This window comes from Panthera tigris, chromosome B1 (assembly GCF_018350195.1).
Source record: "Panthera tigris isolate Pti1 chromosome B1, P.tigris_Pti1_mat1.1, whole genome shotgun sequence".
NCBI classification, from domain to species: Eukaryota; Metazoa; Chordata; class Mammalia; order Carnivora; family Felidae; genus Panthera; species Panthera tigris.
The window spans coordinates 183,862,261-183,934,349 of NC_056663.1; the positions used below are offsets into that span (position 1 = coordinate 183,862,261).

General features: G+C 39.7%; 1 protein-coding gene and 2 long non-coding RNA genes across 10 annotated transcripts; 2 read left to right on the forward strand and 1 right to left on the reverse strand.

Annotated features, from left to right (window-relative positions):
• Positions 1 to 2,540: 2,540 nt before the first annotated feature.
• On the reverse strand, positions 2,541 to 34,561 carry PI4K2B (phosphatidylinositol 4-kinase type 2 beta). 7 transcript variants are annotated; one of them, XR_006217059.1, is made up of 11 exons: positions 34,064 to 34,561; positions 24,498 to 24,634; positions 22,705 to 22,905; positions 21,991 to 22,122; positions 19,742 to 19,895; positions 18,538 to 18,596; positions 16,563 to 16,662; positions 13,110 to 13,243; positions 12,486 to 12,545; positions 4,733 to 5,014; positions 2,541 to 4,452 (listed from the first exon to the last, which is right to left on the reverse strand). XR_006217059.1 is itself a non-coding variant. In XM_042984836.1 (11 exons), the coding sequence occupies exons 1-10, from the start codon at positions 34,368 to 34,370 to the stop codon at positions 4,841 to 4,843; spliced, it is 1,458 nt and encodes a 485-aa protein (XP_042840770.1). In that variant the 5' UTR covers positions 34,371 to 34,561; the 3' UTR covers positions 2,541 to 3,736; positions 4,836 to 4,840. The 7 variants fall into 7 exon arrangements, 5 of the variants coding, with proteins under 5 accessions (XP_042840770.1, XP_042840769.1, XP_007091200.2 ...); XR_006217060.1 differs by having other exon boundaries at positions 2,541 to 3,736; positions 4,362 to 5,014; XM_042984836.1 differs by having other exon boundaries at positions 2,541 to 3,736; positions 4,836 to 5,014.
• A 7,193-nt stretch (positions 34,562 to 41,754) lies between these two features.
• LOC122238105 lies at positions 41,755 to 50,359 on the forward strand. The gene is made up of 3 exons (XR_006217063.1): positions 41,755 to 42,062; positions 48,107 to 48,447; positions 50,262 to 50,359. It is a non-coding gene; the product is annotated as an uncharacterized LOC122238105 (long non-coding RNA).
• A 5,535-nt stretch (positions 50,360 to 55,894) lies between these two features.
• Positions 55,895 to 66,033, forward strand: LOC122238104. Of its 2 annotated transcripts, XR_006217061.1 has the most exons (5): positions 55,895 to 55,982; positions 57,108 to 57,186; positions 59,848 to 59,947; positions 64,027 to 64,244; positions 65,490 to 66,033. It is a non-coding gene; the product is annotated as an uncharacterized LOC122238104 (long non-coding RNA). The 2 variants fall into 2 exon arrangements; XR_006217062.1 differs by lacking the exon at positions 57,108 to 57,186.
• Positions 66,034 to 72,089: the final 6,056 nt, after the last annotated feature.

Below are 72,089 nucleotides of genomic sequence, written 5' to 3' on the forward strand. Positions count from 1 at the left end.
CTGTTCTGTTACATTGATCTATATGTCTATCTTTACACCAGTTATCACTGTCTTGAGTGCTGTACCTTTATAGTTTGGAGATCAGGTAGTGTAAGTCTTCCAACTTTGTTCTATTTGTCCAGAAGTTTTGGCCAATACATTTCTATATACATTTTAGAATTAGCTTGTTGAGTTTTACAAAAATTTCAGATGGGATCTGGATTGTGATTGTGTTGAATCCATAGGTAAATTTGGGAGCACTGACATCTTAATATTATCAATACCTCACCATGGTGTAGACCACCATTTACTTAACTCTTTCATTTTTCTCAATACTCCCCTACAGTTTGGTGTAGAGATCTGGCACATCTTTGGTTGGACTTATGCCTAGGAATCTGAAATTTTGCTGCTGTTGTAAATGGTATCTTTTTTACATTTTCTTTTTTAAACTATGTTGCTGGTGCATAAGCCTTGCAATACTGGTTCTAATAGTTCTCTGTACATGCTATTGAATTTTCTAATGCATAATGTCACTGAGTAAATAATGACAGTCTTATTTACTTTCTCATCCTCATACCTTTTGCCTCTTTCCTAGGCTTACCAGTGCCATATGGAGCGAGAATAGTGAAAGCAGGCATCCTTGTCACATAACCGATCTCAGAGGGAAGGTATAGAAGGCAGGATAATAACCCCCAAAGATGCCCATGTCTTGGCTCTCCAAAACTTGCAGACGTGTTACACGGCCAAGGGGGGTTAACGTTGCAGATGGAATTAACGTTGTGTATCAACGGGCCTTAAAGTAGGGAGAAAACCTAGATTACCTGGATGGACCCAGTCTAATCACAAGATTCCTTAAAAATGCAAGAGGGAGAAGGAGGAGTCAGTATCACAACACGGTGATTTTAGCACAGTGAAACCTGTATCAGCCTCCTAACCTGCACAACTGTAGGATAACCGATCTGTGTTGTTTTTGAGTCACTAAAGTTTGTGGTAATTTATTACAGTGGCAATAGAACACTAATGCAGATATTTGAGACTTTCCAACAGTATGATGTTTGCTGTAGGGTTTTTACGGATATGTTGTCTCTTTGTTTTGTATTCCTTCCAGTTTATTTCTGAAGTGTATTTTTAACTCTAGTATTTGCTCTGAGCTGTCGGCTCTCATTTTCTTTCCTCCTGTTGCTTGCCTATCGAATCTGAGCTTTTCCAATGTTGATGTTTGATTGTTCTTCCTTAGCTTCTATCATTTCTTGAATTTCTTTCTTCCATTACTTTTTAAAGAATATGAGATCACGGTTTTTTGCTGCTTTGTAAACATGATTGGGCATCTTCGTTTTCTGTGGGTGTATTATACAGGTTGTTATCCTGTTTTCTTAGAGGATAGTAGGATGTGGTTGTGTGTAAATTGAGATGGATTTCCCTATATTTTTCGATTTCTGTGTAGGAGGTGAGTTGCGCCAGGACAGTTTCCTAGTTTTGGGGTCCTAGGGTTCTGTCCGCTGCAGTTACTAGGCAGTGGCTTTGTGTGTGCTGTTAGTGCTCTCTGAATTCGGTCCTGTTTGGTCCCCTCTTCCATCCATCCTTCCCTTGTCAATGCTCTACACCAACCACCTCCCCCAGGACAGGCTCACTAAGGGGTAAGAGCTACTTCTGATGACTCGAAGCCCACGTGGCCCCAGCACCCTCATACTTTTCTCTGCAGGCTCCTTCTACTAGCTGCCAACCACCGAATGCTGAACGGCCCTCTCTGCTTCCATTGTGGTTTTGGAGCCACCAGTGGGGATGGCCACATCGCGAGTCCCCCTTAGGTTGCTTCTGCTTGTTCCTCCAAAGCTGTTGCTCCCACGTGATCGCACAGCTACTGATGGTGTTAGCTCCAACTGCTCAGATTCTGGGATTCACAGGGTTACTCTACCACCTAATTTAGGGAAGATGATGTCACTGTGTTTTTCTTTTGCTATAGGATAGCTCCTGGGGGTTCGGGGAGATTAAAAAACCATCTGCTGTCGCTACCATTGTGCTTCTTAAAACTGATTTTTTAATTTAAAATGATTTGCATTTTTCTATTTATATTTCAATGCCCAGGATAGGGCAGACTATGCTACAATAACACATAAATTCCAAACTTTACAAGCACTTCTTTCCTGCTCATGTAACAGCCCAGCTCAGTGGATGGGCTCTCCTGGTAGTTTTCCGAGTGGTGACGGACATGCCCTGGCCGCTTCCAATTGGCAAATTCCTTGTTTATATCCAAACGGGAAGAGAAGAGAGTGGTCAATCATGACCACTGCGTGTGAAGACAGGGAGTTTTATTGCCATTTTCAGAAGTCGCATATTATCACTTATCCCAACATCTCAGCACTCAGCCACACGGCCCCAAACTAACCACAACAGAGGCTTGGAAAGGTAGAACAACATAAGAATCTTTGTCACAACTCTGCACCGTTGGCCAAGTAACCCTGGGAGAAAAGACAGACTATAAAACATTAAGACCCTGCCTATCTCTTTATGCATCTGTAAAAGAATTTCAGATGTCATGTGATCAAAGAACACTCACCATCTGTTTTTAATAGGGTTTTAATTCCATCAGTACAAAACTTTAAATAAAAAAAAACTTTGTGATTTTGATTGTTTTTACGTCTGCAAAAAACCTTCCGCTGGTTTTCCACAGCCTCCAATTGCTGGCAAATTTGGGGGAGAATAAGAAAGTATATAATTAAACAAAATTAAATCGTCTCCAATTATAAAGGTTCCAGTTACACATGGCTTTTGGAATTTTAAAGAATTAAACTATACCACTAATACACAAGGGGAATGGTGGTTTAGCATCACTTATAAACATAAATGTGTTCACAAACATTCTAAATATCCAATATACATACTTCAGAAGAACAGTGACCTTAAGACAATGATTTTTATTACCTTTAGTCTACCAAGCTTGACACTATAAATATACTCATTCAAAAAGTTAACACAATATTTAAATAAGAGTCAAGTTCATGAAAATTTACAAAATATAACCAATGTATTCTGACTTATGATCACATCTTAAATATTTCAGCTTTACTCTTCTAGCCTGGTCAGGCCATTTAAAAATATTTGCACACTATTTTAACAAATTCAGGATATAAAACAGTAGGAATTTACTAAGTTTTCCCATTATAAAAATTAATATAGCAATTCTCAAAATACTGAAAAAACCGTTTTATGAAAGCAGTACCCACATCATAACAACTTATTTAAGAACACATCTTCAAAAGGCACATTTGAATTACTAGTATTTATCTCAAGATAGTAGTTGAGTTTTGAATTTCCAGTCAATTTCCCATGATCTCAGCGTTACGATCACGGAAGGCCGGGGTTGGAGGTAGGAGAACACAGGTGTCCAGTGAACTTTCGTTAAGGCAGCGGTGTTCTCACTTGCCACACCCATGGAGCCCAAGACAGGGAGGTGAGGGAAGGGGGGGTCTGCACATCTGTCTTCCGTCCTAATCGAACCCTCAGGAAACACCTTTTACACGAAAATACTTAAGTAAAAAAAAAAGAAAATCACAAGACAGAAAGCTAAAAAAAAAAAAAAAAAAAAAAAAAGAAAAAAAAAAGGCCCAGAGCACAAACTGCCAGTTTAGTTTGAGTGGTGGTGTTCCTTGCTTGGGGCCCGAAGAAGAGGATGAAGCTTCTGGTTCTTCAGAATCACATCTTCATACTGGGCTCGTCTCAAGTTACATCATCCGGGAGTTCACGGTGCTACAAAATCCTAGCATGTCAGACATACTGATTTTCAAAATCAAATCTAAATGACTTTATGGTTATCTCTGTCATGTTCCCCTTTAGCAAGGGCTGATATTCTACAGTTGACTGTAATTATATCAGCATCGGTAACCTCAATACCCTACAATACTATAATAACTACTGTTATTTTTAAGGACTTATGCCTTAGGACCCCAAAATGCAATCCAATATGCACTTTGAGGTATGGTTTACTTTTCAGTGAAGTTAATACTAACTGAAGCACTACACAGACTAAGATCAGTAATCTAAAGTACTAATTGACTACATAATTGATTCCATGGCAGAAACAAAAGGGACTTTTAGTGCTATGGTGGAATTTCAAAATATTGGCGATCTACTTTAATTTCATATTATTCCTCTCCAGTCTCAGCTGAGTGCCTCCATTTTCTAAAAAGGGAGAGTATCTTTAGATTCTTCCCCTTACTTTAACAAAATAATTGACCAAAAATATTCTGAAGCACAGAAAATAAAATGGTCACCTGTTACTTAACCAAGATATAATTTTCCATTCCCTAACAATGGTCACTTTAGGGGCAATTACTCAAGTTCTAAAATAGCGGCTTTTTAAATTAAGGCAACATTATTCTTACCAGATTTTCTATTAACCACTCTACTGAAGTTCACAAGAGCAGTTTCACCCTTGAAGGCCTTTTATAATGTAAGAAGAGTGAAGACAACGTCCTTCTCAGTGTTTATAAAGAACATAGAAAATAAAAAGTTATTCAAAGTCAACAAATACCTTATGTTTCTACTTGGAATTCTAAAGTAATTACAGTCATTTCAGAATGTGTAAACCATGAAATTACCTTTTCAACTAACAAAACAACATAAAATACAAATTTTCTACAAAAATACAATTTAGGAGATATACCACTTCTTCCCTGAAACAGAAATTTAATATTTGGACAAAAAAACTGTAAACTTTTGATTACATTCAAAAGATAACCTTTTAAAGACTTACATTATTTGAGGTTTTGGCAACTGGAGATCTTAACAGCAGATTCGCCCTGCAGTAATATTCTAACAACATAATAATGCCACATGTTTTTTTCTCTTACGCTTACATCTGCTACCAGGAAGAGAAAAATGGCTTCCTGCAGTGGACGGTCTGGGTGAATGAACTGCTGAGGTGGACAATGCGGCCCTGATTTCTACCTTGACTGCGTTCCACAATCACACAAGGCATTTGTACCAACTGGACAGGACTCTTCCCATCTTTCAATGCCTGAGTAAGATTTAAGATCTGTGGAAAAAAGAGAGATTTTCACCAGTTCAAATAAGATAAAAACCTTCATTCAGTTCACTGAATAATGGCTATTTTAACCATTTATTCATAACTACAATCTTTATGTCATCCACTTCTGCCCAACAGAGATGACAAGGAGTAACTGCTATAAATACATAGTATACAGACACAAAAATAGACACACACGAGTGTACAAAATTAGCATTAAATAACTTTTGCCAATTAGTAACTTTAAAATATTCTAGAATGCACTGATGTCCAGAAGCAATCAGAAGACTGAATAAAGTGAATGGTTCCACATACTCCATTTGACATAGAAGCTAGACAGATTCTGGTCTAAAGAGTCTGCTTTTTCCATAATTTGGCTATTGGAGACAATGCTGCTGTAAACATCAGGATACGTGTATCCCTTTGAATCAGTATTTTTGCATTTGCTGACTGCAGTGCAATGGCCGAATCGTACGGTAGTTCTATTTTTAACTTTCTGCAGCACCTCCATCCTGTTCTCCAGAGTGGCCGCACCAGTTTGCATTCCCACCAACAGTGTTTGGAAGGAGCTCAAGTGTCCATCGACTGATGAATGGATGAGGAAGATGTAGCACATATATACAATGGAATGTCACTCGGCCATAAGAAAGAATGAAATCTAGCCATTTGCAGCGAGGTGGATGGACTAAAGAGTGTTATGCTAAGCAAAATAAGTCAGTCAGAGAAAGACAAATACCGTACGATTGCACTCATATGTGGAATTTAAGAAACAAAACAAACGATCACAGGGGATAAAGAGAGAGGCAAACCAAGCAACAGGCTCTTAACCACAGAGAACAAACTGATGGTTACCAGAAGGGAGGCGGGCAGAGGGATGGTTGAAATAGGAGATGGGGATTAAGGATGCATTTATTGTGATGAGCACTGGGTGTTGTACCTAAGTGTTGAGTCACTAAATTGTACCCCTGACACTAACATTACACTATATGCTTACTGGAATTTAAATAAAAATTTAAAAAAAAAAACATTATCCACTTATTCAACAAAAAAATTTGTTGCGTGCCTACTACGTGCTAGGCTCTGTTCTAAGTGCTGGGGCTATAACAGTAGAAAAAAACAAAACAAAACCCCCATTTTCACAGAACTCACATTTTAGCAGGGGGAGGAGTCAATAAGCATGAATAAGTAAATTACAACATGTATCACAGGGTACAAGTGCCATGGGAAAGCATGACACAGGCACTGGGTTAGAGAATTTGGGAAGGTACCCATTTAAAATAAAGTTTCATTTAAGACTTCACTCTTAAATAGAGAAAATAAAACTAGAAAGAGTAAAATATATTACATTACATGTTTAAACATACTCTTAGAATTGCTACTTGAGCACATAAATAAGGGTGTGAAACTCAACACATAGCTTACAGCCTATTCTACTCTGTTCAGATAATAATTCAGTTTCTTTTTTCCCCCTGCATATCAGGTAAAAAAAAAAAAAAACCCTTTGTTATGTACTTTAGAAATAAAGATGTCTTCTTCAAGTATTTGAAAATATCTAATAATATACAGATAGTGTGCATTTTAGTGGTTCTTATAAAGATTATTTAATAGTGATAAGCATAAAGGTTTCAACATAAAGCCATACTAATAAATAAAATTCACATTACTTTGAACAGTATAAACTGGATGCTTTAGATCCTGGAAAATCTGAAGTATTTAATACCTCAGGGAAATAAATCTTTACTAGCTATAGTAGCTACTCAATGTATTTATGTTTTAGATTCCCTTTTAAGTTCTTCCCTTAAAATTTCCAGGCTGGATAACAAGACACAAAGAATTTATGAAATTCACATTTATAAACATTGTTCTTATCACAAAAATAAATGTGGGCACCAGCATGGCTAAGGAATGAAACGTTCTGGTTAGTTTCCTCTTCTGGTTTTAAAAATTCTATTCTAAAATTGTTAGTCTAAACACAAATTTAAGTAACACCTAATATTTTCCTGACTCTAAAGACATGGTTGTTGGGGCGCCTGGGTGGCTCAGTTGGTTAAGCATCCAACTTCTGCTCACGTCACGATCTCACGGTTTGAGTTCGAGCCCTGTGTCAGGCTTGGTGCTGATGGCTCAGAGCCTGGAGCCTGCTTCGGATTCTGTGTATCCCTCTCTCTCTGCTCCTCCCCCCTCATGCTCTGTCTCTGTCTCTCTCTCTCTCTCTCAAAAATAAATAAACATTAAAAAACAGTTAAAAAATAAAGACATGATTGTTGTAGAGAATCTAGAAAACAGAATGGTATAAACAAAATGAGAGTCATTCTACAAGATTAACAATTTTCAAATATATAATAGCAAATATTATTCAAGCCTAAGAACTATCCTAAATATTAATGTTTCTTTGAAAATTGTTAAGACACTTGATAATCTTGCATTTATTTACTAAAGAAACATCTACTGAGCATGCACTATGTTGGGGAGGAGAAAAGACTGAATAGGAGGAAAAAACTCATGAGAGCCCTCTAAATTACACACTTTCTAGAAACAAAAAGCCGTATGAACAAATAACTGGAATAAAAATTGATAAACACTTTAACAACAGTGGACCTAGGCCCTGACTTAAAATCTGAACCCCTCCACTACATATCACCCATTTTTTCATTTCTCAAGGGATAAACAAATCTATTATTGTATGTTTAAAAACTTTTTAATGTTTATTTACTTTTGAGAGAGAGAGAGCACGTGTGCGCGCACGAGTGGAGGAGGGGCAGAGAGAGAAGGAGGGGCAGAATCTGTAGCAGACTCCAGGCTCTGAGCTGTCAGCACGTGGGGCTCGAACCCACGGACCATGAGATCATGACCTGAGCCGAAGTCAGATGCTTAACTGACTGAGCCACCCAGGTGCCCCAATTATTGTATGTTTAAATTAGAGAAGACTATTTTTAGAAAGAGGTTAAGCATTATAGGCAAAGAAGAAACACTTCAGAAGTCTCCATCTATGCCACATATGAGAACTCAGTAGTGATGTGACGGTTAGGCCGAGGGCGGATGGTATAAACTCTCAGACTTCTGCATATAGACTTTGCTCTCCTTTAGCCTATTTCACTGGTCCTCAAATGTTAGTGGGTATAAGAATTACTGTACTATCTAAAACCACCCATAATCGCTTTATGGTTGATTTTAAGCTATTTTCTAATAGTAATATTCCCAATATATTGTTTTCACATCAAATTTTTGAGTAAAATGGACATCAGTATGTGTATTTCCAGGGAGTGCTGCAGAAAACGGAACTCTGAGTGGCAGGAAGAGTCTAGAAAGACAGAACTGGAGCTTGAAGGAAAACTGTCCTCCAGATGAAGAGGAAAAGGCACCTGAGGAGTGGCAACAACACACACAAGGGCACCACTGGGAGACGAGAAATGGGAGGGAGTAAGAGTTAAGAGTGACCAGGCTTAGAGGAAGCCATGAGTGACGAGTGCCAGGGCAGGTGTACAGGACAGAGGCAGACTACCAAAGGTCTTGTTGACTGGCACCGGAGCCTGTACACAGTGACAAATCATGGAAGCTGTAAGTCACAGGAGACATGGTCAGATTTGCTTTCAGAGACATGGTTCCAGTTGAATGTGAAAGACAGGAAAAGAGGCCAGGATACCATTTAGAAGATCATTAAATGCAGAGAAGTGATGATAAGGGTCTCAGGCAGAGGCAATGCCTAAATGCAGACTGAGACCCCCTTATTTCATAGATTCAACATCTTAACCCTCTTGAGCCAAGGTTCCTCCACGTAAAATGCAGATAACTATGTAGAGCTGCTATTAGAATAAATGACACCAAACATCAAAGTATCTAGTAAAGGGTAAAGTACTCAGGAGGTACTGAAGTGTTACTTTCATTGTCTTTAATGTCAATTGTTACTGAATCTGCAAATGAGCTTCCGGTTTATAAGTCACTGAATAGAAGTTCACTGTGTATTCATAAGACGGCTTTATTTATTATTTCTGCCACTTTCTCAGACCACGTGTAAAATTATTTCACGTAAGTAAGTATTTTCTGAGGTCCAGTGTTCCCAACAGGCATAGGCAGAACACAAAATGAACGGCCTTAGACTCTTAACTATAGAACAAACCGAGGGTTGCTGGAGGGGAAGTGGGTGAGGGGATGGGCTAGATGGGTGATGGGCATCAAGGAGGGCACTTGTGATGAGCACCGGGTATCATACGTAAGTGATGAATCGCTAAATTCTACTCTTGAAACTAATATTACACTGTATGTTAACTAGTTAGAATTTAGACAAAAACTTGAAACATAAAAAATAAAATAAAATGAACAATCTTATTGAACCTGATCATGACCTACTGCTATTTAACGTAACATTCGAAATCTTTAACTTTAATAAACATTACTAGTTCCAGACTGTTTTTAAAAAAATGACTTCATACTAGCTCTTAGTTCCAGTCCAAATCTTTCTGAGAAGAATTAGAATACGTCACTGATAATGTGTGTAAGACTAAAAACTTACTGTAAACTAGGGCAAAAGACTTGGCTGTACCAAAGCACAAGTCTGGAGTTAACTGGCAAAACTGGAGGGCAGAGGGATTTAAGGAAAATTATAAACAGTAGAAATAACAAGTATTTTGACTTAGTTAAGGAACTGGCTGAAAAATGATTTTGTTGCTCGGAATATAGGTTACTGTTATTTGTTTTTGTTTGTTAAACTTCTGTTTCAAAGCACTGATTTACTTTAGAACATAAAATAAAACCTGATTTTTCAGATCAGCTTTTTTAAAAAAACAGTTAAAACCAGAAAGCTACATAGTCATGCATGGTCAGGGTACCTTATTCTTTCTGGCTATCAGAAAGACAAAAACCAACCAAAACCAAACTAAACAAAAATGGGGAACCTGGGTGGCTCAGCTGGTTAAGCATCTGATTTCAGGTCAGGTCATGATCTCACGGTTTATGAGTTTGAGCCCCACATAGGGCTCTCTACTGTCAGCACAGAGCCCGCTTCAGATCCTCTATCCGTCCCCACCTCTGCCTCTCCCCTGCTCACTCTCGCTCTCTCTAAAATAAATAAACTTAAAAACAATTTAAAAAAATCAAATTAAAACATATAACCAAGGCATCATTTTATTTTTTTTCTCCAGAACTTGATCTTGTCATTTTTAAATTTTATTACATGCATTTGTAGAATACCTTAACTCCTTTGTGAATGAGATAGGGTATGAACAAATAAACCTAAAAGAGCAGACAGCCTCTGGTATATCTTTGTGACAGATCTCAGAACTGGAATGTCCCCTATCTTTTCAGACAAGCATTTTAAAATTTGTATTTAAGGGGCGCCTGGGTGGCTCAGTCGGTTGAGCGGCCGACTTCGGCTCAGGTCATGATCTCGCGGTCCGTGAGTTCGAGCCCCGCGTCGGGCTCTGTGCTGACAGCTCAGAGCCTGGAGCCTGTTTCAGATTCTGTGTCTCCCTCTCTCTGACCCTCCCCCGTGCATGCTCTGTCTCTCTCTGTCTCAAAAATAAACGTTAAAAAAAAATTTCAAAAAATAAATAAATAAAATAAAATTTGTATTTAAATTCCTCATGTACTAACTTTAATTTACAACAAAAGCTTATACAATTATTTAGAGCTTTTCCCTGAAAAACAAAATTCCTGAGAGGGGTGCCTGAGTGGCTCGGTTGGTTAAGCGTCTGACTCTTGATTTTGGCTCAAGTCATGATCTCACGATCAAGCCCCACATCCAGCTCATCAAGGAGCATGGCGCCTGCTTGGAATTCTCTCTCTACCCTCCCCCCACCCCCCATCTCTCTGCTCCTTCCCGCTCCTGCTTGCTCTCTCTCAAAATAAATAAATTAAAAAAAATTCCCAAGATAAACCTTTACGGATAAGAGAATTCCAGAAGATGGAGAATATTTATACATCACTTTGTTTTAAGCAAAATGGTCATCTTAGGGCATAATTATCTATGCCAGAAAATGTAGCTCAACTATAGTTTGGGATGGTGACACTCTTCGACATAATTATAATCATGGGCCACCTACCTAAGCCCTTCATGCCTGCCTGAGTCACCTAACTCGGCTCCCTGCAAGGCCCCCTGGCTCTGGCCTCCTCACCTGCTGAGCAAATCTACACCTGACTGTCCAGCCTCACCTTCCCTAGTGGTTCTTAATCTTTGCTGGGTTAGAGACACTTCTGGTTGAGGTATAAATTCCACCCCAAAATGCACATACAAACAGAATTTAGCCTAATTCAGGTATTCACAAAAGAAGGTCTCCTCTCTGGAAATTAGTTTTTTGTGTATTTTTTTCCCCCAGAAACTAGTTTTATCACAACCCTTTCGAATGGTAATCTCTCACTGCTCCGATCCCTTCCACGTGGAATCTATATTCTGGCACTTAAGGCTTCCAAGATCTGGCTCCAGCCTTCTTCTCCAGCCACTTCACTTACTATTTAAAACTTATGACTCCAGCAAAGCACTGCATAAATGCAGATAACAGAGACCACAGAGAGGTGTACGAGCGAATAATCCATCCTTTTCCCTGACCCTGGCCTCCTCATCACAGCAAATGTTCCATGACAGGAGGAACTGGGTCTTGCTCACAGTTCTATTTCAATCACTTTCTGGTACTAGTTCTGTCAATAAATATTTGGTGTATGAATGGTTATTTAACTTAATCATATCTATTTGTTAAAGTTATATAATGTAATCCTCAGTACAAAAACTAGACTGGTCTTTTTTGCCACAGGTATGCAGCAAATAGTTACCTGAAATTAAACGTGTATTTTAGGAAGAAAAAGTTAATTAGTAAGTCACTAAAAGACAATGTTTACAGTAACTTATCTGTTCATTATACTTAACACTATAAAATTATTCACAATAATTTAGTTTCATTTCAAGTTTTCCTTCCGGAATCTAAGTATTATCAATAGAGTGGAAGAACTAGACATTATCCGTAGACCAGCCAGCCTGCACACCCACACCAGCAGCCCTAACGCCTTGTACCTCTAATTAAAGAAAGACGGAGTGACAAGACTGAGTTACTATTAGTACTTTTTTGCCTCACTCAGTGTTCAACTTTGGTGATATGGCGATTTACTGACTGCGCCAGCAAAGGCCAAACACATTCTATGAGAGAAATAATCAAAAGGCAACAGAACTCGGCACTGAAACATCCAAGCAAGTGGACTTGAGGAGGAAAAATACAATAACACTCAGGAAAATAGTTATCAAAATGAAGACAAAGAATTCACAGGAGAGTGAAACTGGTTAACTAAACAATATACAACAAGGTCAAAAATGCCTAATTTAGAGCAAGACAGGAAAGATGCTATTGAAATCAACTTCATTTTTAATCATACGAGCTATTTTGGTTCAGCATAAAAGAATTGCATCTTTGGGTCACAATGGAGAGAAGGGTTAACTACTACTGTTTCAAAGAGAAACTGTCTTCTTAATGAACAAGGTCATAAAAAGGTAACTTACCTGACCCCTCATAACAGACATCTGACTTTCAAAAGTAGCTTTGTTAAATCTTCTGTCAGTCTTTATGGGAAAGGAGGAAAAAAACCTACATTATTATAATTCCAAAAATCAAGAAATTTGAAACAAATATTTGAAAACAAAGGAACTCTTCAACTTAGCACATAAGGCCATTCCAGAGCTTTCCTAATAGATAAAATAACATGTAAAGAGTATTTTTACTTGAAGTATTTTTGTATGTCTCTAGAATGACAAGAATAGTTTATTTATAATCCACTTGGTCCCAAAAGGATTTAAAATGACCTTCCAGCCAATGGGTTTAGGTGTTTTTGAGAGAATTAAACTACAGCAGCTCACCAAATATGTATTACAATTTATGGAGTACTTTTGTAAAAATTCAACTTTTGAAGAAAACAACTTGTCAGATTTTAATAGAGTCTTACTTCAAAGAACACTCATAACCAGTGTAACTTCACAAATTTATGCTCCTGTAAAGTAAAGCTGTTAATTCCTTTTTAAGTCAGGCTCTACACCAGAAGCAGTAAACTGCAAATTAGCTCTATTAAGAAAATCTCGTTTGAGATTTATTTCGTTTTCCGCAAGAATTAAAACGAAAAATTTATTTACCTTAAAAAGTTCATGAAGATCTTCACATAAATCTTGCACAAAGTTCATGTCAGAAATATATGGCAGAATCAAGTTTCTTATTTCTTCAGAAAAAGGAACTTTTGCTTGAGGAAGCCAAGCCCAGTGAAATGGATCTGAAAGAAAAAGGAGAGAGAGAGAGAGGAAGAAGTTATCAGAGAATAATCATCCTGATTCCAAGTTTGGATGGCGAATTCAGATGGTAAAGCACAGTAAACTATTATTTAGAACTAGTCAGGTTCCTGAGTTTTAAATAGTAAAAGGTAAGAATTTTGATAATCGGTCTCTCTCAGACAGCCCTATATCAAAAAATACATCTGAATCCCTGGTCTCTAAACTTGGAAATTAAGGGACACCTATAATTTGTTCACATACACCAGATCAAATACCATGGCTAAGATTTCCCTGCCCTCCTCCCAGTTACAAATTATCAGGAATTGACCACTCACGAGTGTGTGTGTGTGTGTGTGTGTGTGTGTGTGTGTGTGTGCGCGCGCGCACACATGTGTATGTGCACGCATGCACATGTGTGGAAATATATGATGTTTCAAAGTCTTATCTAAAAAAATTTTTTAAGTGTTATTTACTTATTTATTTTGAGAGAGAGAGAGAGAGAGAGAGAGATTGCAAGCAGGGGAGGGGCAGAGAGAGAGAAGAATCCCAACCAGGATCCATGCTGTCAGCGCAGAGCCTGATGCAGGGCTTGAACTCATGAACTGTAAGATCACGATCTGAGCCGAAATCAAGAGTTGGAGGCTTAACTGACTGAGCCACCTGTGAATGTTCCAAACTTTTAAATCATTAGTAGGTGAATAGGCAAATGTCTCTAAGGGATCAAAGATCCATGACTTCAGGCTAATTCTAGTTCTCTCCTAAGAAGACTGTTAAATCTACACAGTACTAGGATGAGAAAGATTCGTAAAGTCGTAGAATCTTCTGGAGAGGGTGCATATTCCAATTCCTGCAAGAAAGTATATGTAAGGCTTCTGACAAGATGATCACCCACGGAGCTACTGTGGGCACATCCAATGAGAACCTCCTACAGCTAGAGTCATTCCTTCTGACTTCTCTTTTATTATCTCCCTGTCCACTGTGGGAAGTACACAGTCCATTCCAAAGAAAGCCCTTCCTCTGGCCCACATCTCCCTGCAGCTATATCTAATTTCCTTTTTACTTTTCCCTGACCAATCACATAAAAGCTCTTATTCCATGCCTGCCTTTACTTCTGATCCCTATCCCTCAACTTCTATTATCAGCATTCAAACGCTCTCCCCTAAGACCACCAGCCATCTCGTAAGAGTCTCTCCAAAGGCACACTTGCAGTCCTCATGCTACTTAATGTCTCTGTAGAAAGTAGCAGTCTTCTATCATCTCCCTTTGTGAAATTCTCTCCTGTGTGGCTTTGGAGATACTACTCTCCCAGACTGTACTTTCTATCCTTTAAGCCACTTCTTTTGTTTGCTGGCTTTTCCTCTTGGCTTCAATGCCACCATTCCCCCCTTTCTCTCCTTCATTTACTTGCTAAACATTCATGAGACATTCACTGAGTATTTGTGTACCTCACATTGTCCTAGTGGTGGTATTTGTTCTCCTTGAATTCCCAGAGGTAATAAACACCACCATGGCTTCCGCTACCACGGTGACAGTTTAAAAACTGTATCTTCAATATCAACTCCTCTTTCAAGTTCCAGATCTCTAATCCTCAACTGCATATTTGGTAAAATTTCCCAGATGTATTGTAGGAGCCCTTAACTTAACACTTTTAAAATACAATTTGCATATAAATTCCAAACTATTAGAGGGAAAAAACAATGAAACAAAGACATCTCAAGCCAATTCAACAAAAGATAGGAAAGGAAAAATAAATTGGAATTCATGGTCAATAGAAAAAAGTAAGATGGCAGGAAAAGTACAAACACATTATTTATTGAGACTTTAACTAGAGTTAAATGTACCTTTTAAAAGAATCTCAGATTGGGTAAAAAAAATATCCAGTTAAGTGTTGGGCATAAGTCATATGCTTACAACAAAATGATGGAAGTAAAAAATAAAAGTATAGAATAACACCAGGTAAATGTTAATAAAAAGAAATGAGGTGTAGCAATGTTACAACAGATAAAATAAGTAAAAAAAAAAAAAAAAACATTGAGAGGGATAAAGTGAGATGTATTTCACACTAATAAAAGAACAAGCCACCAACAATATAAAATGCTGGGCCTTTATGTATGTCAAATACACAGCAAAAAATGTACAGAAATGCAAGAAGAAATTGCCAAAATCACAATCTTGGTCAACTTCAACTCTCAAAAATTAACAGATCAAGTGGTCAAAAAAATAATATGATTTGACTAACAACTACAAGCTTTAATTAATAGACAGATGCAGAACTTTGTGTCCAGACATGTTCTTTTCAAGTACCTTTTAACTGGCCATCAACCAGATTACAAAGGAATTACTAACAAATTTCAATCAGCAGAATTTATGCAGCCAGTCATAGGTCACAAAGCAATAAAACTTGAAAATAAAAATGGGCAGGTTTTTTTTAATCAACTGACACAGAAATTTTATTTACTTATTCATTAATTTTTATTAAAAAAAGGTTTTTTAAGGGGCGTCTGGGTGCCTCAGTCATTTAAATGTCCAACTTCGGTTCAGGTCATGATCTCATGGTTTGTGAGTTTGTAACTCAGGAAGTTCTTTTCTTTTTAAATTTTTTTTTTAATGTTTATTTTTTATTTTCGAGACAGAGAGCACATGAGCAGATAAGGGGCAGAAAGAGAGGCGGGGACAGAGGATCCCAAGTGGGCTCTGTGCTGAAAGCAGTGAGCCCAATGTGGGGTTTGAATTCACGAACCGTGAGATCATGACCTGAGCTGAAGTCAGATGCTCAACTGACTGAGCCACCCAGGTGCCCCAATTATAATTCTATAAAAAAACTTTGTACCCATTAATCCAGATCTCAAGATGTCACGAACAATTTTAAACAAAATAAAACTAGCTCAAGAAGATGTAGCAAACCAGACCCTCAACCACAGAGGAGACTGGTAAGGCAGTTAAAGCACTACTCACTGAAAAGGGGAGAGGTAGGCCTAAACTGTTTTGTAAGTGAATACTACCCAAAACATTAAAGTTAAGTTCTATCCATATATTAAAATAGATGATTCTCATGTTACATACATTTAAAAACTTATTCTACAAGGCTAACACAAGCCAAAAAACCAAAACCAGACACAGTCCCTCAAAAATAAGCAAACAAACATGGCAAGGCCCGTGTAGAATGTATCTTTGCAACCCCAACATCTAGAACAGAGCCTTAGTGAATGATTATTCTTCACCCAGTTTTCCTTTTCCTTTTTTTGATATCCATAAGTTTTGTTCCCTTCCCATTCTGGAAAAGGGTGATTATAGAATGTATAGATGGTTCTAAACACTTACATGCTCTCCACTCATCAGGATGCTTAAAAGGAAATGCCAGACCATTATCAATTGCAGCTATTTTAATAAGTGATTCTTTATCATCAATCCATTTCGTTTCCTAAAGAAGAAAAAAATGGCTGCTGATAAAAAAAGTATATGAATATTTCTAAAAGATCAAGTATTAAATAATTTTTTTAAAATTATTGAAGTTTAAATACCTTTTATTTGAAGAAACTAAAAAATAAAAAATAAGTTGCCTTTTATTAAAGGTCTTACTATAAATAAAAAATAAGTTGTCAGAAAGTACAAATTTCCACACTTGAAGGGAAGAAACCATCGTATAAATCAGTAAGAATTTCATAATCACTATTTTTTATTTGCTATTATAAATTCAGATAGTACTGGTTTCATTTCTTTCCTTTTGGGGAAGAGGACTTGGAATTATTAAGACTTAAAAATATGTTGTTTCAGATAATTTACTGCTAGATATACTGCTTAAAAGTATGACATTTGCAAAATATTGGTATTTTTAAGAGAACTTAACAAAGCTACCTCATTAAAAATTTAGTCTTTCCTGGGGTACCCCAGAAATATTTAGTCCAAACACAAAATGTTTCTAAATAAAACTCTTCAAAGAACAATTATAAAAAGGTCCAGTAGAAGGAATCTCAAGATACCATTAATTACAGAAAGTAGGCCATTCCTAACTTCTACATTCTTGACAGCAAGAGGGATTTCATGTTAAAGAGTATTTATTATGGGGGTGCCTGGGTGGCTTAGTCGGTTAAGCGTCCGACTTCGGCTCAGGTCATGATCTCACGGTTCATGGGTTCGAGCCCCGTGTCGGGCTCTGTGCTGACAGCTCAGAGCCTGGAGCCTGCTTCGGATTCTGTGTCTCCCTCTCTCTCTGCCCCTCTCCTGCTCACGGTCTGTCTCTCTTTGTCTCTCAATAATAAACAAACTTTAAAAAATTTTTAAAAAAGAGTATTTATTATGTAAAGATAAGACGGTTGCCATTAGCAAGTGGCCTAGATAAAAACAAAAGGTAAAAAAGACAATTTTAAAATGAGAAGTATTAGCATGAAGGTCCGTGTCATATATGTCTGGTTTGTTTCTTTTAGTTTATATCAAATATCTTACCTCACTGAAAATGCACAAAATACTTAAGAGCAAAGAATAAAATTTTCAGTAAAATCTAATTGCTCAAGATACACCAATAAAATATATTTAGCAACGATTACGAAAATATATATTTATGTGTGTATTTTAAACCTATTTCTGCTGTAACTGCCATTTATTTTTATTTCTTTTCTTCTATTTACAATTTTATTGAGGTATAATTTACACACAATAAACTTCACATATTAGTGTACAATTTGATAAGCATCCGCGGATGTGAAACCTTCACCGAAAGTTTTCTGGTGTCCTTTGCGGTGGCTCCCTCTCTCGCTCCCTCCCTCTACCCCACCCGCAGGCAACCAGGGTCTGCTTTCTGTCACCAGGGATTAGTTTGCACTTTGTAGGTTTTCACATAAATGGAATCAGACAGTGTGTTCCCTTTGTGAGTAGCTCCTTTCACTCAGCAGGATTTTGAGACTCATCCACATTATGGAGTCATAAGACTCAGAAAGAAGTGAATTACTAAAATATAAACACGTCGACCAAAAATACCAGAACCTTTTTTACATAAAAGCAAAATAAATCTGGTGGTCGTGGTTCTACAACGAATTTCCCAAGTTCTAAAAAAAAGTACCAAGCTGGTACCATCCTTCTACTCTAATACAACATAAGAAATAAAGCTGCACAGAGATTTAGAAATTTAAAAAATGCAGTGTAAACAGGGAAGGAAAGAAAAAAGATGAGAAAAACAGCAAAAGGAGATAAAACCAAGGATCTAAGTGAAGGAAATGAAGAAATGAAGAAAAACATAAATTTAAGGAATCTTTTATAGAAATTGTGTGTGTCTCTGTGTATAATTTTGAAATTTCCTTACCTTAACTTCCTTTCCCTGTTGCTTTTCGTATTTGATTAACCAATTGTCATTTCCCCTGTCTTTCAAAACAAAACAAATGTTACTTCATTTTTTATGGATATCATAGCTTAATATCAAAGGAAATATTCTAGTCACCTTTTGATTTTCAAGACCTTAACTGGTTATCTGTGGCACATGTGTACATATTAAAGGCTCCAACCTAACACATACAAGCCAAAAAATACTTACAAACGTTAACTAACACTTTTTGAGGGTTTACGCTGTGTCAGACATTGTTGTAAGTACTTAACAGGCACTAATTCATTTAATCCTTATAACCATTCTGTGAGGTATGTATTATCAAGAACTATTAAATCAAGGTTATTAAGATCAAGGATAACTTCTCTTCCCCCCAGGAAGAAAAAGTATGTATCTCTATTACCAAGCAAATTTCTGGGTAGGTTCTCACCTAATGTCTGTAGAGAAGTACTCTATGACTCTACATCAAATTTAACGTTAATCTAAGACCACATTAATTAAGAAGGCAACTCTGGAAAAGTATGTAATGCTTTTTCAGCAACTAGTATAAATGAGCAAATATTTTGAATCAGTGGTTCTCAAATTTCAGCATGCTTCAGAATTACCGAGAAGACATGTTAAAACAGACTGGTGGCCCCCTATGCAGAGTTTCTGTTTTAGCAGGACTGGGGTGCACTCTTCTGAAAAGATGCATGTGTAACAAGTCCCCACATGAAACTGACCCGGCCAGTCCAGGGAACCACATTTGGGAACCACTGTTTCAGATGATCTGCACCACTGCTCCATTCTAGCACAGAAGAAAATCAAGTTTAATGTATTTATAGACTATGCTAACAGTTACCTAAAGTCAAAATAAGCATCTAAAATAATTTACACAATCAAGTTTTAATTATTCATATTATGCAGGTAATATTTCTGGCTTTGTCCTGTTGCTAAGAAATTCCCCAGGAGGGACAAGAACTGACCTCTACCACCCAGGCAGGAGACTGCTATGAGTTAGAATCTCCAGTACAAGATTAACTCTGCCCAAGGGAGTCAGTACTACATCTGTTTTCCAAGGCAGGTAGAGAAAAAGTGCCTCCAGACTTCTGTATCAAAATTTTATGTCTTTGATTTGGATAACAAGAGTTGAATACAATCTGCAAACTAACAAGATTTGAGTAAACAAGTAAGAGAACTTCAATACCTGTATTTCTGATGATGTAATCCAAAATAACTAATCTTTCAAACTGTGACTGAAATTGTTTTCTAATATTCTCAGGCAAAGGGTCAGCTTCAAATTTCCTAAGCCAATATTCAGCCTCCTTGTAACCTTCAACAAATAACTGAAAGGAACCAATCTATAATTTTAAGAACTAGAGTTAGAAAAGAAAGTACAAGAACAAAGAAATTACTTCTTTAATTTCTCACCAGTATCATCATAAAATGTTATATAAACATTATAAGAAAAATAGAAGGGTTAACACTAATTTGGATAAGCCATATTTATCAAACTATTTTTATACACTAACTTTAAACAGCCACATAAAGAATACATAGCAAAGTAAAAATGCTCAACCCTAGGCTTTTAAGGAGCATGGAAGCTATTTTAGGATAACTAAAAAAGAAAATGCACATGTGCCCTCAAGGTGAAAATCTCAACTCAGATTGATGTTTTCTAAAAATATTCATTAAAATGAACTTAATTATAGTGGCCAAATATTACACCTGTCCTGGTCATTTAATAACCATGCATACTTTTATCTTATTGAAGAAATACTTTGGGATTTTTTTTACAACATAAAATATGGAATATATCCTTATTTTTTTAAATGAATTCTTCAACTTTGCAGATTAAAGATCCGGTCACAAATTTTAAAGAATTAATCAATCAATCATAACATGGTTTTAAGTGGTTTTTAAGAAAATCCTTTCCTTGAAGATATGTCTGTTTTAAAAGGCATTTCTGTCATTAACATTACTAAATGTATTTATGGCACAGGACACATGGGTTACCTGGTTGGTCTCATAAATACAAATAACCACAAAGAAAATCTATTCCTTATCCTAACACTATGTTCTTATTGTTGGCCTGAAATTTTAACTATATATCTAAAAGGTTTTCTTTAAAGCACTTAATAAGTAGTATAATGGAAATAATATCTTTCTTTAGTCACACTTAATTTTATCATATCCAAGGAATAACAGGCCTTGTAAAAATTTTCAAACTTCCTCCTTACTTGGAGTATAATTTTAAAAACAATTTAAGTTAACCATGAATTTCTACTCAAATTCTTTTATCTAGATATATGCTAGGTATAGCAACCACAAAACAAAATCACAGGTCACATTACATATATATATACATATATATATATATATATATATATACACACACATATATACAAATTATATATTACATATATTTATATATATAATTATATATATAATTTATATATTTTTTTATATATTTATATTTAATATATAATATATATTATATTATTTATATTATTTATATATATTTATATATAATTATAATATATAATATACAAATTATATATATTATACAAATATATATATATACAAATTACATATATATACAAATTACATATATATACATATACACTTACATATATATATATACACACATACATATATACATTCATATATTACATATACATATTACATACACATACATGTTACATATATATGTATACATATATGTATACACATACACATACATATATATAATGTGAAAATGTAAAATATAAAAAAATAAAAAATATATATAAATTGTATACACACACACACACACACACACACACACACACACACATATATATAAAAGCCTGAAGTTTTTCTAGAATGCCTTCCCATTAACCCTTCCCACTCCTGCTTAGCCAGCTGCTAACCAATCCTTAGGTTTATCTAAAAGTGATAAGAAAAAACAAAATTCATTATGTAGTCCGTAAACAAGAATTACTACCACTTACCTTATACTATGTGCCAGGCACTATACCAAGTACTTGACATGAATTTCTTCATTTTATCTCACAACCTCAAGAGGTAGTTTTTCCCATCCCAGTTTATAGAAACTGGGGCTTAAGGAGTAAGCAACTTGCCCAAGGGCTCAGAGCTAACTGGTAGAGGGGCTGCGAGAGAAACTTAAGTCTGTGCTTTTAGCCATTACTTTATAAAGCCTTAGATGCAAACTCCTCCTGGAAACAGTATCCCCAGTCCTCCAAGCTGGGTTAGACATCTCTCCTCTATCCTCTCTGAGAATTTAACCATCCTAACAGCTTTCTCATATCACACTGAGATTGCTTGTTCACTGAAAGCTCTTTGAGAATGAAAAAACTATTTTCTTTATTATCATATCCACAGCCTACAGCACACAATACTCAGGTAATACATGCTGAATTGTCCCCCCAAATAAAGTTTCTCACAGTAACTTACCTTAGGGGGAAGTCCTATCCGATGGAATTTTCTACCTACTTTTGGCACTTTCTCTAAAGCATACTTTTTGCCTCTAGATTTTGCACGGTCAATTGCACTGTAGTTAAATGTCTCGCTGACAAGCCAAACCACCTAGAAACACACAGTTTAGAAAAATGGTTATGAGAATTTGCATTATAGTGTTTCTACTCATATACACCATGAAACACACTCTAAAGCTATAAATCAGCGAAGTTCAACCCAATCCTAAATGGTGCAGAGAATCTAAACTAGAAAGGCCTAGCGATTTTGCAAAGTCAGTTAAATGGCACATATTTTTGAGAGAGGCACCTTAAAACTGGCCAGTGGAAGAAAGAAGTAATCATTCTGAGATGTAGAATTAGGAATGGATATTCTGAGGAAGTCTTCAAGTAAAAATTCATAAAGGCTAAATAGAAAGAATTTCTAGAACACCGATATTCTTCTGCCTTCTAAATGTTAGTTCTTTCTCTTCTTGTCTTGTCGTCAGCATCATCTAGGCATCAGCAGCCAGGGAGACTTGCTTGGACACTTTGAGCATCTCCCCTAGAATCAATTTATCGGTTACTCATGTCTCCGGGTTACCAAAACAAGGGCTCAACTTCAGGTTCTGTCATCAGAAATATTACTAAAGTGTTCGCAGAGAAGTAGACGATAAATTAGAAGCACACAATGAAAACCAATTTTCTCCTTTACCTTTGTTTTAGGTACAATATTCAGATGCAGCTTTTCATCCACAAGGGAGGCACCAGCTTCAGAAAGGTATCCCTGATTAGGAAGCAGGCAGCCTCTACCGAAGCAGCAAGGGCAGCAGACCTTATGAACATATTTGGTCCATTTTGGATTCAGTTGGCCATAAGGCTCTTCTGATTTGGGTTTAAATACACCAATAATTTTCTATATAAAATAGGAGACATTTTCTGAGACTTTTAATATAGAGAGAGGATAACCCATAAAATGCATTTTGGTAATCTTTTTCTATTTCTTCCCACCAGATTTGGACATAACCCTTAAATATTAAGAGGTTTAGTTCTCATTGTGTTTTTATATCCATTCTCATTTAACAATGTAAAATCAGTAATCCTTTGGGCTAGTAGTTTTCAAACTGTGCTCTCAGCAACACTAGGAAAGGTGAGGGGGAAATGAGAGTAGGGCTCTAAGACCCCCTACCACTTAACTAGATTAACGTTGACTTCACTTGTTTTATTACTGGACTTCCAACTTAAGAAAGGGTTCTGTTGATTTCATAATGTTTGAAAACTACTGCTCTAGGTCAGATAGTATCTATTAAATATCCATATTATGTGTTTATTTATCAGCTACTTTCTCACTAGATGTACATTCTAAAGGGCAAGGACTTTGTTAGGGCTGTATCCCAAGTACTCAGAACAGTGCCTGGTACACGGTAGGCATTCAAGCATTTGTTAAATGAACTAATAAAGCCAATGACAAAAAGTCATCTCTAAAATATAAAGGTAATGATAGGATATAGTGAATATCTATGTTGTCAGATTCTCCTACCCTAATCTTTTTCCAGTTATTTTTTTTGTGAATCAATTTTAAATAAATTTTCTCCTCTTAAAAAAAAAATTTGCCCATGGATGTCTAAAGTCTATAATCTTTATTACTGGTCTGATAAAATATATTCATATTAAATTTAGAGGGTGAATTATCCTTAGACAAGAAATAAAAATCTTACTATAATTTTAAGTATATAATTGCTTTATAATGCAATAAAATCTGAGTCACTAGTAAAAAGTTAAAAAGAAAAAATTACTAAATCAAACTTGGAGGAAAGACTGAGAGACTGACATTACTATATATATATATTTAAATCCCAAAAAAGACTGTTTTAAAATGTAAGTTGGATCTTTGCAAAGAGTATTAGGATGAAATCATAACCTTTTTTACTCCTGAAGAAAGAACTGCTGGTTATGTATCATTCAGGAAGCTTTTAAAGATAATAATACAGATTTCTGAAAATCTAGACTAATTGGAACAAAGTCCCATATCAACTTCTCTTTTCTGCCCTAGAATTCTACTTTGGTTCATTTCACAATGTCACATTCCAATGCCTTCAAGCTTCAGGCTGCCCAGGTTCCTATGGCATAATGCTGGCAAAAATATTCCTAGGGCAAGCCTTTGAAAGTTTAAATTTCTACTTTGCTTGGCTAATATAGATACTGTAAAGTAAGGACTTACGAATATAAACTCAACAAATCTATAGCTGAATGTGAACATTCCGTAATTGCTTGAAACCAAGTACTAAAATAGTAGGAAAGCAAACTGTGACTTAAAATGAATAGTGCTATTTCTAAATAGCAGAATGCTCTAGTTAAACACAAAATAACCCCCCACCTTTATTTTTGAAAAGAGGGTGCAATCAGATTTATTAGGAAAATAGCTTCAGAACCTCATAATGACTCCACATTTAAATTAGTGTTTTCCAAAAATTTCTGTTATATACAGTAGATCTGTGAAATTCTCACCCTCTTAGGATCCTTCACAAAGTAACTTCCACTTGAACCTTGAGAGATTCTTTCTGGAAAAACTCCAAATTCTATTGCTTGCTCTGCTTTCAATATAACATCAGCAAATTCAGGATCATCCAGGAATGTATTCAATGCTGAAGAACCAACAATTATTGCATTAAAAAATCAATGTTGATATAGAACGTGACGAAGAAAGGCCAGCTATGAGAATGCTTGTGATAGGGACCTGGGATACTGGGTTAGGTGATTAGCATTAGGACATTAAGGTGCAGAAGAACAAAAGCCATCACATGGCTTCCAGGATGCTCCTTCTCTAGGTTTAAGAAAAAATGTAGTCAAGTATCCTATGGGCTGCTTGGATCCTCGCTTTTTTCCCCCAACCCCACTTCTCTTTAAAGTTCAAGTACTGACGCATGAAAAACGAAATCCCTATTTGTTGAAATAATCATACTAATACCTCCGATTGCTCTGAATTCCTCCTCTCTTCCAGTGATTCTGTTCTCCATTCCACCTCCCCTTCCAGCTGTGGTCACACCTCAGATCTGTCATCACCAATACCTGCAACCTCCCCACACCTTTCCATTTCAAGCACCTTTCATCTTCCTCGTTCGTTCCCTCTAGTACCCTGAGTTCAAAAATTATTCCATCCCACTAGGACCCACGAGGCACTGACCTCCCATGTTGCTACTGATCTCTGCGTCCTCACATCCCTCGCCGGCCAGCTTAATTAAATTACGGGCAGGCATCATATAATCACTCTTCTTTTCCTCCCTCCCCTTATCATGGTCACCTGAAGAAATCCCATTAAACTCAACTGGTTAAACTCAACTTTCTGCAGAGTACACCTAGGCCTGGATAGCTGAACTTGACGATACAAACATACACAAACACAAGGCCTGAGAGCTCACTTTAATGTAAATTCATCCCCACAAACCTCAGGTGGGTCCTTCATGCCACCTGGGAAGCACACTACGTTCCTGTTTCGGACTGAATCTTTGTGTCCTCCCAAGATATGTTCAAGCCCTAACTCCCCATGGAATTGTACTGGGAAATGGAGTCTGTGGGAGGTAATCAGGTTTAGGTGAGGTCATGAGGGTAGGGCCCCCACAACAGGATCGGTGCCAAGAGCATGCTCTCTCTCGCCCTGTGCCATGTGAGGACACAATGAGAAGGTGGTCATCTGCCAGCCAGCAGGAAAGCCTTGATCTTGGACTCATCTTGGACTTCCCAGCCCTGATCGTGAAACTTCATCTTAGACTTTCCAGCCTCCAAGACTGGGAGAAATAAATGTCTGTTGTTTAAACCACTCAGTCTATGGTATGTTGTTCTAGTAACCTGAACTAGGACAACTCCTGGTACCGTTTCTCCCACTGTTCTGGGCAACTCTCTCATAACCTCCCCCCTCTTCACATTTCCAACACTCCCTCTTTCTCAGACGATCCTTAACAGATGCAATCAGAAATCAGTATCATCAGCACTCCACACCACATCTGCCCACAACATCCTGTCTTCCACCTGTTACTACAGACGAACTAAGCTTGAAGATCAACTCATCCACTTTGTGTCCTAGACCCTATCTCTTCCTGATGATTCCAGGACATTTCTTCAGCAATCCTTCCCTGCATCAATATTTCCCTCTTTATTGGACCACTTCTATCACCATACTAGGCATGCTGTAATTTTTCTCAGCCTAAATCTACTTACTCCCACGTTACTCCTAGATATTCCCTCATTTCTTTGATCCCCTGTATAGCAGAAGGTCTCTATAGTTATTTACATTTAATATCTCCAACATTTCTTCCTCGATTCTCTCTTGAACCCATTTCAATTAGGTTTCTGTCCCAACCACTCCATTGATAAAACTTTTGTTGAGGTACACAGTGACATCCATATTGCTAAATCTAACCTCAGAACTTATCTTCCTTGACCAGTGCCACCATTTGACCCTGTTAATCACTCCTTCCTCCTTCACATGGCTTCCAGGATGCCCCTTTTCCAGGTTTTTCCATTTCATTGGCTCCTCTTTTTCAGTCTCTTTGTTGGCTCACTTTTACCTCGTGACAGTTTACCTTTAGGATGCCCCAGATTCAGTTCATGGTCCTCTCCTCTTCGTTATCAACACTGATGACTCCCAAATTTATTTGTCAAGCCTGGACTTCTACCTTCAACTCCAGACTACGATATTCAACATCTCTACTTGGATGTTTAACGGACAGCTCAAATTTTACCACCCAAAACTCAATTCTTCTCTTTATAACTCCACCTGACTGCTTCCCTCTCAGGTTTCCCTATTTCAGTTATTGGCAACTCCAAATCTTCCAGTTGCTCATGGAAATCCTTGGAATCACCCATGATCTTATACTCTCACCTCCAACATCTAATCCATCAGTAGTTTGCATGGTTCTACCTCACACGAACATCCAGAATCCAATCACCTCTCACCATCTCCATTCCTTCCATGTGATTCAAGGGACTATCAACTCTCACCTAGATTATTGTAAGACTCTCTTAACTGCTTTCCCTCTTTCACCCATGCCTTCTCTATACTTGACAGAGAAGCTAGAGTAATCATTTTTTTTAAGTTTATTTAAGAGAGAGAGAGAGAGCAAGCGTGCACATGTACACATGAGCAGGGGAGGAGCAGAGAGAAAGGGAGAGAGAGAATCCCAAGCAGGCTCCTCTCTGTCAGCACAGAGCCTGACATGGAGCTCAATCCCACTAACCATGAGATCATGACCTGAGCCGAAACCAAGAGTCAGGTGCCCCAACCCAGAACTTTTATAGTTCTTGGAACATAACAGGTAATCAATAAACACTTGCAAAATGAATGAACAATTAATCATTTAAAGTGGTACACAAGGCAAAAATTACTCATATTTTACTTTGGAAGGTATTTAAATGCTATTACATGCATTCAACATTATGAAAATTCAAAACATAAACTTATTTTAAAATTTGCCTTCATTTAGACAGAAATACATTTTTTTTTTTTACTAATTTTTAAAAGTATGTGCTAAGAAAAATGCTACAAAAAGTACTATTGGGCATATTTAACCTACTTAAATGAATAAATAATCCAAGTATTTTAGTTACATCACTACAATTGATGTGCTAATTCCTAATCCTTCTTATCTATCCCGTGAAAATAATTAAGAATGGAGAAACTTAGTCTTTCTTTATTCACTGTATATCCTGAGCACCTGGATGAGGAGTCAGCATTTAGTGGGTACTTAATATTTAATTGAATAAATGAAGTATTATTTATGTACTAGAATATGCCAGTAATAATGATCATTAGTCAAATGAGATTCTTCTAGGCGAAGCATCTTTTTTTTTTTTTTTTTTTTTTTTTTTTTTTAAGTTTGTTCATTTTGAGAGAGTGAGTCGGGGAGGGGCAGAAAGAGGAAGACAGAGAATCCCAGGCACTGTCAGTGCAGAGCCCGACACCGGGCTTGAACAAAGGAACCATGAGATCATGACCTGAGCTGAAGTCGAACACTTAACCGACTGAGCCACCCAGGTGCCCCTAGGCTAAGCCTCTTAATAAGAAAGAAGTTGGAAAGGTTTTTTTTTTCAACTTTTTTTTTTTTTTTTTTTTTTTTTTTAATTTTTGGGACAGAGAGAGACAGAGCATGAACGGGGGAGGGGCAGAGAGAGAGGGAGACACAGAATCGGAAACAGGCTCCAGGCTCCGAGCCCTCAGCCCAGAGCCTGACGCGGGGCTCGAACTCACGGACCGCGAGATCGTGACCTGGCTGAAGTCGGACGCTTAACCGACTGCGCCACCCAGGCGCCCCTGGAAAGTTTTTTATTTCAACCCTGCCCCTAGCACTAGTGTACTTTTTACAATACGTCACTAGGAGGTGGTCTTCGGGGAAATGTTTAAACACTTTCAACAAGACATCACTACTTTTTTTGTGATCCTTTTATTTGGAAGCGAAACAATGTATAAGCTTCTTCCTTTTCCAGAAATTAAGTCTCCTGTAGTTTCACACCATGTCCTAGACCTGCTATCTGGAGCAAAACAAAAGCGTACTTACTCCTTTCTCTCCAGGAAGAGCCCTTCAAAAAGCTGACGATCATTTCATGTTCCCCTAAGTCTCCTCTACTCTTGCCTCCTCCCATATGGAAGTGTTTTCAGGCTTTTCAGCACACGAGTTGCCCTCTTATTTCACGCCTCAGGTTTCCAATGTGCCCCCTTATGAAATATGGTCTCCAGAATCAAGCAACCCATTGCAGGGAATAGACATATCTCTCAGCATTGACAGTATACCAAAATGAGAAGCACTCTGGTGTCACATTAGTTGTTTAGAAATCTGGTCATACTACTAATACATACTGAACTTGGACCACTCTTGGTCTCTCCCATGCTGTACTTGAGCAGTTCTTGTGGAAACTACGTGTAGACTTGGCCAGTATTACTATTAAATGTTACCAAACTGTTTCACAGGCTAAGCTTTATGAGTTCATCATGTAACAACCTGCCTTTGGTGCTCTCATGGAGCCCATGCTTATACTCTGAATAATAGTAATAATCATTTTCAGTTATAATAATTTTATAATTATTATTATATTAATAATAAGCAATATAATAATTATTATTATAATAACTGCATACTAATTCAGTTTCAACCAAAATCAGATTAAGCAGAACCATTCCTATAAAATCAGCCAGGATGTTCTTAATCCCTTTCTCTTTAATTTGTCCCTTATTGAGCAACTCTTTTAAATAAATGAGATAATCTCCCCACATGAAAATGGGCGTTCTTTGAAGATGTCCTGGAATTACCATCACTATCTGGAATGACGCTTAAAAGACAACTGGTCCTGCTATCCAAATTGCTGCTGGAAAAAACGACTACCTACCAACTGTTCTAAAATCAAAGAAACTGTTTTTTAGGAGATAATTTTTCTTGAACTCATAACTCACAATTACATTCTAAAGCTTTCTTCATTTACTTAACTGTACATGTGGCAATTAGTTTAAGTTGGAGGATCTCTCCAAAACTTATGGCGCTTCATGCTGTGAGTGCTCTGGAGATTTGGGCTGAAGGCCTGTCGTCATTGCTAGTTTTGATTTTTAATAGTTGAGGGGCATGGTTAGTTACATTTTCTTTAATGAAGAAAACCTTTTTTTCCGGCAAAATTACTGTTGCTCCTTTTAAGGAATAAACTATTAGGGTTTTGATTTGTCTCTGTATCAAAGGATTTTCTGAGGAAAATCTCAATTCCACCTCTGTGCATTCCCTTCGGGTCTCCTCTAAGAAGCGGTGACCTTCTAGTCCAGCTCTGGTCCCGTCTGAGCTCCTCACTTTCACCAGATATCCAGCACACACTCTCAACATTTGCCAGTGCTGTTCCCCAGTATGTTCCAAGCTTCCTTCCCAGGCTAATTCTTATTGATCCTTCAACTCCATCTGATCACTTGCAACACTGTAACAAAATGATCCAAATCCAAGAAGGGCAGACATTTTTGTTTTGCTGATATATTCCAAGTGCTTAAAACAGTGCCTGGTACATAGTAGGCCCTCAATAAGCCTGAAAATTATTTATTAACAAACTCTGCCCTTAACCACATGTAAGCCTTATCACTGGTCCTTTAGGAAGCAGAATCGAAAATGGAATTAAGAGAATCCAGTTTATAAACCTTTCATATAAGGACATGTGGCAACGTATCAAAACAAGCCCCTCCTCACTTGAGGGTTGGGTTGTATCTTACCCACTGACCAGAATTTTCTAAAGAGAAAAGTCGTTAGCTCACCAGTCTGCTGATCTGAACACTGCCTCGGAGGTTCAAGTGCCCGTCATCCTTCAGGCCTCGAGTTGGATGCTCCTTCCTCTGCTAAGTGTTCCCAGGCCCCTAAATCCAGGGCACAGCTCAATGGAATCCTCAGTTCTCCCCACCCAAATAGATCAGCTGTGGGAACTGTCTGTTTTAATTGACCATTCCCTCCATTACTATAAAGCTCTGTGGGACAAGGCTGGTGACTGGACATCCATTTGCTATCCGGTCACCACTGTGTCCCGAGGCCTCCACTTCCACTGGCACACAGCAGGCACTCAAGCATTTGAGAATGATGCATCTCAGCAATAGACGGAAAACAAAGAATAAGCGTCTTCTAATTACTGGTTGAGCAATAACCGCTTGACAGTGAGAGGTAGCTGCTCACCATCTTTCAATAGCTCAGTTATGGATAACTGTCAAGACGCATAGGATGTCTACCCTTCTAATATTGTCCTCTAAATTCAGCCAGATTATCAGTGTCTAGGATCTGGATCTGGCAATACTGAGAGCACCGTCCATTAGAATTCCTTTATTAAAATGGGCTTCAAGGAGGTTATGAGAAATACTCCTATGAAATTCATCACTTTTATTACAAAGATACTATTCAGTACACAGTCTCTTCTCCAAAAGATACACGACAGGTTATCCTTTGTCAGGTCAGTTTAGATTCCAATAGCTACTTTAACTTTATGGGCACACTGTGCTTCTTTCTGTAACCTTAAACATCAGATTTGTGGGCTGCCTGCAGCAAGCATCTCCTGTGCATGCTGTGTACTATGATGGCCTCCACCTTATTTATTTCATTACCTCAGTTCCCACCCTCGTCTTTCTTCCTTGTTTTTAAATGATGCTATTTTGTTCATACATTTATAAGCCACCATGAATCATTAAAAGGCTTTTAAATACACACTTCCGTTGACTTTGGCAGTTCCTAGTATATTCTAACACCATTCTCTACTTGTAGGCTCTCCAACGAAACTGCTAAGTGCTCCTGGTTTGTGTTAACTGGGATCCTGGAAAAGTCACTTCACCTCTCTGTGCTTCCTTAAAATGAGAATAAAAAATAAAACTCACTTCGTGGGGTTAGTTACATATTAATATAAGTGAAGGGCACAGAACTATGCCCTTCATATACTGTTACCTAGGTATTATCTTTATGACTCTCCAACTCACTGCTTAAAATGACAACTAAGGAATGAATGCCACTAATCTTTCTACTTTGACACTGACCCAACAATACTATGTTTATGCTGGTTCCAGACTGTCAATGTCTTGCTCAAGTAAAGGTAACAGATACTCTTCCACGTAAAGCTCCTATTTACATAGACAAAATAGTTAAGCATAAAGGCTCATGCATTGAGCGTAAGATAAATGATGTTAATATTAATCTAAACGCAAGAATTTCTTAGAACTAGTGAGGTGGCTTCATGGAAATTGGATGCTAAAGGACAAAGGAAGTTAATGGAACTCGCCTGGGCGGCTCAGTCGTTAAGCTTCTGACTTTGGCTCAGGTCATTATCTCGCAGTTTGAGTTCGAGTCCCACACTGGGTGAGCTCAAGCCCTGCTTTGGCTAAAACATGAGCCCTGGGTGAGCCCCAGTTCTCTGTCTCTGTCTCTCTCTCTCTCTCTGCCCCTCACTGACTTGCACGCTCTCTCTCTAAATAAATAACTTAAAAATCTAGTTACATTACTCAATCATAAGCTTGTTAGGAAACTGGTTTGAAATGTTTAAATACTTATTGAAATTCAAAACGATTTTTAAATCCATTAAAAACAAGACCTCCATTAACAAATCACCAAAAGTAACAACTATTTTACAATACTTGGGATCTACAGCAAAATGGAAAAAGTGCAGGACACAAAGAGAAGGACTAGGCTCAGTCTGGCTTTACCACTTCCTGTATACTTGCCTGTGGCTTACCTCTGAACTTCTATGTACTAGTCACTACAGTTTTATTCATTTTCAATTCCCACAACAAGAAGTAACAACTAACTTGCCGTGCTGCTGTAAGAATTAATGAACTACACAAAGAGAGATCTCCGCAAACTGTATACGGTGATATAAATAAATTATTACCATTTTGGAACGCAGGAATTCTCTTTAGTAATCCATTTGTATTATGAGTACTATATTCTATCCCAGTTACTTTTTCTAGCCTTAATACTATTTGTTTACAAAATCTCACTTTCAGGGGCACCTGGGTGGCTCAGTCAGGTAAGCATCGGACTCAGGTCATGATCTCATGGTCCTGAGACTGGACCCCACACAGGGCTCTGTGCTGGCAGTACAGAGCCTGCTTATGATTCCCTCTCTCTCCCTCTCACTCAGGGTTTCAGGCTCTTTTAAACTCTAGCTACACAGGTAAATTTAAGGCAGCAAAAGGGAAGCTAGCCACACAGATCTTAGTTACTTCACAGAAGGGATTCTAGGTAATACAGAAACACATCACACAGCTGGGGGAATGTGGGTCCATCTGTGATCATCACATTTGTTCTGTTCAACGTTGTCCTGTCAATGCACCTGTTAGCTAACACAGTGGCAACAGACCTGCATGTCAGACCAGTCTGCTAAAGCTTTATTCATGAAACACCTGAACAGGAAATCGTCTGCTTCTCCCAGGCCTCTCCGATGTATCTGCTTGAGAGTGTCTGAATGTTCAGTTCAGCTACGACTTGAATCACCTATTCCATCCAAACTTCCTTAAATTGTGGGAGGCCCATTAGTGTACTGACAGCAGGCCATGTAAAATCTAAAGACTCCAGAAAGACTAAGCAGGAGTAATGACAAGTACAATTTCTGTGGCTTTTCTTCAAGCTGTCACCCAGGGAGTTCTACAGGCACAGTGCACACACCATCTCACTTAAACCATCCTAACCACCGACAAATAGGTGTTATCCGAATTTTACAAACTAGCCCGTCTCATCTCCAGCTATGATTCATACAAGCCCACTCTGTTTTACTATCAGATTAGGCTAACTCGACTCGACCTGCCAAAAAAATCCTTCATCGACAAATACCCATGCCTGCAATAGCATGCTGACCCTTTATTAATTTTCAACATCCTATCAATTATCCTCTTTTCCACCTGAGGCTGCCAGTCCATTCGACAGTGAAAAAGTCCCCGCCCCCTTCTTAAAGTACAAGAATAGAAATGGTTCCAGAAAGAAAACTTTGCGCACGAGATAGCAGCTGGAGAAATTCAACTGCCTCTGCCCCCTCTGGCTAACGTCACAATAACATTAACTGCAACAAGTTTTGAAACGTGTCCCAGTGGCAACTAGATATTCTTGCTCTCCGGCTCTCTGCCGTCATCCATCTGCCTGGCAAATTCACAACTCCGGGAACTTTCCTGATAGTTCAGGCTTCTTATTCCAAAACTCAAGTCCAAACTTGAGAAAACGACTTACGTCATGTTACCATGCTAAGTTTGGGTTGTTTTTTTTTTTTTTTTTTTTTTCCGTGTCTGATTGCAAAAGTTGAGGCTTACTCTTAGGCGAGGCCTCAAGGGTCAGAGTTTAACGACAACCTCGGGCCTTAAGTGAGCTGGCCTAAGGCCCCTGGAAAAGGTGCAAGGAAACTGGGGAGCAGAGAGAAAGGGAAGGTGTCCAAGCTTCGACCGGCCCCGGGTCTGTGCTCCGCATGGGAGGGATGCCCGGCTAACTGCCTCTCCTACCAGGCAAGGGCTGGTGTGGGACAGAGGTGGGACCCCGGGAGGGGCTGGGCGGCGACGCGCGCGCAGGGACGACCGCGGGGTGGAGATCGGGGCCGAGTCGCACCTGCACCCAGGGGCGGTTTCCGGTTCGGGTGGGTGGGCGAGCCCCGGAGGACCCCCACGCCCCAGGAGGAGCGGCTGGGCGCGTCCCGGGACGGGAGCAGCAGTTCCTCGTCTCCAGCCTCGCGAGGGGAGGCCGCGCCCTCCTCGCCGGCAGCCTCCACGAGCCTGACGGCGCTCCCGGGGGCGCCCTTAGGCGGCTGGGCCCAGGCGAACCGCGGCAGCAGCGGCTCCCGCTCCTCGTCGTCCTCCTCCTCCAAGCTCCCGCCGCCGGCTGACGCCCGCAGCCCGGGCTCGGAGGACTCCGCCATGGCCTCCCTCCGTGCCGTCCGCGCTGGGACCAGCTCAGAGAGGCGAGCTGCCCGGCTCTGGTCTCGACATCGCGGGGGACCGGAGCCGCTGGGTCGGGGCGAGGTCACCTCACAAACTCGCGGCCCCGCTCCGCGCGGGCCCGGCGGTTGTCCCCGCGCAGCCGCCAGCCGCGCCCCACCTCGGGCCAACCCTGCGCCTGCGCAGAAGGGCGGGGGCGGAGGTAGGCGGGGCGCGGGGCGGGGCCGCCACCTGCCGCTGTTAGCGCCGGAAGATGTGAAGCGGGGTGGGTGTCTTGGGGCGGTTGGCGTTCATTTACCTCCGCCTAGGAGCCCCACCCCCCCCACCCCCGGAACCCCAATCAGCCTCTCCTCCACCGCAGAATTTTCTCAAAGAGTTTACCACCGTCATTATTTCTGTGACTAACTTTTGTTACTTCCACTACAAGCCCATGAGAGCAAGGACCTTGTTCTTTGTTCAGACATTTTGGATATTGGTTGTATTTTGTCTCTTTTTATTATGACTAATTTAGCTAGAAGCTTATCATTTTTAAGAATCTTTTCAAAAAGCCATTTTTTGGTTCCACTGATTTTCTGTTTTCTAGTTCACTGATATTTGTGCTTATTATTTCCTTCTTGCTACGTAATTGGGATTTGATTTCCTCTTCTTTTTCAAGTTGGGTAGAGTAGAAGAGTGTATTGTTGATTTTGGACCTCTCTAATTTTTTAAAATATAAGTGTTTAAAGCTATGCCTTTCCCTCTATGCACTGCTTTATCTGCATCCACAATTTTTGCTATGTTGTGCTTTCATTTTCATTCATTTCAAAATTCATTTTATTTCCTGTATGGTTTCTTTTTGACTGCTTTGAAGTGTGTGTGTAATTTCCAAATATTTAGGGGTTTTCCTAGAAATCATTAATTGATTTCTAATTTAATTGTGCTGTGGTCAGAGAAGATACACTAAGATTTCAACCTTTTTTGAAGTTTATTGAGACTTAATTTCATAGCTCAGCATATTATCTACCTTAGTGAACATTCTATGTGCTCTTTAAAAAGAATGTGTATTCTTGGGAATGCAAGCTGGGGCAGCCACTCTGGAAAACAGTATGGAGGTTCCTCAAAAAACTAAAAATAGAACTACCCTAGACCCAGCAATTGTACTACTAGGCATTTATCCATGGGATGCAGGTGTACTATTTTGAAGAGACACATGCACCCCTATGTTTATAGCAGCACCATCAACAATAGCCAGAGTATGGAAAGAGCCCAAATGTCCATCGATGGATGAATGGATAAAGATGATGTGGTATATATATATACAATGGAGTATTACTTGGCAATCAAAAAGAATGAAATCTTGCCATTTGCAACTACGTGGATGGAACTGGAGGGTATTATGCTAAGTGAAATTAGTCAGTCAGAGAAAGACAAAAATCATAGGACTTCACTCATATGAGGACTTTAAGAGACAAAACAGATGAACATAAGGGACAGGAAACAAAAAAATATATAAAAACAGGGAGGGGGACAAAACAGAAGAGACTCATAAATATGGAAAACAAACTGAGGGTTACTGGAGGGGTTGTGGGAAGGGGGATGGGCTAAATGGGTGAGGGGCATTAAGGAATCTACTCCTGAAATCATTGTTGCACTAGATGCTAACTAATTTGGATGTAAATAAAATAAAATAAATAAAATAAAATAAAATAAAATAAAATAGTACAGAGATCAATCAATCAATAAAAAGACTGTGTATTCTGCAGTTGAGTGGTTCTATAACTATCAATTGTTTCTATAAATATCAATTCAGTATTTATAGTGTTATTTGCATCAACTATATCCTTATGGATTTTAAATATAGTTACTCTATCACTCACTGAGATGAGGGTTACAATCTAACTATGATTGTAGATTTGTCTATTTCTTCTTTTAGTTTGGTGAGGTTTTGCTTCATACATATATATATATATGTACATACATATATATACACGTACATATATATATTTAATGTGTATTTATTTTTGAGAGAGAGAGAGCATAAACAGGGGAGGGGAAGAGAGAGTGAAGGGATAGAAGATCCAAAGTGGGCTCTGTGCTGAGAGCACAGAGCCTAAAGCAGGGCTTAAACTCATGAACCATGAGACCATGACCCAAGCCGAAGTCAAATGCTTAACTGACTGAGCCACCCAGGCACCCCTGCTTTATATAGTTTTGAAATTGTGGTATTAGGTGTAGACACAGGTTTTTTTTATGTCTTCAGTTAGGTTTTTATTTCTTCCTGATGATTTGGCCCTTTCCATCCCTTGTAATACTCCTACCTTGAAGTCTATATTGTCTGACAGTAATAAAATCACTCCACTTTTCTTAGGCTTACTGTTTGCCTGGTAAATCTTTTTCCATCCTTTTCTTTTCAATATATTTGTGTCTTTACGTATGCATGTTTGTAAATAAGTATATATCTCCTGTAAATAACTTATAATTGGTTCTTGGTTTCATTATTTACATTTAGTCTGATAATTTCTGCCTTTCAATTGGTGTTTTTAGTTTACTTACATTTAATGTAATATTAATGTGTTTGGATTTCGTTTACTGTCGTTTGCAATTTGTATTTTATTTTTTTCATAATTTTTGTTCCTCTGTTCTTCTTTTCTTGCTTTCTTTTGGGTTAATCATATTTCTTCATATTTCATCTTAGTTCCTCTATTGACCTGCTAAACCTCTTTACATTAATTTTGAGTGTTTATTCTAGCACTTACTGTATGCACCCTTAAATTATCTCAGTGCACATAAAGCTTATACTGTAGCATTTGATGTAAAATATAAGAACCTTGCAAAAGGGTCATTCTATTTATCCCCCATCCTTTATGTTATTGTTGTCACATATATTAGACCCACATATATTTAAATATAGTGAATAAGTTTTGTCTTAAACAATTACGTGTCTTATAAAGAAATTAAGAAAAGAATGTATTATCTTTTATATTTGCCCGCATATTTACCATTTCCAGTGTTCTTCCTTCCTTCCTGAAGATCTGAGTTTCCAACGAGTATAATTTACCTTCCCTCTGACGAATTTTTTAAAGGACTTCTGGTAAAGTAAATCCATTGGTGATAAATTGTAAATTTTCATTGATCTGAAGTTATCTTTATTCCTCCTTCATTTTTAAGTTTTATTTCAGAGAGAGAGAGAGAGAGAGAGAGAGAGAGAGAATCCCAAGTAGGTCCATGCCCAGTGTGCAGCCCCAGGCAGGGCTCTATCCTACAACCCTGGGATCATGACCTGAGCCAAAATCAAGAGTAATTTCATTGTCCTCTACCCTTCATTTTATCTGAATTATGTCCTTCCACACACCCAGCCAGCTTGCACTAGGTTATTTTTTTCTAGCTGCCTTTAAGATTTTTTCTTAATCCTTGCTTTTCAATAGCTTGACCATGACGCTCTTGATATGAATTTCTTTATCTATATCCTGCTTGAGTTTTGCTTAGGTTGCTCAGACCTGCAAATTTATGTATTCCAGAAAAATTGGAAAAATCGCAGCCATTATTTGTTCAAGCTTTTTTTTCTATGCCATTCTGGGATACCTATTATATATATAGATACGTTAGACTCTTTGATATTGTCCTGACATTAGGGCTCTATTAATTTTTTTCAATAGTTTTTAAAAAATTTTTCTTGTTTTTATTTTGAGACAGAGAGAAAAAGCATGAGCGAAGGAGGGGCAGAGAGAGAGAGACAGAGAATCCCAAGAAGGCTCTATACTGTCAGCATGGAGTCTGATGCAGGACTCAAAGCCACGAAATGTGAGATCATGACCTGAGCTGAAATCAGGAGTTGGATGCTTAACCCAGTGAGCCACCCAGGTGCCCCAACAGTTTTTAGCTCTGTTTTTCAGATAGTATAATTTCTCATTACCTGTTTTTAAATTCACCAACCCTTCAGCCATTCTAATTAGCAATTAAACCTACTCAGTGGGCATATTTCAAATTTTGTACTTTTCAGTTCTAGAATTTCCATTTGGTTCTTTTTTTTTTTTTAAGAGTTTCTATATATCTGCTAACATTTTTCATCTGTTAATTCATTACGGCATATATATTTTTATTTTTATTTTTATTTTTATTTTTATTTTTATTTTTATTTTTTTAAATGTTTATTTATTTTTGAGACAGAGAGAGACAGAGTGCAAGTGGGGGAGGGGCAGAGAGAGAGGGAGACACAGAATCTGAAACAGGCTCCAGGCTCTGAGCGGTCAGCACAGAGCCCGACGCGGGGCTCGAACCCATGAACCGCGAGATCATGACCTGAGCCGAAGTTGGACGCTCAACCGACTGAGCCACCCAGGCGCCCCGGAATATATATTTTTAAGTCCTTGAATATATGTATAGGTGTTAAGTCTTTGCTAATTTTTGTATCTGAGTTATCTTAGAGTCAGTTTCTATTGATTACTTTTTTTCTTGACTATGAGTCAAACTTTCCATTCTTTCCCATTTCTTTCCCATTTCCCATTTCTTGCATATATGTTACCTTTTTATGGATGTTGTATATTGTGGATGATATATTGTATCATCACATTGTATATTGTAGATTCAATTATCTTCCTCTGATGAGTGTTGATATGTTCTGGTATGTAGTTAACTAAACTAGGGTCAAATTCCACCTGAAAATTCTGATCATTTCTTTCAACAATCCTGATGCTGCTTTTTGCTGGGCTCCGTGGAGTCTCCCTTATGCACTCAGAGTTTAAGAATCAACCAATTTTTCAGGTGGGGTATATGTGTAGATTTTGGAGCTTTCTCCCTCTGTTATTCCTTCCTTTTCAGGATTTCTCTCCTCAATTTTCAGCTGTCTTGGGAACCCCAGACTCCATTCTTAAGCTATTAAGACTGTGGCTTTCTGATTGAGTTCCCACTGTACTGTACTGTACTTTCACAGAACAGACTAAGCAGTGATTTCACATGAAAAGATGTATAAGCATAAATCACACTTGTTATATTTCAATTCTTTGATGAGTGGCCATCCCTTCAATCACTGCCTGACTGCTTTTGGTTGCTTTCCAGTATCCTCAAAAAAAATTTTTTTATTAAAATTTTTTTAAACGTTTATTTATTTTTGAGAGAGAGAGACAGACAGACAGAGCGTGAGTGGGGGAGAGGCAGAGAGAGAGGGAGACACAGAATCTGAATGAAGCAGGCTCCAGGCTCTGAGCTGTCAGCACAGAGCCTGATGCAGGGCTCAAACTCACGAACCACAAGATCATGACCTGAGCCAAAGTTGGACACTCAACCTACTGAGCCACCCAGGCGCCCCAGTAATTGTTTTTATATTTTCCCCAAAGTTTATCATTTTTATCTATAAAGGATTAGTCTGATATAACTTCCTCTGACCTATTTTTTTTGGAAATGTATCCTTTAGTGTATTCAAAATGTATTCAAAAATGAATATTTTTGTCAGTAGTTTACATGTTAGCATAGGAATATTACTTATTGTTAGATAAGGCAGGGTTCCGCATCAGTTCTATTTGTAGTTTTAGTTTTTATAGGCATAAACATTGAGAAAATCTGTTCAAATAAATAGATGAACATGGGAAACATTTTATAATAGCAATGTCACTCAAATCTTTGATCTTCTTTCAAAATATATGCTAAACATCACAGAGTTTTTTATTTCATTACCCCAAATTATTTTTATGATCAATCATCAGTTACCTCATTCAGGTCCTCCTTTGAGTTTTTCACTTTCTCAGTTTCTGGGAAGTATATCAAAAAGGCTTTTAAAAGACTTATCCAGGGGCGCCTGGGTGGCTCAGTTGGCTGAGCATCCGACTCTTGATTTCAGTTCAGGTGATAATCCTAGGGTCGTGGGATCAAGCCCCAAGCCCCCGGGGAGCATGGAGCCTGCTTAAGGTTCTCTCTCCCTCTGCCCCCTCCCCTGCTCATGCACTCTCTCTCACTCTCTTCAAAATAATATAAAATTAAAAAAGACTTTTCCAATTATTAATGGTACTGTAACTCTTTCATTTCAAAGCACCTTATTTTTAACTCAGAAATGAGAAAGTAAAAATATTAACATTTCTATAGAGCTTTCCCAATTTGATATTATTTGCTAAAACTCTTGTATCTCATCAAAACCTTGGAACTATAGGTTTGACTCATTCCATGTACATAAAACATCTAACTTAAAAGGTACTTGGTAAAGACAGTCTTCGTTATCAAATCAGTCAGTCAAAGCAGACTTAAACATTTACACAAACATGACAAAGTATGCCCTGTGTCAACATCTCACTTTCTCTAAAATTTTTTTTTAATTTTTTTTTTTTTAATTTCAAGTAAACTCCATGCCCACCACAGGTATTAAATTCACAAACCCGAGGTAAAGAGTCACATGCTCCACCAACCGAGTCAGCCAAGCACCCCTCAACATCTCAGTTTTCACGTTGTTCCCATGGACTATTCTCTTAGGAGTGCATTTTTTTTTTTTTTATAGTAGTCGGGGTTTAGAAGAGGCAAGATCTTTAAATGAAACTTGTCACCACTCCCACAATCTCATTCTACAATATACCTATGTATTTAGAACATCCTAATGCACGCCTAAGTGCACCATGCCTAATGTTGTCATCGCTTTGAAAATAATGCTCCTTTAATAAGAAAATAGAGAATGCACTGCTGCTATTTTATGGGGCCTTTGTATATGGAGAGTTTTCCAAAACCTGTATTTGAAATCCAGTCTTTGTTGGGAGCCTGAAGTTTTATGCACCCGGAAGCAAGGAGCCTTTGGATGATTCAGGACAGATATTCCTACACCAACTGGTATAGTACAGTTCAATTCTGGCACTAACCATCTAGAGTTAGCACAGATTCCACAAGTTAAGGGGTCAGTCCTCTATAAAACTGCCCTCACTTCAGATGCCAGCCATATTTCAGGGGTCCCCAGACTACCTGCATTTATGACCAACTGTCTACAAATTCGAGGGGGTCTCATGACTCCCTTGGGTTCTCTAATTTGGTAGAACAATGCACAAAACTCTGCAAAGAGCTCAAGGTTCTTACCCTCGTGGAGATTATGATCAGATGGAACTTACAGACAAATAGGCAATTTACAAAAACAGTATGCTAAATGCTGTGTGGAGGAAGAACAGGCTGCTATGAGGGCATGTAAGAGGGGCAGAGATCAGGAAAGGGGGTTAAGAAAGAGAATACAGGAGTAGGGAAGAGACTTGGCTGGAGTAAAATCTCATCTGAAATTTCTAACATTTCTTTCAGCAATCCAGCTGTGGCCTTTTATTGGGCTGATAAATGACAGAGGAGGCCCTCAGGGCGGATGACATTTATTTATTTATTTATTTATTTATTTATTTATTTATTTATGTTTATTTATTTTTCAGAGAGAGAGAGAGAGAGCAGGGGAGGGGCAGAGAGAAGGAAAGACAGAATGCCAAGCCGGCTCCGCACCGCCAGTGCTGTTTGTGAGAAGAATGGGGAAAAGAGCAATCCTGGCAGGGGAGCCAGCTTGGTGACAGGTGCTATCCTCTTGCTGGAGACAGAGGAGTGAACCCGTGTCTGTTCTCAAGAAGCTCCCACTCTCATGGGGGAGACACACGATAAGTAAGGAAGAGGATCTTAGCATGTAAAATGATAACAAATGCTATGAAAAAGGACACTGCAGGATGGGAAATACAGAATGATGGTGGTGTGAACGGGTAGGTGCTATTTTACGTTAGGTAGTGGGTTGAATGGTGGCACAAAAGATAAGTCCATGTCAAATTCCTAGAACCTGCGAATATTGTTTTACTTGGGAAAAGGGGTCTTTGCAAATGTGATTAAGTTAAGAATGTTGGGATGAGATCATCCCAGATTATCTTGGTTGGCTCTAAATCCAATGACAAGTGTATTATAAAAGAAAGGCAGAGGGAGGTTTGAGAGAGAAGAGAAGACACACGGGGGCAGATGTGAAGACGCACAGATTGGAGGGATGTGGCCACAAGCAAAGGAAGTCGAGGAATGCCAACAGCCACAAAAAACAAGCACAACAAAGACTCAAGGAGAGTCTTAATGGAATTGAGGATGATAGCGATAGCTATGAGGCTAGCTTGGAGAATGTTCCAAATACATGCTTGCCGCTGAATTCTTTCTATACGGAAATGTTGGAACTTCTACTGCTGTATACCTTTTCACACTGATTTTTTTTAACCAAAACATTACATTCAAAAATGATTTAGTGTATCATCAGGCCCTTATAGCAATGGGAAAAAAAACAACCAAGAACTACTTGACTAAGGTGAAAGTTTTAATTAGATGTGATTTTAAAGGTTGTGGTTCAACTGCTATGCAATCAGTAAACACAGAAAACAGAGAACACTTGTCTTTGAGTAAATCTGATAACTGCCACTAGGCTGATAATCTGTTTTGGCTTTGTTAGCCTAGCTCCAGTGGACTTTTGCTTCATAGGGAATCTATTATTACCTTGAGAAAACACAGAGATCCTCTAGATGACCCCTTCAATCTGTATTCTACTCCACTTCAATATTTACTTGTATAGGCTGTGATTTGAATACAGATATGTTTTAAAAAATAACTCCCAGTTTCCTATCATTCCCAAAATTTATCTTATACTAATACTGGATCTTGCTTTAAGCAGAATCTGTTCTCAAAAACTTAAGTACAAATAAAATGCTGCTTTAATGCAGTGTTAATCAAGGCTACAGGCTACTGAAAGCCAGACTGCTGTTGTATGTACTTTGAGTTTATTAGCATATTCACCTCCACAGCAACTTATTGAGACAGGAGTTCTTATTATCCCTTTACTCATGGGAAAACTAAGGCATATAAAGATTAAGTAATCTGTCTCAGATTACCCAGAAAAAAGTGGCAGAGTGAGCATTGAATACTGGTGGTCTGAGTTCATCTTCTTAAGCCACTCCTATTCTAACTTCTCTTCACGTAGGAAACCAGTGGAAAGTTCTTTCAGAATCACAATTCTGATCACTGTCACTAACTTCTAATGTTATCCCATTGGTCACCAAAACACAAAGACAAAAACAAACCTAAAAATTTACTGTGGCATGTAATTTCTCCCGAAGAGTAGGTTCTAACCTCCAACGTAAGCCTTATGTTTTGCCTCATTTCAGCTACAGCCATCCTGAACTTCTCCCTATTTCTAGAATCAGTTATTTCATGTCTCCATGTCTATCCTTGCTGTCAGGATATCCTTACTCTCTTCTTCACCAGTTTAATATCAATTCCTTTGGAATACTGTCCCCAGTTTCCTAAGCAGAGATCATAATGTCTCTGCCTTGTGTCTTCCACAAATCCTTGCTCTGACCTCTGATGAAGCCCTCTCCCACTGAAGTTTAATTTTTTTCCCTATTCGAAGGTGCCATGCAAATGTGAGCCCCTTGCAAGGAGAGATACATTGTTCCCTTCTCTGTCATTCTCTCTCTCTCCCTCTTCGGGTAGAAGAGTGACTAGAACATAGTGTGTGCTTGACAGAAGTTTTATAGTTCATGAACCAATGAATGAATGAGTAAAATTATATTTAAAAGAATTATGTAAATGAATTTTGTAGTAGAAGCCATCAACCCCTAAGTTCTCTTTGGTAGCATTGATATTTGCTCTCCAAATATCATCAAGACAATCTGTGTTGGGGGTCCCTAGTTTTGAAGATTCACTAGGCCGACGATTCACTAGATTTGCTAGATTCATTTTGACGACTCACAGGGCTCAGTATATGGCCATATTCGTGTCTATGACAGATTATCATGAAAGGATACAAAGCAGAATCAGCAAAGGGAAAAGGCCCATGGGACGAAGTACAGAGGAAACCAGGCACCCACCTCCAAGAGCTCTCTCCCAGTGGAATCACATAGGAAACTCACACCTCCTCCAAACTAGAAGCCATGACAACACTGAAAGACTGTCTACAAGGGAACCTCATTAGAGACTCAGTGCCCAGGGTTTTTATTGGGGCCAGTCATGTGGGCACCCTCTGCCTTGCATCTACCAAAGTTCCAGATCCCCATAGAAGCAAGGCAGGTATCCAGCATACATCATATTGTTTGCACAAGCAGTTTAGGCCCAGTGAATCGCTCTTACCAGGGACGGTGGGAACTCTCCCCGAATCCAAGTTCCCAGATGTCAGGCAAGGGCCATTATGGCCTTTTCAGTGATGATCACAGCTGCCAAATGAGAGGAGGTGCTTCTGAAGGGAAGGATACATCTCAGCAAGAGAAGGAGAAGGTTGGTCAGCTCCGTGCTCTAGAATGAACAAAACGGACAGAAGCCTAGTTCCTCAGGGACTATCTCAGAAGGGAGTTAAGAAAAGAGTTGTCAGATTTTCTCTTCCAGAATCCTGGTTTGGGATACAGATGGGGATGGGTTCACGGGATGCACGGCTGAGGTGGTGGTGAGAAATGTATGTACTTAAATAAAATGCATTCATTGGTACTTCCGGTTTGTGCAGCTTACTTTAGGAAAAAATGTAAAACATTTCTTTTTAATTTTTTTTTAACATTTATTTTATTTTTGAGACAGAGAGAGACAGAGCATGAACGGGGGAGGGTCAGAGAGAGGGAGACACAGAATCTGAAACAGGCTCCAGGCTCTGAGCTGTCAGCACAGAGCCCGACGCGGGGCTTGAACTCACGGACCGCGAGATCATGACCTGAGCCGAAGTTGGCCGCCTAACCGACTGAGCCACCCAGGCGCCCCAAACATTTTAGAACTGTATAGACGTACACAATTCAAATTTTGTTTTTCATTTTAAGAGATAGCTAAATTCCCTAAGTGCCGACTTAATTGCAGAGGCTAGTTAAATCCAGGAACCTCGGGAGCAGGACTGTGGTTTAACAAGTTTTATAAACTTTGTAATTTCCCCAGGATTCTTATTTGTGTGGTTGCCTGTTTGTCTGCAGTAAAGAATAAAAAACAAAACAAAACAAAACAAAGACAATAAGGAGAGGGCTCTGGGCTTGTCCGCAGGAAAATGGCAAGCTGGGGAAACGGGGTACCCTTTCTGCTGGGCTTGGTGGAGAGCAGGTGAGTGAGTGACCACAGGTGCTGGAAGAAAAGGAAAAGTGACAAATCCTTAAGGCCTGAGCGGAGAGAAAGAAATGGGGACAGATGCAGCCCGCAGAGAGCCTGGGGCTGAGCCTTTGAAGCCTGTGTTCATTTCCTGGGGCTGCCCTAACACATTAACCCAAACTGGCTGGTTTAAACAATGGAAACTTATTCTCCAATAGTTCTGGGGTCCAGAGATTGGAAATCAAGGTGTCAGCAGGGCCACGCTCCCTCCAAAGGCTCTTCTTTGCCTCTTCCCGCTTCCAGGAGCTCCCAGCATCCTTGCCTTGTAGACCCATACTCCAATCTCTGCTCCAAAGCCACCTCGCCTTCTCTCTGTGCATCTCTGTGTTTCTTTGCCTCTTCTTTTGAGAACACCGGTCATTAGATTTAAGGCTGAGCCTAATCCAGTATGACCTCATCTTAAGTAATTATATCTGCAAAGACTCTATTTCCAAATGAGGTCACATTCTGAGATTTTGAGTGGACATGAATTTTTGGGGGGGTAGAGTGTCAAGGGGAGCTATTCAACTCACTACAAAACCCCATCACAGTAATTTGCACCTGTTATTATCAGATGGAAGATCCCCCCATCAAAGCCTTGGTATGTGTATTAGCACGGTGTTACAAAAAAGGAAACCACTGACCAAACCTAGCAAGTAGTCACAAAAGAGACAGAGTGAGCAAAAGCAGAACCGCATCCTGTACGTGACCAGATTTATGCTTTTCCTTGGATGAAAAGGCCATGATTGCAAACTTCACAATGAAAGGTCTTTATGAAGGAAACCTGCCAGAAAATCTGCCTATGAAACAACCGCAGCCGAATGGGGTTCCATTAGTTTTTCGGGACATCTCGAACGTGCTCTGAGCTTCCTCGCACAGTCCCCTCCACACTGAGTGTGTGATAGGCCCACCTGCCAGGATCCAGGTGCAATCAAAGGCTAAGGAGGGGACAGGATGCACATGCTTGAAAACATATCCACACTGGTCCGAGCCATCCACGAAGATGCCCCAGCTATACTAAATGACCTCCAGCCACCCCCTTCTAGAGGTTGCTCCTCCGCTAGGCTTTCTCATTAAGCTGGTCTCAGAATAAAGGAAAAGTTGATTTGTTCAAGAAAGTTCTGACGGTTGGAAATGGTCATTCTTGGCTTTGAGGAAACCCTTGAGAGTGGCTGTGCATTAATTTCTGCTCCCAGTTAGACTTTTGGATGCTGATATAGATTAACAAACAAACTTAACATGCTGATACTATCTTTTTTGTTTTTTGAGAGAGAGAGCATACAAGTGAGTCAGGGGCAGAGAGAGAGAGAGAGAGACAGAACCCCAAGAGGGGCAGAGAGAGAGAGAGAGAGAGGGTGAGAAAGAGAGAGAGAGAGAGAGAACCCCAAGAGGGGCAGAGAGAGAGAGAGAGAGAGAGAGAGAAGTGGGGCTCACCCAAAGTGGGGCTTGAGCTCACCTGATATGGGACTCAAACTCACCAACCATGAGATTATGACCTGAGCCGAAGTCAGATGCTTAAAGGCTGAGCCACCCAAGCACCTGCTGATATTATTTCTAACTTGTGTCTCAGAGTTAGTATTGTTGGCCAATGAATTAGATACAAAAGAACCTCAGAAGTACAACTGCAATCAGTCCTGGTCCGCAAGAAATTTTCAAATGACATATAAAGCGGTTAAGAAATTAGCAGAGGGATGCCTGGGTAGCTCATTCGGTTAAGCGTCCGGTTTCCACTCATGTCATGATCTCACAGCTTGTGAGTTCGAGCCCCACGTCAGGCTCTGTGCTGACAGCTCAGAGCCTGGAGCCTGCTTTTGATTCTGTATTTCCCTCTCTCTGTCTGCCCCTCTCCCGCTCACGCTCTGTCTCTGAAAAATAAACATTAAAAAAAAAAAAAAAGAAATTAGTAGAGACTAAATGTGCTTGGCCAAAATTCATTATGTTGGTATCTAATCCCTAATGTGATGGTATTTGGAGGTGTGGCCTTTGAGAGGTGATTAGGTCATGAGGGTGGAACCCTCACTAAGGGATTTAGTATCCTTACAGAAAAGATCCCTGGAGCGCTCCCGTGCCCCTTTCCACCATGTGGGGACACAGCAAAAAGATGTCTGCCTGTGAATCAGGAAGTGGGCTTTCACCACACCCCAAACTTTCTGGTGCCACTAATTGGACTTCCCAGGCTCCTGAAGTGTAGAAACAAATTTATAGTGTTTATAAGCCACCCGCATATGATATTTCTATTACAGCAGCCCAGATGGACTAAGACAGTCATTGTCAACATGGAAAGAACTTTCCTAATGATTTAATCTATCCGTCCTTCCATCCATCCACCCTTCACCCTGTTGATTCTACTTCTGAAATATCTCCTGAATCATCAACTTCTCTTTCTCTTCATCACTACCACCATGGTCCAAACCTTCATCATCTCTGTCTTGACCATTCCAACAGTCTCTTAACTAGACTCTTATTTCTACTCTAGCCCCCAAACTAGTTAGGATATCATGGGAAGCAAAAACAGAAATCCCAACACAAATCGGTTTAAAAGAAATTCATTCTCTTCCAAAGGAGAAGGCCGGCAAGTGGGCAAAATTGGGAGCTGGTTGACTCAGGGGCTCATTACTGTCACCAGAGACCCAGGTTCTTTTCCATTTTAGTTCATCCATGCTTAGTTTGTTGGCTTTACCCTCAGGATGCTACCCTTATGGGTGAACAATGGTGGCAGCCGTTGTAAGCAGCTTCATACCCAGACGTGGTCACATCCAGAAGCAGGAAGGGACTGCCCCCTGGTGCATTTCTACAAATGAGGATGCCTTTCCCAGAAGTCTTCCATGATAGACCTCCCATCAAAGCTCACTGCCCAGAACTCGTTCACACGCCACTGTGGAACCCATGACTGACAAGGAGAATGGGACCATTGTACTGACTTGGGACAATCAGAATTTCTCCTTGGAGTTGGGAATACAACCCCACTTTCTGGAGTCACCTTGAAGAGATGGACACCAGACCAAATTATAATTCCACTGGCAGGAGGTAAGCGAGGAAAAGATACTCGACAAGACACCAAAGGTGTCAGCCAGGCCTTCCACCCCCAAATCTCTTTTCTGTGGAGCTGCCAGTGTGATCTTCTCAACTCGCATTTCTAATTATGTTTCTCCTCTGCTTAACGTTTTGGTGGTTTCACCTGATACTTAGAAGGTAATCTAAAAACGTTATTTGGGTTTACAAATTTTTGCAAGCTCTACACACTGCCCTCCTCACTTTCTGTAAACCATCCTTCTGGCTTTGCTGCCAAGGGGCTTGTGCCTATCCCTGTCTGTGGACTGTATTAGTCAGGGTTCTCCAAAGAAACTGAACCGATTGGATATAAAAGATTTATTTAGAGGAATTGGCTCCTGTGATTGTGGGGGGTGGCAAGTTCAAAATTTGCAGGGCAGGTGGCAGGCTGGCAACCCACGGGTTGATGTTCTCGTCTTGAATTTACTCTCTGGGAAACTTCAGTTTTTGCTTTCAGGCCTTGCAACTGATTGGGTGAGACCCACCACATGATGGACAGTAATCTCTTTCACTTAAAATTCACTGATTATAGATGCGAACCACCTCTCCAAAACACCTTCACAGCAGCACCTAGGTCAGTGTTTGATTAAATAACTGGGCACTACGGTCTAACCAAGTTGACACATAAAACTAACCATCACACGGACCGTTCTTTTCTTCCCGTCTAGCCAGAACATGCCCACTCTACTTCCAGGTCTCAACTTCCTCAGGAAGACTTGTATGCAGGCCTCCTTCCCCAGCCAGATTAGATGCCCCTCCTCACTGGCTCCAAATGAACTCTCTAACTAGCACTAACATCATGCAACTTTGTAATAATCTGTTTACCTGTTTGCTAACTGGCACACAAGGCTGAAGAGCAAAAACTATGCTCAGATCACTGTTACGCCCCATCAGCCAGCACAGAACTTGCCACATAGCAGAGGCACTCGATAAATAGTTACCAAGGGAATGCATCCCATCCAATTCCATGTTATGGTTAAAATAATAGGCTTCGAAATGAAAACCACCTTACTTACGATTACCTTGCAAATTAGTAGCAGAGCTTGATCAGACCTCAGGGCTCTTGCCTACGACTTCAGCCTCCTCTGCACTTTGCACCTCCTCTTTGTGCAGGAAGGTGAAGATCCACCAGTTGTGTCAAGGTTTAGTTTTTAGAGGCATCTGTGTCCACCTGTTTTGTATTTAAAAAAGAGATGCACACTTGGGTTCCTGTAATAGGGGTTCGTGGGTTTTTGTTTTGTTTTGCTTTGGGGTGTACATATGATGGTAGGAAGCTCGTGTGACAGGAATGGCCATCCAGGGAATGGCCAGGGACTTTAAGGGAAACCTGGCCAGGAACTAGCTTCTCTCTCTGCTCCTTAGCACCAAGGGGTCACCAGTTCCCTGCCATTCTGCTGCTTCAGCTCTGCCAGATCTTATCCTTTTCCTGTTGCCCACTCACTCCTTGTCTGATCATGCTGTCCTGACCCTGTGGCTGCTGCTTATGAGTACTGTGGGCTCACTCATGCCTTCTCTCTGCAGTTGTTCAGTCTCTTCCTGCCACCCAAATGCCTTGCTCTTTGTATTTTCTAAATGTAGTTTCCAACCGGGCACTCTGGTAGGCTTCTTTTGTTACTATCTTTCCTATTTGGATAGAATTTTTCATGCCTCATCACCTCAAAGGTTAGCCCATGAATGGGCTGCTTTTAGATCCAATTGGCTGTGATGGAAGTGGTCTGGAGGCAGGCAGATCATGTGGCATAGAACATTCTAGAGACTGTGAGAGGGCATTTTTTTTTTTTCTTTTCCAGTGGCTGAGAGTGAGGTGGGTACCTTCATTGACCTGTCCAATACAGCAGAAAAAAAGATGACCAGAGTTTTTGGATAATAGTCCGAGGTGTTATCTCATGGCAAGGTATGATAGTATTTTAAAGAGGCTCAGGTGACCTCATTTCTGGCATATGGTGCCTTTAGATTTTCCTTTTCAGGTTAAGAGGCTGGGAGTAAAACATGCCGGGGGGCAGTGTGAAGAAAATGGGAAAAAATGGAAAGTGGAAAGAATGTTATAACCCTGAGATTATAACATTATTTGACTTGGACAATAACAAGTGAATTTAAATGAAGCTAGATCTCAAAGTGATTTCTACGAAAAGAGACAACGAAGTTTTATTTTTCTTCCTTTCTTCTTCTTCTTCTTCTTTTTTTTTTTTTTATAAAGACTTTAATCTAATCTGGTAGAGTAGAAGAAAATAACTCAATGTTCTGAAAATAAATTTCCCAGAGGAGGCCATTAAGGCAGCCCTTTTGTTTCCTGTCATACTCTGAATCAGTTACAAGGACAAACTCTATTTGTTTGGGTACATTAATTTTGCTCAATGGCCTTTCTAGAAAATGAGCATCAAATTGATGGGACTGGACCTCAGCAAAGAAGAAGTTCCAATTTTCTCTGGATGGATTGTTCTGGACGTGCAGTGGAAAATTATTATTAATAGCGATTCATGTTTACTATCCAGTGAGCATGAGAGAAAGATGGAGTTTAGAAATGCAGCTGTATCCAACTAAGCACTGAGCATCATGGGACAAATTACTAGGCAGTGATGACCCCAATCTTTGGCTTCTGTGTGGCTAGTCTGTTTGGGCCATACTTGGTGTGCTGGATCATCTATTTTCTCTGACTATGCTTTGGTTCGGGACCTTCGGAGAAGCAAGCTAGGTTTTTGAGATGATTTAGTCATTTGGGTTGTCTTCTTGCAGGTCCCGTGTGGTGCTTATGCCCCAGATGCATTCATGTGTTTATTTCAATCATTCAACTGAGCTGAACAGACATGTCCCCTTCCCTCATGGAGTTGATATTTTAGCGATTGAATTTGATACCTAGGTCTTTCTGATTCTGATTCAGCCTTCAAATATCAAGTAAAAGGAGAGGTATTTCATGGCTTTGGATTTTGCTCTCCAGGTTAAGGGGATAGGGGTATAAACCATGCTCACAAAGAGGGTGTAAAGAAGGAAGTACAAAGAAGTAAAATAACTCTATCTTCTTGGGGCTTAATGAGAACCCAGCTAGTCCCTGTGGTTAGTGGAGTATGGAGAGTCACTATAACGCTCATTTCTCATAAATGTATATGCCTTTGTTATTTGCATTCTGTGTGCTAAGCTCATTCCTGAATTTATTTCTCTTTCTCTTTTCTGCAGAAATGAATGAAGACAAATCAAACGAGAATAGGCAAGGTGTCTTTATTTAGAGCTTGCTATAGCAAAGGAGTCAGCCACCATCACTTGTGTTTTGGCAGAGATTGAAAGGCAGGCAGAGGGGAAGGAAAAATTTGTAGTGAAACAAAGGGAAGGCTTTAGGTATGTCCTGATTGGAGGCTGTTGGCATGGGGAAGCTAATTAGAAGGCTAATTAGAAGGGGCCTAATTAGAAGGGGGCATTCTATATGATTGGTGAGGGGCACATATTGGGCTGTCTCTGGTTAGTCCAAAGTTCAAAAATTAGGCATGTTAACTTATTAATTAAATCCCAGCTGTGTGTGGTCAGTTGCTACAGAGATCATTATTTAGCTTCCTAGCTGGTTGATAGATAGTGGTTTGACTTGTAGACAGAAGATTGGTTTCCTGGGCTGGTTACTATAGATGATAGGTTGGTTTCCCAGGCTGGTTGCTGCAGGTTGTAGGTCAGAGCTCTGTTTTTACATATTGTCTGGCCATCGTTTGTATATTCAGTCTCTCATTCATTTGTTTTACTTAGATTGCTTCACGTATTTTAACTTTTAAATCCTTTATTTTATACATTTCTATTAATAGACATCAATTCTGCAACCTTCATGGTACATTTTCAAAAAACTTTTAATTACAAAATAATGCATGTTCACGAATAAAGAGTTTTAAAATAGAAATAAGGAAAAGGAAAAATAATTTTATAAACTTCCACCAACCACGTCCCTGCTGACAATTTGCTATATGTTCTTCCTATGCATATGTATTAATATAATCTCATGGTACTTTGTATATTCATGACTCTCTTATATATAGTAGTTGGTGTGTATTTCTCCCACTGGGGGTTTGCAGAGATGAAGTGTATTTCTTACTCAATTGTGACTTCCCAAACCTTGCACAGTACTTTGAACATAGTAGTATATTCAACAAGTATGAATTGAATATTTTGTATTGAACTACATTAAGTTGTCTCTCTTGTGAGTAAAAAAAATCAAATAATGGCAATTTGATGTGGTTAAATCTATTGGATGGATGCCTGGATGGTCGAACAGACAGACAATGGATGGATGAATTATAATGCCCTTTACCATTGTCTGTTCTGTTCCACATAACTGATGATTTAAGCATCGATGTTCTGGATAAATGTGTTGTGGCCTCTTGACAATGATGGGGAAAATTCTGACTTCTGCTCCCAACTTAGTTATTTCTTCCATTTATTTATGACTGTTATTTAGCCAATTACCAAATGGCAGCATCAGTCCTTTTCATCTATATGTACATCAACTTTTTTTTTGTAAGACTTCAATCACCTTGTCATGAGTAGGTGGATCATTTCATTTTCCAATTATTTGAGCTTCAGTTTAGGATTTTGGTTAATGGTTTTGCAAGACATTGATTAGAGAGGTCTTTCTTTCCTGATTAAAAGCATATATGCTAGCTTTTCTCTAGCTCTTTTTTATTTATATCTAGTAATTGTGGATATAAATATATGACTATGGAGATCTGTCACATACTATATTATGTGAATTTTTCAGGAAGCAGAATCTTTTTTTTTTAAATCATTTCAGAAGGTTGTCATTAGTCAGACTAAGGATTCTGGAAGTAAATCTTAAGTAAAATGAATTGTTTGCAATAAAACACTGTAATAGCACATCACTGCTGCCAACTCCTATTTAATATTCCTCCTATTGTAATATCTGTGTATAATATCTAGAGTAGAGTTGCTGTATAAATTATCTCTAAGGCTGTGGTCTTTAGGGCTTGGTGTTTAAAAACTATAATCAGTTGGTAATTTAGTATAGTGGATAAGAGTACAAGGTTGGCTGTCCCTACTTGTCTTTTCTTCCAGGTCTCTCTGTTACAAGTCCTTCTACCTCAATATGTTACTTTCCCTCTTGGAGTCTTGTTACCTCCTATGAAAAATGGTGCTGTAGACTGAATGTTTGTGTGCCTCCAAAATGTGTACGTTAAATCCTAACCACGAATGTGAAGGTATTAAGAGATGGGGCCTCTGGGAGATGATTAGGTAATGGGGTAAAGTCCTCATAAATGGGATTAGTGCTCTCATAAATGAGACCCCAGAGAGCTCCCTCACCCCTTCTGCCATGTAAAATTGCATGGAGAAGACTGCCACCTATGAATCAGGAAGTGGGACTTCATCAGACACTGAATCTGCCAGAGCCTTGATCTTGGACTTCCAAGCCTCCAGAACTGTGAGAAATAAATCCTTGCTGTTTATAAGCCACTCAGTCTATGGTATTTTGCAATAGCATTCTGAATGGACTAAGACAAATGGGGGTAGTATTATCTTGGATGATAAAGTCATTCAGTCTTTCATTCAATATGCACTTAGTCATGTGTCCAGACCTTGTCCTTGGCAGTGCTATTGGGTAGCACAATTCCATGCGCAATATAGTTACGCAATACATTCACTTTGCTTTCTGTGTTCTGGTGATGCAGAGAAAAAGGAGGCAGGCGAGCTTTTTTCCACTCTCTTGTTCCATTGTAATATCCCTGGCAGTTCAAAGACATAAGTCAAGTGTTGTAGTTGGAGGAAGGAATACTTGGGTTCAAATCTGTTATTAGATCTTGGGAAACTTCTGTACTCTTCCCTCTCAGTTCCCTCCTGGGCAACATGGAAATAATAGTTTCTGCCTCTTTTACCTCCCAGAATTGTCCAGGCATTTACACCTGTTAGCAGTTTACACAAGTTATCATAATTTAATGAGATCATCAAATGATATTAACTCCTTGAGTGCCCCTTATAAACTGTAAATGTAGTAGTGGTGATTAAAATTCTTACTTTTTAAAAAATAAAGCTCAGGTTGGTTTGAAGAAAGCAAATTTTTTCCAGTTTTTTTTGGTTGGACAGTGAGGCATCCCCAGAGGAGTTTTAGAACACTTTCCTGCATTACAGGGGGATAATTTATCCACGGTATTTCCAGAAGGCATCACTCTCCAGTCTGCTTATCAGGATTAACTGGGAAACATCTTAAAAATATCCGTACTTGAGGGGCACCTGGGTGGCTCAGTCGGTTAAGCGCCTCTTGGTTTCAGTTCAGGTAATGCATGATCTCATAGTTCATGGGTTTGAGCCCTGCATCAGGCTCTGTACAGATGGCACAGAGCCCTCTTGGGATTTTCTCTCTCTCGCTCTGCCTCTTCCCTGCTTACCCTCTCTCTCAAAAAAAAAAAAAAAATCCATATTTGGGTTGCACCCCAAGCTATTGAATTGCAATCCCTGGGGGTAGGACGTTTTAAAAAAATTAAAAATCACCTCTGAATGATTCTAATGTGCAGCCTGGGCAGAGAAGCACAGCCTCAAGAAATGTTCTAAACTAATGCCCGTGGTTTTGCCAGAAAAACTACTGAGCATTACAATTGTCCTGAGTGGACAGATTGTGGTTTGCCCAGCCTGCTTCCTCCTTCTGAAGGTGGCAGCTGTGGAGAAACTGCGTGTTCAGGCCGCAGGATAGAGGGCCTGCCCTCTGCTCTTACAATGGCATTGACAGCATTTCATATGTTTTACGGTAGTTATAAAGTCACCTGTAATTGAATTGCTTCACAGAGTACAGCGTGCTTTCAGATGCATCATCTCATTGAAATAAATTTATTTCTTTTTTGCAGATACAAGGAAACATATACTCATCATAGGAATTTTACCAAGTCTAGAAAAGTGAAAGGAGGAATTTAAAAAATCTCTCAAATCCTGTTATCCAAAGACAACTATTGTTAATATTTTACAAATTTCCTTCCAGTTGTTTTTAATGAGTTACAATGTCATCATAAAATTATGCATATTCATTGTGAAAAATCAAATACAGAGATTATAAAGCAAAAAATGTCCCTGTCCTCTCCCTAACCCTCCACCAACCCCAACCCCTACAACCACTTTGCCAAATCACATTCTTCAGAGGCAGACATTGTTAATGTTCTTTACGTGCAAACACTTTCAGGCTTTTCCTTCTAAGTTAAAAAGTTTTTGCTTTTCATGGTCGTATTCTTAAAGTAAATTCAATTTCTATTCTGTTTTACCCCATTGAACATTACATCAGAAGCTTTCTTGAACATAATTTCTAATGGCTGTATAATATTCTATTGAGTATATGTATTATCATTTGCTTAATTATACGCTGTTGAATAATTGCCTTGTTTTCGGTTTTTCACTATGATAAATTCTGCAATGACTATCTTTGTACATAAAACCTTTTCTGTTCCCATCTAGGCAACTTCTATAGAAAAATCCACCTTCAGGAAGAGTATTCGTGGGTCACAGTGATGCTTCTTCCCATGACCTTGGAAAGTTTGGCCATGCAGGTACCTGTACATTTTATAGTAATACAGAGAAAGCGTCATGGGTCTTAGGATCAGATACATTTGTATTCAAATACCAGCTTTGCCACTGATTAGCTGTGTGACCTTGGAAAGTAACTTAATCTCTGACTCTCATATCTGCATCTGTAGTATATAGATAGCAATGCCTACTTGATAGTTGTTACTATGAAGCTTATTTTGTAAGGCACTTAAAGTTACCTTCCCTAAATAAATACTGAGTAAAAATTGTTTCCTCTACCTCCTTTAAAAGAAAAACAAAACTTTTTTTGCTTTAAGAAAAATTGAGGTAGGGGTGCCTGGGTGGCTCAGTCAGTTAAGCGTCCGACTTCAGCTCAGGCCGTGATCTCACGGCTCATGAACTAGAGTCCCGCGTCGGGCTCTGTGCTGACAGCTCAGAACCTGAAGCCTCCTTCTGATTCTGTGTCTCCCTCTCTCTCTGCCCTCTCCCTCTCACGTTCTGTCTCTCTCTCTCTCAAAAATAAACGTTATAAAATTTTTTTTAAAGAAAAATTGAGGTATAACATATACAGGAAGTTACACAGCTGTTAAATGTATAGTTTGATGATTTTTTTACATGTGCATAAACCCATGTAATCACAATTCAGATCGAGATATAGAAGAACATTTCTGTCACCGTAGGTGATTCTCTTATGCCCTGTACCCCTCAATAACCATCCCCACTTCCCAGAGGTAACCACTGACTTCTATCACCTTGGATTAATTTTCCTATTCTTGAACTTTATTTTTATTTTTTAAGCACATTTAAAAAAATTTATTTATTTAATCGAGAGAGGGAGGGAGAGAAATCGTGTGCAAGCAGAGGGGGAGCAAAGAAAGAGAGGGAGAGAGAATCCCGAGCAGACTCTGCACTGTCATTGCAGAGCCTGACTCAGGGTTTGATCTCACAAACCGTGAGATTAAGACCTGAGCTGAAATCAAGACTCGGATGCTTAAGTGACTGAGCCACCCAGGCGCCCCTTGAACTTTATTTAGTGGAATCATATAGTAAGTATTCTTGCGGGTACAGTGTCTTTTGCTCAATATTATGTCTGTGAGATTCATCCATGCTATTGTATTAATAGTTTATTCTTTTGTATTGTTTTATAGTATCCCAAAGCAAGAATATTCCAACACTGACTTATCCATTCTCCTGCTGATGGACAGTTGAGTTGTTTCCAGTTTGAAGGTGTTATGAATGCTTTTCCTGTCTATTGTAGACAACTAACACATTTCTTTTGGATATATACCTGGGAGTGGGATTGCTGAGTTATGGGTGGATGAAGATTTAGTTTGGGTAGACATTTCTTTTATCTCCTCTGAAGACAAATTGTGAAAAGTTAAAACCATTCATTTATTCATTCAACAGATGTTTGTGAAGTGCTCCGTATGTATCAGGCACTGTGCTAAATCCTAAGGTAGCGGGGTCCCAGGGTTAGTTAAATGAGAGGTTCAAAGATGTCACTAAAAACCACTCTTCCTTCTCACCATCTTCAGAGTACTTTAGAGTATTCAACGTCAGGTTATACCCTCACTCTCAAGAAGGCTGCTGCAGCTCCAGGTATCACATCATTACAAGATCTCATCCACAAACAAGAAGTAGGGAGAAAGAGCATCCTTCTTCGTGTGTGTGTGTGTGTGTGTGTGTGTGTGTGTGTGTGAATTTTGTTTGTTTATTTATTATTTTTGTGAATTTTATTTTTTAATCTGAGAGAAAACTTTCCCTCAAATTTCCAGTAGATTTTCCTTCAGGCCCTATGTCATACACTCATGCTCTAGCAGCAAAGATGTCTGAAATGAAGTGTATTCAGCATTTTCTTTCCTGTTTTTTAATGTTTATTTATTTTTGAGAGAGAAAAGGATATCGACCGCAAGCAGGGGAGGGGGAGAGAGAGAGAAGGAGGGGCAGAAACCGAAGCAGGCTCCAGGCTCTGAGCTGTCAGCACAGAGCCTGACGTGGGGCTCGAATTCACGGACCTTGAGATCATGACTTGAGCCGATGTCAGATGTTTAACCAACTGAGCCACCCAGGCTCCCCTCCCTTTATACTGTTCTGATGCTCATTCTCACGTCACTCCATGTTGTGGGGATTTCATCAAGAATTGTTAAAATGAAAGATCAGTTGACAAAGGTGAAGAGGAGAAACAAAGAGAACGCATTTCATGCGGTGATGGAAGTCTATGTAATTTATAAACTGTATGGCTAGAGAAATTGTAGCTTATTATTTTAGGATGCAAAAGAGAATGTGGAAATTGGAATCAGTTACAAGGAGATGTATTGCAGTTAGCCAACGTTTGTTGCTTCACAAATACATGAAAAAATACGATCGTGTGAAGGATATTGGATACCAAATGGGCTTTATTTTTAACTGTTTGTTTTAATAGCTCATGAAAATATGGCGGTGCTTTTTATGGCTGTAATGAATTTTAAGGATATGAGGCTTCACTTCAGCTTTCTAGCACTAAATCTTTTTAGTAGAGAGAAGATACTCAGTGTGCTGGTATCCCTCCAAGCTCCTGGTGGTCAAGTCCTCCTTCTGTTGCTCTTCATACTTTGCTAAAAATTGCAGGCTGTATGGGTAGAAGCAGTGACAATTTCAGCAGGTGGTTCCTAGGAAACTGGTATCATGCTCTGTGAGCCTCATTTGCCTTCCTCAGGTTTCTTTTCATTTCTTGAATACACACCTTTCTCCCTTCCTCTGGAGGATGTATGATGGCTTTTGTGGCACTGGAACTTTAAAAGGGGGAAAACATATGGGTGTATTGAGACTCTTTGGTTGCAATATCAGAGATTCAACTTAACTTCTTGGCCCTAAAGAGAGACTTGATTGTAAGAGACTCTTAAATACAAAAGACAAACTGAGGGTGGCTGGAGGGCTGTTGGGTGGGGGGATGGGCTAAATGGGCAAGGGGCATTAAGAAGGGCAATTGTTGGGATGAGCACTGGGTGTTATATGCAAGTGAGGAATCACTAAATTCTATTCCTGAAATCATTATTACACTGTATATTAACTAACTTGGATTTAAATTAAAAACAAAATAAAAAAAGAGAATTGATTGGTTCACGTAACTGAAAAGTCTAGGACATACTGACCTCAGGCATGGCCGGATCCAGGAGCTCAAATGTTAAAGGATTGGTTTGCATGTCTTGTATCTTGCCTGCTTTCCTCTGTTGTGGCTCCATTCTCAGACAGGCTGATCTCCAGTGGTGACAGGATAGCTGCCAACATTTTGTCTTCTCAGCAAACTCAGTACGAGAAAACATATTCTTTCCTCAATAGTTCCAGGAAAAGGTATGCGCTCTGGAGGATGAAGGGTAAGGATAGGGCTGATACTGAGCCAGAAGGCACCAGTCCAGGTGGGAATACAGTTTGTAATTGCCATCAGATGGGGCAGTGCCTATACTGTACCTGTTGACTATTCTGAGGTAAGGGGAAGTGGCAAAGAGTTATCCTATTGTGCTTTTTACACTCTTATTTCATTTCATTCACCCAAATTTTAATTTTTCCTTTACCTCTTTCTTTGCCCCTCCAAAGTCTCAAGAGGCGGGTAGGCAAGATTCTATCCCAGTTGGGGAGAATAAGTGTGATACGATGGTCATAATGGTGACTGTGCGTGTGGCAAATGGGACCTGATTATTCCAGGCCCTGTATTTCATCCTTTGTCCAGGAAGAAAGTAAGACAAACCTCAGCTTCATTGGGGCAAGTGCCTAATGTCACATTCACCGTTGTATTTCCAGCACATCACAGACCAGTGCCTGGCACAGCAGGAGTATTCATCAAATAGTATTTGAATGCAGAGAAGAAGAAACGTGAGGAAGCAATACAATTTTTTTCTTATTGTCTTACAGAGCATGAGCTATGGAGCTGGAGTACCTGGGCTTAAAACCAGGCATTTCTAGCCCTGGCCTCACCGGCCGCATGACTTGAGGCCTGACACTTAGTAGAGAGGTAAGATACTCAGTTATCATAGATACTCCCTATGGCTCAGTTTCTTTATTTGAAAAATGGAGATAGTAGTAGGAATTGTTGAGAGAATTAAGTGAATAATACACACAAAAAATACTTACATGGTAGACTGGATCTCTAGTCACCTATATCTAATCATCTACGGGAAGAATGTACCTCCCCACCCCCTTTGAAGTTAAACTTGGCCTTGTGACTTGACTTAGCCAAAAAAATGTGAGAAGAAGTGCCATGTGTTCCTTCTGAGTGGAAGCTTTAAAGGCCAGTGTGTGTTTTGACATAGGGTGTGTAGTAAAGAATTTGGCCTTGCTCTCCTGAAATCATTGTGGCACTGTGTGTTAGCTAACTTGGATGTAAATTAAAAAAATAAATAAAAAAAAAAAAAAAAGAATTTGGCCTTGCCCAAAGAAAGGACTGGCCTTTGCCCTCAGCTTCCACGAGGTACTCAACGTCATACTTGATAGGAATGTCTTTGGTGAGGGTGGCGGTTGGCCACACCAGGAAGACCAACCATGTGATTTAGGGTGGGGACCTTGGGTCACGTGTTGTCAGTCAATCATTCAATCAATCATTAAATCCTGCCATTAATCATGCCTCTCTAACCTCAATAAAAACTCTAGATGCAGAAGCTCAGGTGAGCTGCCTTGGTCAGCAATATTCTGTGAGTAGCATCAGGGATTGATGCTGGGAGAGTAATGCATCCTGAGGACTGCATAGTTTTGTGTCTGGAAACTTCCCAGATTCTGCCCTATGTGTCTCTTCCTTTAGCTGTGTAACTGTAAGCGCAAAGGTTTCGGCGAGTTCTTAGAATCCTTCTAGTGAATTACTGAATCTGAAAGTATTTGGGGGAAACTTCTGAACTTGCAGTTGGTGTCAGAAGTGAAGACAATCTTAGGGATTGTGTCCTCAAATTTTTCAGTTTGGGCAATTTTCAGTTTGGTTTAACGCTGAATATACGCTTCTGTTTTTTCTATTGATAGGGCCCTGGCAGTGTTCCTGATATTGTCAGCTTTATCAGTCTGGCTCTTAGGATAAAGAGGATGATATGTGGGAACACAGTCCCCAGCCCACCTGTGTCACATGAGTGAGAAGTAAACTTTAATTTATTTAAAACAAAATTCTGCTTATTTGGGGATTGTTTGTAGTCACAGTGTAACCTAACCATCCTAACTGATGTAGCCTGGCCAAGGGCCTGGCACATAGTAAACACTCAATAAATATTAGCTACTACAAATTAGTACTGTAACACGAATACCTTTTTATAATATAAACATCTATACAGATCATCTTTAAATTACAAGAAAACTTCCTAATAATGTCTGTTCTTTAAATCTTGGGAGCTGAAAAAAATACAATTCCCAAATGAAGTTCTATAAATAACAAGTGCCTTTGAAGTCCTTTACCCGATGAAGACAATTGATCTTTGGAATCGCTGAGGATTTAGCATTCACAGCCTAGCAGCCATTTTCCCAAAATCCAGAGCCCCCAGCTTCCACCCAGAAAAAAATCTGGCGTTTTCTTTATTTTTTTTTAATTGTGGGAAAATACACATAACATAAAATTAGCCATTTTAACCACTTTGAAGTGCTCAGTTCGGTAGTGTTAAACATATTACCCACTGTTGCGTAACCCATCTCCAGAACTTCTTCATGCGATTTTCGATATACTCCTCACCCTCGCCCCTAGCCACTACCATTTCACTCTCTGTTTCTATTAATTTGATACTCCAGGTACCTCCTGTAAATGGAATTAAGTAGTATTTTGTCTTTTTGTGACTGGCTGATTTCGCTTAGCATAATGCCTTAAGACTCATCCATGTTGAAGCATTTGTCAGAATTTCCTTTCCTTTTTAAGGCTGAATAATGCCCCATCGTGTGTTTATAACACATTTTGTTTATCCGCTCATCCATCAGTGGACGCCTGGGTTGCTTCCACTTTTGCCTGTTGTGAAGGATGTTGCTATGAACGTGGGTATACACGCACCTCTCTGAGACCCTGCTTTTGGTTCCTTTGTATATATCCCCAGAAGTAGAACTGCCACATCATAGAGCAATTCCATGCTTTAGTTTTTGAGGAACTGCCATACTATTTTCCATAGTAGCTACACTTTTATATTTCTACCAATAGCCAAAGCAGTTTTAAAGTCGATTCTGCATCGGAGGCAAGCCAGGTGCACTTTAGAACTTAGCCCCAGTCTACTCTTCCTAGTATCTCTTCCATCCTCGAAATAAGGGGATTAAAAAGAATCTTCTTCCTAGATGACATAGGTGGGAGGAGTTTTCAGGGGAGATTAACCAAAGTAAGGGAGTAAGCCACCACCTCCATTAGACTTCCTCAAAGCCTCGCCTTTTTTTGCCTGTCCACCTCCCGGCCAGTCTTCCTCTCTCATCCAGAATCTGCAAGGGATACAAGGGCTTGACAGAGCTTCCATATTTGATTTGCAACCATTACTCTTTCTCCTCTTTTCAAAAGGGAAAATGTTTTCTTTAAAGGATTATATGCATCTTCTTTCTCTCCATCTATTTTACCAGTACATGGGTGGTGGTTAGCCCAGGCTCATTGCTGGTTATTGATCTGTAACAAACTGCTGGGTAACAAATTACTGCCAAACTCAAAACAATGACCATTTAATTATATCTCATGAATTTGTGGGTTATGAATCCAAGTGAGCTTATTTGGGTGATTCTTCTATATCATGATGGTCAACTAGGGTCACCTGGTGGCTTTAGCTTGTGGGTGACCGCTTTGAAAGGCTTTACTCACTTGTCTGGTTTCTTGGAAGATGACTGGAAGGCTGGGACCCCCAGCTGTCAGGGGTTCCCACACAAAGCATGCATGGTGGTCTCAGGGTGGTCAGACTTCTTACATAGCAACTTAGGGCTTGAAAGAATGTTCTAAGGACCAAGAGGTGAATGCTTCTAGTCTGTTAAGGCTTAAACCCAGGCACAGAGTAAGCTTTTGCCATATTTTATTGATGAAAACAGTTACAGAGCGCACCTAAATTGAAGAGGAGGGCACATACACCTCATCTATTGATGGGAGGCGTGGCAAATAGTTTTTGGCCATTTTTAATCTTTTGGACTATTTACATAAGAAGAAGGTAACAAGATTATGACTCAGGTAGAGTCTGAGTTTCACAGTGATCAAGGATGGGGAGATTAAAGGACTAGCCTACATTAGGTACAGCAGAAGACTGACATACCAAAAAGTTAGCTATAGCCAAATCCCAAAACAGTGAGTGAAAGATTAATAGATTAATTAAATGTTAAAATTACTGAGTGGAAAAATATATATATAAGAAAAATAATATGTTTAATAAAGGGGTACTATTAACATAGAAAGAACTTTATAAATTAATGGTAGAAAATACATCTGGAAATGCAAGGGCTCCAGTATATACAGAACAATCCTAAAAACCAAAAAGAGCAAACTTGAAGGACTTACTCTTTCTGATTTCAAAAATTACTACAAAACTATTGTAAATAAGACTGTGTGGTACTGGCATAGAGCAGAATATAGATCAATAGAACAGAATTGAGAATTAAGAAAAAATCAACCTAGGGTCAATTAATTTTTGACAAGGATGCCAAGAACAATTCAGTGGGTTAAAGATTAGTCTTTTCGGCGAATAGTGCTGAAACAACCAGATATCTACAGGCGAAGGATGGAGTTGGTCCCCTACCTCCTACCATATACAAAAAACAACTCAAGATGAACCAAAGACCTAAATGTAAGTGTATAAACTATAAAACTCCTAGAATAAATGTTCTCTCTTGTCCTTGGATTGGACAGTGTTTTCTTAGATGTGAGGCCTGAAGCATAGCAACCAAAGAAAAAATAGATTCATTGAGTTTCACCAAAATTTAAAACGTTTGTGCTTCACAGGACACTATTAAGAAAGGGAAAAGACAACACGTGGAATGGAAGAATTTTTTACAAGTCATATATTTGATAAGGAATTAGTATTCAGAATATATAAGGAACTCTTATTCCTCTACATTAAAAAGACAAATTACCCATTTGAGAAATGGGCACAGGGTCTGAATTTATTTTTTCTTTTTAAGGAAAATATACAAATGGCCAATAAGCACATGAGCACATCATTTGTCATCAGGGAAATGAAAATCCAAACCACAATGAGATAGCACATCACACCTACTCACAGAGCTAGCAAAAGATGGGATAATAACAAGCCTTCATGAGGATCTGGAAAAATTGGAGCCTTCCTACACTGCTGATGGGATATAAAATGGCAAAGCTGTTCTGGAAAATCATCTGACAGGTACTCTAAAAGTTAAACATAGGTTTACCAAATCACCCTCAATTTCATTCCAAGGTATATACCTAAAATAACGGAAATGATATAAACTGCTATACCATTTGCAGAGAGCAGATCAGAAATAGTTGTCATAACTTTAAATGTGCATATCCTTCGACCCATAAATTTCACTTCTAAGAATGTATTCTAATGAAATATATTAAGGCAAGAGTGCAAAATATGTGTCTAAGATATTCCCTGAAGTGTCATTTAGTAAATTTGGAAATAAAGTAAAATATCTAGCAATAGGAAATCAGTTATGGCATAATTTCTATCAGTCAGTGCAATACTTAGTACCTCTTTAAGAGGATATTGTGTTGCTGGGCTTTTTTTTTCCTGTAGTTTTTTTCCTGTCTGGTGGGGATGAACAGCCTAGGGCAAACATCTTTCTTATGCACCTCTGGGCCCAATTCCCAGAAGACGGACTGTGTATTTGAAGCAAAGGAGGAGAATGCGTGATGTTTGCAAATTCTTTTTTGACCGTTTCTCTGTGTTGGGGTGAGGGTGAGTTGCTTTTTATGTGTCTACCTGAGCGCTGGGGGAAGAAAGATGCCCCTCCGTGTCCTAAATGAGAAGAGAACTGTGATCAGGAGTGGACGAGGTTCACAATTTCAGCCCGGAGGAAGGTCAGTAAAAGAGGTGAGGGCAGCTCCCACCTAGGAAAGGCAGTCCCCACAAGCCTGCAGGATACCAGAGCTTGCTTGCTGTCTGCTCCCAGATCACAAGAGAGCCTCCCTGACTCGGGGCCCAGCAACCCTTGGCAATCTACACATCTCACCTTCAGGCAGGTGGTTGGACGCATACGGGCTAATGCCTAGACTTCGCTTCATATTGACTGGCTTTGCCCCTTTGGGCCCTGAAATTTCCACTTCACTGCAATGAGTCTAAGGAAAGCCTGGCTCTGGAGGGAGGCTGGGTTGCCCAGCCTGAATTTTAATATGTCTTAAGGCATCTATTTACTGAAAGGGAAAACTGTCTATAATATATTAAGTAGGAAAAACAAAGCTGAAAAAGTATATATGTTGTGATTTCTATTTTTTATATTAAAAAGCATACAAGTATTTGCTAAACAAAATATTCTGATGAGCACGTAACTAATGTGGTAACTGGATACCACTGGCTATGTTTTCAGAGGTGATCCTTATCTTCTTATTACATACTTTCTTTTCTTATACTTCACCAATATTTGATCTTTTTTTTTTTTTTCAGTGAGCATTCGCTACTTTACAAAAGAAGAAACAAGACTATTTTGTTGAAGTGTGCCAATGTGAAAGGGTTAGTTAGTTATTATTGGTCAGAATACGTGGACTTTGGAGCCTGGCAGGTCAACAATGACACGCAGAAAAGCACACAACACAAGGGTGACTGCAGATTGCTGGGCAGAGGGCGTTTACTTTCTGGTCCACTGAATACCCCGCTCTGGATGCTAGCGGCCAAGTTTCCTTCTGTGTTATGTGGGAGGAAAAAGGATGTCAGAAACTTGTCTGCTAAAGGAAGAGTGTTATGGGCTGAATTACATCACGCTAAAATTCGTACGTGGAAGCCCTAATTCATAGTACCTCCGAATGTGACTGGATGAGATAGGGTCTTTAAAGGGTGATTAAATGAAGGTGAGGCCATTAGGGTGGGCTTTAATCCAATCTGATTGGTGTTCTTATAAGAAGAGGAAGACTCACTGAGAGACCCCAGGAATGTGCACACACAGAGAAGAGACCCTGTGAGGACACAGCCAGAAGGCAGCCAAGGAGAGAGGTCTCAGAAGAAACTAAACTCGTCGGCACCTTGATCTTAGACTTCTAGCTTCCAGAACTTGGGAGAAAATAAGTGTCTGTTGTTTAAGCTGCCCTGTCTGCTATTTTGTTATGGTAGCCCAGCAAATGAATACAAGGATACTCATGATTTTAAGTTTCTGCATGTTGCCATGTGTAAATATTTCAGCCCAAATAGTTTCACAAATGCTGCCTTTTTTTTTTTTTGCCTTCACGGAGGACCTTTCTTCAACAAATATTTCATAAGAAAAACCTCATCAAAGAAGTTGTCTTTATTTATGATTTTGCATAATGATAGGTCTCCTGAATTTCATTTCATTCTTGTTCAGAACATAAATTTATCCAATTAAAAATAGGTGCTTTAGCAAATGATTCATCTTACAAGGTGAGATATTTCAAAACGCAATGACAGGATTTCAATGTTAATATTGTATACTAGCTGAGGGCTCATTGTTGAATGGGTTCAGAGCCCCCTGTGCTTATTAATAAAGGGTAAATTTCAAGTCTCCCTGTTTGAAAATGATGCTTCCCATAACTGAATTTTAGAATTTAATTTGATAAATACTTTGCTTAAGAATGTTCATAAACACATGATAAGATGTACAATTTGGTCACCAGAGAAAAGCCAATTAAGATCACAATGAGATACCACTATATATATCAGGATAGATAAAATTAAAAAAAGACTAAAAAAAAAAGACTTATGCTACCAAGTGTTGTTAAGGATATGATGCAATTGGAACTCATACACTGTTGGTGGGACTACAGTCACTTTGGCCAACAGTATGGCATCACCTTATAAAGTTAAAGATTCATTACCATACAACCATCCTTACGAGCAGAAATTCTTGGGGGGGGTGCCTGGGTGGCTCAGCTGGTTGAACTTCTGACTTCAGCTTAGGTCGTGATCTCATGGTTCGTGAGTAAGAGACCCACATAGGGCTCTCTGCAGTCAGCACAGAGCCTGCTTTGGGCCCCCTGTCTCCCTCTCTCTCTCTGTCCCTCCCCGATGCTTCCTCTCTGTCTCTCTCTCTCTCTTTCTCTCTCAAAAATAAATAAACATTAAAAAAAATTCTACTTCTGACTACCCAAAAGAAATGAAAACATATGTCCAAACAAAACATGTATATGAACAGTTGTGGCAACGTTATTCATAACAGCCCCCAACTGGAAACAAGTCAATGGTCCATAACTATGAATGGAGAAACAGAGTGGTACATCTGTAGCATGGAAAACTATGCAGCAATAAAAAAAGAGAAAATATTAATACAGACAACAACATGGATACATCTCAAAAATATTAAACTAAATGAAGTCAAAGACAAAGACTCCAAACTGTATGAATCTATTTAAATGAAATCCTATAATATGCAAAACTATAATGATAAGAAGCAGATCAATGGTTGCCTGGGGCCAGGGTAAGGGAGATAAGTGAATACAAAGGGTCTGAAGACATTTTTTAGGGTGGAGAATATTCTTTTCTTTTTTTCCTTTTTTTTTAAGTAGGCTTCACACTCAGCACAGGACCCAATGCAGGGCTTGAACTCATCACGCTGAGATCAAGACCTGAGCTGAGGTGAAGAGTCGGACACTTAACTGACTGAGCCACCCAGGCGCTGCTATTCTACTTTCTCGACTGTGGTGGCAGTTAAATGATTGTCCAAAATTACAAACCTTCATCAAACCGGACACTTAAAATTAGTGTAAATAATACCTGAACAAAAAAGAGGAAAAAATTTCCAGTTATCTTTGAACAACACACAATCAACAGTTAGAGGACTTGCTTACAAAAGAAAAGTTTGATACATTGGTATCAGGCAAGCAGATTTGATGACAGATTTAGTATCAGATCACTTAGTCGCTGGTTTGCAGCCTCAGGTGTTCCCCAGGTAAAATTCAAAAACGGGCCTCCATTTGCAAAGGTTGAGAGGAGAATGAAGAAAGAGGCAGGCCGTTCCTGATCGTTAGCTGGCAGTTTTAATAAACAAAGCAACTTACCCTACAAAACTTGTCTTGGGCAGCAGTAAGATGAGTTGATCTCTGCATCTGCTTGCCAGAATTTGGGAGTTTATATGGAAGCCTTACTCTTTTTAAAAAAAAAATTTTTTTTAATGTTTATTTATCTTTGACAGAGAGAGAGGGAGAGAGGCAGAGCATGAGTGGGGAAGGGGAAGAGAGAGGGAGACACAGAATCTGAAACAGGCCCCAGGCTCTGAGCTGTCAGCACAGAGCCCAACGCAAGGCTCGAACTCACAAACTGTGAGATCATGACCTGAGCCAAAGTTGGACGCTCAACCGACTGAGCCACCCAGGCGTCCCTAGAGGTCTTACTCTTATGTAGAGTCCAGGCTGGCTCAACAACACCTTACTCTCTCTAGGTTGCTTCCTTCAAGTGACTCCAGCTGTGGCAACAGTGGGCCGAATATATAGAGGGGAGGGAGTGAGGTGCCTCAGATCGGCTGTGTCCACCTGTGCCCGTGGGTGAACCAGGTCACGTCCTCTTGATGACCTCCTCCAACATGAAGACATCCCATTAATTCTTTGAGAAAGTAGGATCTTCATTTTGGAGATGATAAAGCAGGGCGAGTTAACAGGAGTAACTTGCCCAAGGAAATAGCTAGTAAGTGGTGAGGCTGGGATTCAATTAGGTCCCAGTTTAGAATTCACTTCCATCTACTACATGCCTTTGACTTCTTAATTGGACCTGATGTGAGTGTTTAAAATGATCTTTTGGGGCCGCTCGAACACGTTGTGAATAGTATTTAACGATAAACTTCATTTTTAGCCCATTTTAAATGTTGTTTTCCTACTGCGTCGTCTACCACAAACACTCTGCTCTACCAAGGGTCCCAGAATGAGTCTCATGTGCCCCTCCTCCCCATCTGAATCTCCTCCATTTCAATCACCCTCACACATCCCTTTGCTACCCATCAGTGGTCCACACTGAGGAAAGTCCACTCCTGCAGGGGGTATTTGAAAACCTGTGCATGTCAGGGAGCATTTTGGACCTACTGGTACTCAGGGAGCAGAAGTTGGGGATGTTAAGCATTATGCCATGCATGGCCCATGAATGGATCATCCAGCACAAATTGCCAAGAACACCTCCCCAAGACTCTGGTTAATTTCTTTATTTAGAGACCTAATCCAAGCCATCTCTGCAAGGCTTTCTTTTCTTTCTTTCCCTTTTTTAATATTTATTTATTTTTGAGAGAGAGAGAGAGAGCGTGAGCAGGGGAAGGGCAGAGAGAGAGGGAGACACAGAATCCGAAGCAGGCTCCAGGCTCTGAGCTGTCAGCACAGAGCCCGACGTGGGGCTCCAACCCACAAACCGCGAGATTGTGACCTGAGCCGAAGTTGGACTCTCAACTGACTGAGCCACCCAGGCACTTCTGCAAGGTTTTCTCTGGGCAATCTGGCCCCAGGTCACCTCTCCCTCTTGAATGACTCCATGCTGTTGCTACCTCTGCTCTTCTGCATAACTTTTAGCCCTACTTTTTATGTTTTGTTTGTTTGTTTGGTTGGTTGGTTGGTTGTGTTTTTGTTTTTCTATTCTTGGTCTAAGGTCTAAAAGCCTGTCTGTCAAAGCCCATTGGAGCCACTCTGGCTTCAGGAAGCCAGTCTGCTATTCAGTTGTGTCCAGACTTGGGCCTACGGTGCTTTGCTTGCTCACTCAGTCACAAAATGATTTAAAAAGGCTTCAATTGGCAGTGCTGTAGGAATTTCTTTAGGGATTTGTAGCTAGAGAGACAAGAACAGGGGCCTTTGTATTGAATGAGTAAAATATGTATGCTACAGACGCCTGTGAGAGACCCCGGGGTGGGGGGGCAGGCTGGTTGGAGGGGCTGGGGGCTTCAGCCCCGTCTGACCTTTGCCCAGGCAGCATCAGAGCTGGTTCTCCCAAAACCTCCTGTTAGCACTTAATTCTGCACAGGCAGTCACTATGATTCATGCATCAGGCCATTAATCCAGTAAGAAGCCGCTAAATGGGCGGACGAACAAAAACAGGAGGCCCTTCTGAGAGCTGTAAATTATTTCTCATAACAGCTTTATATACCTGAAAGTGAAGGGTATTCCAGGAGTACGGTGCAAAGTACCTAGAACCTCACTTTCTAATAGAAACCTAGGAAATTTGATTCAACCACTAACAAATTGAAGATATATTTTGGACCAGTGGCTGGGCTGGCACAGAGATGAATAAAAACACAGTACTTAATCTCTCAGGAGTTCAAAACCTCCACAGAGTGACTCTCAAATGCTACTCTTCCCTCCCCCCGCCCTCCACATTCTAGTCTTAAGACTGACTCCTACATATTCACTTAGACTTTCTCCTCCTCTCCACCTTTACTGCTGCTGCTAGGTTTTCTGAAAGTCCAGATCGGTGGCAGCAACGGCCCCTTTACCTGGTTTCCCTGGCTACCCGATGTGACCCAGCGTCCACATACCAGCCGATGAACGTTTCCAAAAAGCAATCTGATAGGGGAACACCCAAGAAAGGGTGCAAACCCAATGAAAAACCATTTAATGGTGCTCTATTGTTTAAAGGGTGAAGTTCAAACCCCTCACCAAGGCTTTTCACTTTTGCAACTCTGTTTGCATAGCTAGTCTTTCTGTAAAAGAGATCCCCAATCCAGACGTGCTGACCCTCTGCAGTTTTCCAAAATTCTCCGCTTTTACTCTTGCTCCCTTACGCCACACGTCTTGGCCCCCAGTTCAGCTAACCAAGCTTTCAAGCCTCAGCCCAGGTGTCATGTCCTCCTCCTCCTCCTGCCTGCTGGGGGAGGGGTGCCCCTATTTGTGCTCCTGTACCTTTCCACTCATCACATGCATCTCTCAGTCGACTTTGGTTTTTTTGACTAAACCACAAGAACTACATGTGATTGATCTTTGACTGCTCAGCACCCTGCTAGGTGCACAGTAAATGCTTGCTGAATGTATCTGAATGAGGGCTTAGGCAAGGTCATAATAACCAAGACAACAGTGGCTTATTCGGGGACGCCGTAATGCGTGTTTGTCTATATGAAGTCCCTGCTTTGTTTCTAACACTGTACTTGGAAAAGTTGTCGTGGGCAACTGAATGGCCTCATGGTTCCTGAATGATGTACAGGAGTGATAAGATCTTAGAAAAGAGACAGGTTTGGTGTCTTTGGGGAAATCAAAACACAAGCCTCCAATATAATTCTGTCTTACCAATGATGTGAACACACACGTTCACAGTGACATGTGCATAGAAGACCCACAGTGTAGTAGGTTGGACATGTTGGCTAAGTGGTTGAATTTGAAACCTCATGATTGTATTAAACGATCTGCCTTGCTTTTGGCTCTATTTTATTTTATTCGTTTTGACTCCATTTTATTTATCCGGACTGTATACTGCTTTTTCAGGGCTACCATAACAAATCACTACAAACCTGGTGGCTTGAAACTACAGATATTTATTCTTGCACAGTTTTGGAAGCCAGAAGTCCAAAACCAATGTGTTGGCAAGCTGTGCTCCCCCCGAGGGCTCGGGCGAGAGTCCTCCCCTGCCTCTTCCAGCCTCTGGTGGGTCCAGGTGTTCCGTGGCTTGTGCCTGCATCGCTTGGAGCTGAGCCTCCACCTTCACATGGCCTTCTCCACTTCTCCTTGTGTCTCTCCTTTTCCGCCTCTTCTAAGGACAATTGTCCTTAATCCATAATGGTCTTGTCTTGTTATACTTAACAGGATTCAATCTTGTAAAGACTCTTTTTCTGAGTAAGGTCATAGTCAAAAGTTCCGGAGATTAGGGTATGGATATATCTTTTCTTTTCTTTTTTTTTTTTTTTTTTTTTATTTATTTTTGGGACAGAGAGAGACAGAGCATGAACGGGGGAGGGGCAGAGAGAGAGGGAGACACAGAATCGGAAATAGGCTCCAGGCTCCAAGCCATCAGCCCAGAGCCTGACGCGGGGCTCGAACTCACGGACCGCGAGATCGTGACCTGGCTGAAGTCGGACGCTTAACCGACTGCGCCACCCAGGCGCCCCTGGATATATCTTTTCTGAGGAGGTAAAATTCAATCCAC

Excerpts from the sequence above, each read along its gene's own strand:
- PI4K2B (XM_042984836.1), bottom strand. The coding sequence starts at position 34,370 with ATGGCGGAGTCCTCCGAGCCCGGGCTGCGGGCGTCAGCCGGCGGCGGG. Across the intron at positions 24,635-34,063 it reads GAAACCGCCCCTGGGTGCAG|CATTGAATACATTCCTGGAT; the intron begins GTGCGACTCGGC and ends TTGGTTCTTCAG. Across the intron at positions 19,896-21,990 it reads GGATAGGACTTCCCCCTAAG|ATTGGTTCCTTTCAGTTATT; the intron begins GTAAGTTACTGT and ends TTAAAATTATAG.